This window comes from Dendrobates tinctorius, unplaced genomic scaffold, assembly GCF_039654945.1.
Source record: "Dendrobates tinctorius isolate UK_male_01 unplaced genomic scaffold, ASM3965494v1 ptg000048l, whole genome shotgun sequence".
NCBI classification, from domain to species: Eukaryota; Metazoa; Chordata; class Amphibia; order Anura; family Dendrobatidae; genus Dendrobates; species Dendrobates tinctorius.
Window position 1 is genome coordinate 29,519,037 of NW_027361716.1, and position 72,089 is coordinate 29,591,125.

Sequence of the window (72,089 nt, forward strand, 5' to 3'; positions counted from 1 at the left end):
GTGAGAAAAATGTAAATTTGATATGTTTTAACACTTGCATTTTGTGAACTGCAAAGGCTTCCTACGGAGTTTACGAACTTTTCCCCACTTTAGGAAGCTTACCCAGGTGATTGGTATTTTCTTCCTGTTTATGTTCTTATTTGTATTTTCTGTATTGTTTTAGAGTTAAGTTATGGTAAAGATACTGTCATTCAATGTGAGGGGACTGAATAGTCCGGTTAAGAGATATCTCACGTGGAGAGAGATTAGGGGCAGCAAAGCAGACATCATCTGTCTTCAAGAGGTGAAGCTAGCCAGGGAAGGACACCCTAAATTCGAAAACAAAAATTTTCCACACATATTCAAATCTTTAAACGAGAAAAAAAGAGCAGGTGTTGTAATATTAATCAAAAACACAATCTCATTTGAAATTATCAGTGAGTACTCTGATAGCGCAGGCAGATTCTTGATACTTGTCTGCTTGATCGACAGTCAATTAACAACACTTGTGAATATTTATGCTCCTTGTAATGGACAAATGCGTTTCTTTAATGGCCTAGACAAAAAAATTCAAGAAGTTAAAAGAGGTACCACTATTCTAGTAGGTGATTTCAACATTGTTCCAGATGGCACATTAGACTCTACTTCTCCTACTAGATCCTCGTTTCCTGAACTCAAACGTTGGCTTTGCAATCACGAATACTTAGATGCTTTTAGGTGTCTCAACACATCTTCTTTGGAATATACTCACTTCTCAGAGGCACACAAGTCTTTTTCTAGAATCGATTTATTTTTAACAGATACATTCTCAATCTCAAAATTTAAAAAAATAGAAATTCTACCCAAAACATTTTCAGATCACTCTCCAATGGTTGCTGAAGTTTCTCTTGGTAGGACGGCCAAATTTAAATCCCAATGGAGATGTGATTCATCACTCCTATTCAACCCAATTCAAAGAAAAGAAATAGAATTGGCTTTGAACAACTACTTTACTGAGAACGACATTAACAATATATGCCCATTTACTTTATGGAATGCTCACAAAGCAGTCATCAGAGGTGTAATGACCCATCTAGCCTTCACCAAAAAAAAAATAAGTAAAGAAAAAATACATAAATTACAATCAGACCTAAAAAACTTAGAGGAAATTTCACAAAAGTCATCCCAAGCACCACCCAATATTCATTCAGAAATCTTAAAATTAAGAATAGACCTAAGATCGGAGCTATTCAATGAATATGATAAATATGCTAAATCCATGAGGTCCAATTTTTATTCATCATATAACAAACCAACTAAACTAATGGCACAAAAATTCAGAACAATTAGAATCAAAAGCAGAATTAATAGAATTAAACATGATGGATCTATACTAGAGCACCCCAAGAAAATCGTAGATGCCTTTGCAGAATATTATTCTTCTATTTATAATCTAAAATCAGATCAGGAAACATATCAACCGGATAGCCAAAGTATAGATGATTTCCTTACATCTTTAAATTTGCCTAAGGTTACTACCCAACAGCTATCAAATCTAGAGGCTCCCTTTTCTGCGTTAGAAATTTCAGAAGCCATCAAATCACTCAAAAAGAAAAAAGCTCCGGGACCCGATGGTTACTCAAATGAATATTACCAAACCTTCGAATCTATTTTGACTCCTTATTTAGTCCAAGTGTTTGATAAGGCTTCTTGGTCCGGTGAATTTCCTTCTGAAATGTTACGTGCCAACATAATACTAATACCCAAGCCTAAAGGAGACCTGGAATCAGTTAAAAATTACAGACCCATCTCATTAATAAACACAGATGTCAAATTATTTTCAAAAATCATAGCAAATAGACTAAAAAACATCCTTCCAAGTATTATCCATAAAGATCAGCTTGGATTCATTGAAGGACGCCAGACAATTGACGGTACTAGGAGAACATTAAATCTGATTAATTTCATCAAGAAGAAAAAAATCCCTTCACTCCTTTTGGCTTTAGACGCAGAGAAAGCTTTCGATAGGGTTAATTGGGAATTCCTGAAAGCAACCTTAGATAGATTTGGCTTTAGTAACAAAATAATAAAAACAATAATGGCATTGTATTCGAATCCTTCTGCAAATGTTTATGCAAATAGTCATCTTTCTAATCAAATCAAGATAACTAATGGAACCAGACAGGGATGCCCACTTTCCCCCCTTTTGTTTGCGTTGATAATGGAGCCACTAGCGGAAGCAATAAGATCGAATGATAGAATCCGTGGCATACAGATGGGTGACAATCATTCTAAAATAGGCCTCTTCGCGGATGACATTATATTAAGTTTGTCGGATCCGTTGAACTCAGTCAAAGAGGTTTTATCAACTATTGAGGGTTTCTCTAGGATATCATTCTACAAAATAAACGAAACTAAATCAAAACTGCTAGATTTTTTTCTCAACGATCTTACTATCACAAACATTAAAAAGATTTCCAGGTTTGATTGGGAAAAGGAAGATATTACCTATTTAGGTATCTGTATTACCAGAAACTTTAGGAAAACGGTAGAGATAAACATGAAAAATACTATTAAAAAAACACAGACTGAATTGAATAGTCTCTCAAGCCAAGAAATATCATGGGTAGGTAGAATAACTCTATTTAAACTCTTTACCCTCCCAAAAATCCTTTATTCTTTCAGAGCAATTCCACTAGTTATCCCACTAAAATATCTCAGAAAGCTCCAATCTATTATAAATAAATTCATATGTAATAAGAAAAGAGCAAGAGTGGCATCACACATTTTAACTAGAAGTAAATTAAATGGTGGCCTAGCTCTTCCAAATATAATTAATTATTACTATGCCAACCTAATCAAACAATCTTTTTATTGGGTTAACACAAGCAACGCTCCAGCATGGGTAGAACTGGAGAGGTATTCCAATAAAAATAAAACTCTTTTAAAGACAATCCTAGAATGTCTTACATCATCCTCCCCTTTACATTTTGATTCCCCAACAATCTCTGCAACTCTCTCAGCATGGAAACATTTAGCTAAACCCCAAATTAAAAAAACTCAAAGCCAAAGGTTTGTTCAGTTGAAGAATGTTCCTATAAAATTTCTTGGTCTATTGGTGGAGAAGGAAATCCCGAAAGATTGGAATAAAATGGGTATTAAGGGGATAGGAGACTTGTACGATGGGAAGAAATTTTTAAGCAACGATACATTAAGGACTCAAAAGAATTTTTCTTCCCAGGATATCACTCTCCTCTCTCTACTAAAAAAGCACATCTTAAAATTCATGAGGAAAAAATCATATATAACGGACTCTACTACTCTTTTACTCTGTAACAGCAATGTTAAACTCCACTGGAGATCGAGAACTATTTATGATTTTTTAAATGGTTCTGAGGATTTAGAAAAAACTCCATACATGTTGAATTGGGAGAATGATATTAACATTTCCGTTTCTATGGAACAATGGAAACAGGCTTTCAAAAGGACTTATTCATCCAATATTTGCGCCTCTCTACATGAGTCCTTCTATAAAATGATATCTAGATGGTACTTCACGCCATTAAAGTTAGCTAGAATATTTCCTGGCAGATCTCCAGATTGCTGGAGAGATTGCGGATTCATAGGTTCAATTTTACATATTTTCTGGGAATGTCCTAATATTAAACCTTTATGGCTGGAAATTTCTAGGTTAATTAATGAGGTGACAAAACAAAAAATAACCCTGACACCACAAATGGCATTGTTGTCTTTAAATCTAGATGAGATCCATCCTTCCCATATCCCAACAGTCATCCATTTGTTTCTTATAACAAAGAATGCCATAGCATCACTATGGAACGAAAACGCTACTCCCAAACTCAGTGATATTACGGATAAAATGTCATTACACTGTTCATACGAAAGAAGCCATGCTTTGGCTAATAACTATTTTTCAACATTTAATAAAAGATGGAGTTCCTGGATCCGCTTCGCCTCAGAGCAAAATTTACCTGAAATCGCTTGCTCCTGATGTCTCCTATTTTGTGACTTAGATAATAGGTTATATTAATTTTATATAAGTAAACGTTTCCCTCTCTATACAGAAATAAAGTTGTATAATCTCTACCTTAGTTTATCGTAGGTTTTTGTTTTTTTTTCTGGTAATACCGCTAATATATAACTACTGCTAAGGTATAGGTTCATGTATTGTATTTATGTAGGTCTATCTTGTTGTACTTCAAGTATATTACTACTGTTAAGATATATGCTATTTATTTATTAGATACTCCTACTAAATATACTCAAGGCATTAAAATACTGTTATATGTGTATACCCTACGGCTGTAGGCATGATGCTAAATACAACTGTTAATTTTTATGTAAAAACTTAATAAAGTTGTTTGAAAATGGAGAAAATTCAAAACATTCATTATTCAATAGGGCCCAAACTATCAAAAACCAGCGGTTTGAATGAACACACATTTCTTGGTAGAATCATGCAGGACTGAAATTTTTGATGTTTTTCTACTCCTCTCATGAGCCCAAACAAGTGTCTAAAAGCATGAGTTTGCAACTACTTTACTTTTGGAGAAAATTCAAAACATTCATTATTCAATAGAGCCCAATAGCAAAAACCAGCGTTTTGAATGAAGAATCACATTTCTTGGTAGAATCATGCAGGATTGAAATTTTTGATGGTTTTTTACTCCTCTCAACAGCCCAAACAAGTTTCTAAAAGGATGGGTTTGCAACTACTTTACTTTTGGAGAAAATTCAAAACATTCATTATTCAATAGGGCCCAAACTATCAAAAACCAGCGGTTTCAATGAACACATTTCTTGGTAGAATCATGCAGGACTGAAATTTTTGATGTTTTTCTACTCCTCTTATGAGCCCAAACAAGTCTCTAAAAGCATGAGTTTGCAACTACTTTACTTTTGGAGAAAATTCAAAACATTCACTATTCAATAGAGCCCAATAGCAAAAATCAGGTTTTGAATGAAGAATCACATTTCTTGGTAAAATCATGCAGGATTGAAATTTTTGATGGTTTTTTACTCCTCTCAACAGCCCAAACAAGTTTCTAAAAGGATGAGTTTGCAACTACTTTACTTTTGGAGAAAATTCAAAACATTCATTATTCAATAGGGCACAAACTATCAAAAACCAGCGGTTTCAATGAACACACATTTCTTGGTAGAATCATGCAGGACTGAAATTTTTGATGTTTTTCTACTCCTCTCATGAGCCCAAACAAGTCTCTAAAAGCATGAGTTTGCAACTACTTTACTTTTGGAGAAAATTCAAAACATTCATTATTCAATAGAGCCCAATAGCAAAAACCAGCGTTTTGAATGAAGAATCACATTTCTTGGTAGAATCATGCAGGATTGAAATTTTTGATGGTTTTTTACTCCTCTCAACAGCCCAAACAAGTTTCTAAAAGGATGAGTTTGCAACTACTTTACTTTTGGAGAAAATTCAAAACATTCATTATTCAATAGGGCCCAAACTATCAAAAACCAGCGGTTTCAATGAACACACATTTCTTGGTAGAATCATGCAGGACTGAAATTTTTGATGTTTTTCTACTCCTCTCATGAGCCCAAACAAGTCTCTAAAAGCATGAGTTTGCAACTACTTTACTTTTGGAGAAAATTCAAAACATTCATTATTCAATAGAGCCCAATAGCAAAAACCAGCGTTTTGAATGAAGAATCACATTTCTTGGTAGAATCATGCAGGATTGAAATTTTTGATGGTTTTTTACTCCTCTCAACAGCCCAAACAAGTTTCTAAAAGGATGAGTTTGCAACTACTTTACTTTTGGAGAAAATTCAAAACATTCATTATTCAATAGGGCCCAAACTATCAAAAACCAGCGGTTTCAATGAACACACATTTCTTGGTAGAATCATGCAGGACTGAAATTTTTGATGTTTTTCTACTCCTCTCATAAGCCCAAACAAGTCTCTAAAAGCATGAGTTTGCAACTACTTTACTTTTGGAGAAAATTCAAAACATTCATTATTCAATAGGGCCCAAACTATCAAAAACCAGCAGTTTGAATGAACACACATTTCTTGGTAGAATCATGCAGGACTGAAATTTTTGATGTTTTTCTACTCCTCTCATGAGCCCAAACAAGTCTCTAAAAGCATGAGTTTGCAACTACTTTACTTTTGGAGAAAATTCAAAACATTCATTATTCAATAGAGCCCAATAGCAAAAACCAGCGTTTTGAATGAAGAATCACATTTCTTGGTAGAATCATGCAGGATTGAAATTTTTGATGGTTTTTTACTCCTCTCAACAGCCCAAACAAGTTTCTAAAAGGATGAGTTTGCAACTACTTTACTTTTGGAGAAAATTCAAAATATTCATTATTCAATAGGGCCCAAACTATCAAAAACCAGCGGTTTGAATGAACACATTTCTTGGTAGAATCATGCAGGACTGAAATTTTTGATGTTTTTCTACTCCTCTCATGAACCCAAACAAGTCTCTAAAAACATGAGTTTGCAACTACTTTACTTTTGGAGAAAATTCAAAACATTCACTATTCAATAGAGCCCAATAGCAAAAATCAGGTTTTGAATGAATAATCACATTTCTTGGTAAAATCATGCAGGATTGAAATTTTTGATGGTTGTTTACTCCTCTCAACAGCCCAAACAAGTTTCTAAAAGGATGAGTTTGCAACTACTTTACTTTTGGAGAAAATTCAAAACATTCATTATTCAATAGGGCCCAAACTATCAAAAACCAGCGGTTTCAATGAACACACATTTCTTGGTAGAATCATGCAGGACTGAAATTTTTGATGTTTTTCTACTCCTCTCATGAGCCCAAACAAGTCTCTAAAAGCATGAGTTTGCAACTACTTTACTTTTGGAGAAAATTCAAAACATTCATTATTCAATAGAGCCCAATAGCAAAAACCAGCGTTTTGAATGAAGAATCACATTTCTTGGTAGAATCATGCAGGATTGAAATTTTTGATGGATTTTTACTCCTCTCAACAGCCCAAACAAGTTTCTAAAAGGATGAGTTTGCAACTACTTTACTTTTGGAGAAAATTCAAAACATTCATTATTCAATAGAGCCCAATAGCAAAAACCAGCGTTTTGAATGAAGAATCACATTTCTTGGTAGAATCATGCAGGATTGAAATTTTTGATGGATTTTTACTCCTCTCAACAGCCCAAACAAGTTTCTAAAAGGATGAGTTTGCAACTACTTTGCTTTTGGAGAAAATTCAAAACATTCATTATTCAATAGGGCACAAACTATCAAAAACCAGCGGTTTCAATGAACACACATTTCTTGGTAGAATCATGCAGGACTGAAATTTTTGATGTTTTTCTACTCCTCTCATGAGCCCAAACAAGTCTCTAAAAGCATGAGTTTGCAACTACTTTACTTTTGGAGAAAATTCAAAACATTCATTATTCAATAGAGTCCAATAGCAAAAACCAGCGTTTTGAATGAAGAATCACATTTCTTGGTAGAATCATGCAGGATTGAAATTTTTGATGGTTTTTTACTCCTCTCAACAGCCCAAACAAGTTTCTAAAAGGATGAGTTTGCAACTACTTTACTTTTGGAGAAAATTCAAAACATTCATTATTCAATAGGGCCCAAACTATCAAAAACCAGCGGTTTCAATGAACACACATTTCTTGGTAGAATCATGCAGGACTGAAATTTTTGATGTTTTTCTACTCCTCTCATGAGCCCAAACAAGTCTCTAAAAGCATGAGTTTGCAACTACTTTACTTTTGGAGAAAATTCAAAACATTCATTATTCAATAGAGCCCAATAGCAAAAACCAGCGTTTTGAATGAAGAATCACATTTCTTGGTAGAATCATGCAGGATTGAAATTTTTGATGGATTTTTACTCCTCTCAACAGCCCAAACAAGTTTCTAAAAGGATGAGTTTGCAACTACTTTACTTTTGGAGAAAATTCAAAACATTCATTATTCAATAGAGCCCAATAGCAAAAACCAGTGTTTTGTATGAAGAATCACATTTCTTGGTAGAATCATGCAGGATTGAAATTTTTGATGGATTTTTACTCCTCTCAACAGCCCAAACAAGTTTCTAAAAGGATGAGTTTGCAACTACTTTACTTTTGGAGAAAATTCAAAACATTCATTATTCAATAGGGCCCAAACTATCAAAAACCAGCGGTTTCAATGAACACACATTTCTTGGTAGAATCATGCAGGACTGAAATTTTTGATGTTTTTCTACTCCTCTCATGAGCCCAAACAAGTCTCTAAAAGCATGAGTTTGGAACTACTTTACTTTTGGAGAAAATTCAAAACATTCATTATTCAATAGAGCCCAATAGCAAAAACCAGCGTTTTGAATGAAGAATCACATTTCTTGGTAGAATCATGCAGGATTGAAATTTTTGATGGTTTTTTACTCCTCTCAACAGCCCAAACAAGTTTCTAAAAGGATGAGTTTGCAACTACTTTGCTTTTGGAGAAAATTCAAAACATTCATTATTCAATAGGGCCCAAACTATCAAAAACCAGCGGTTTCAATGACCACACATTTCTTGGTAGAATCATGCAGGACTGAAATTTTTGATGTTTTTCTACTCCTCTCATGAGCCCAAACAAGTCTCTAAAAGCATGAGTTTGCAACTACTTTACTTTTGGAGAAAATTCAAAACATTCATTATTCAATAGGGCCCAAACTATCAAAAACCAGCGGTTTGAATGAACACACATTTCTTGGTAGAATCATGCAGGACTGAAATTTTTGATGTTTTTCTACTCCTCTCATGAGCCCAAACAAGTCTCTAAAAGCATGAGTTTGCAACTACTTTACTTTTGGAGAAAATTCAAAACATTCATTATTCAATAGAGCCCAATAGCAAAAACCAGCGTTTTGAATGAAGAATCACATTTCTTGGTAGAATCATGCAGGATTGAAATTTTTGATGGTTTTTTACTCCTCTCAACAGCCCAAACAAGTTTCTAAAAGGATGAGTTTGCAACTACTTTACTTTTGGAGAAAATTCAAAACATTCATTATTCAATAGGGCCCAAACTATCAAAAACCAGCGGTTTCAATGAACACATTTCTTGGTAGAATCATGCAGGACTGAAATTTTTGATGTTTTTCTACTCCTCTCATGAGCCCAAACAAGTCTCTAAAAGCATGAGTTTGCAACTACTTTACTTTTGGAGAAAATTCAAAACATTCACTATTCAACAGAGCCCAATAGCAAAAATCAGGTTTTGAATGAAGAATCACATTTCTTGGTAAAATCATGCAGGATTGAAATTTTTGATGGTTTTTTACTCCTCTCAACAGCCCAAACAAGTTTCTAAAAGGATGAGTTTGCAACTACTTTACTTTTGGAGAAAATTCAAAACATTCATTATTCAATAGGGCCCAAACTATCAAAAACCAGCGGTTTCAATGAACACACATTTCTTGGTAGAATCATGCAGGACTGAAATTTTTGATGTTTTTCTACTCCTCTCATGAGCCCAAACAAGTCTCTAAAAGCATGAGTTTGCAACTACTTTACTTTTGGAGAAAATTCAAAACATTCATTATTCAATAGAGCCCAATAGCAAAAACCAGCGTTTTGAATTAAGAATCACATTTCTTGGTAGAATCATGCAGGATTGAAATTTTTGATGGTTTTTTACTCCTCTCAACAGCCCAAACAAGTTTCTAAAAGGATTTGTTTGCAACTACTTTACTTTTGGAGAAAATTCAAAACATTCATTATTCAATAGGGCCCAAACTATCAAAAACCAGCGGTTTCAATGAACACACATTTCTTGGTAGAATCATGCAGGACTGAAATTTTTGATGTTTTTCTACTCCTCTCATGAGCCCAAACAAGTCTCTAAAAGCATGAGTTTGCAACTACTTTACTTTTGGAGAAAATTCAAAACATTCATTATTCAATAGAGCCCAATAGCAAAAACCAGCGTTTTGAATGAAGAATCACATTTCTTGGTAGAATCATGCAGGATTGAAATTTTTGATGGATTTTTACTCCTCTCAACAGCCCAAACAAGTTTCTAAAAGGATGAGTTTGCAACTACTTTACTTTTGGAGAAAATTCAAAACATTCATTATTCAATAGAGCCCAATAGCAAAAACCAGCGTTTTGAATGAAGAATCACATTTCTTGGTAGAATCATGCAGGATTGAAATTTTTGATGGATTTTTACTCCTCTCAACAGCCCAAACAAGTTTCTAAAAGGATGAGTTTGCAACTACTTTACTTTTGGAGAAAATTCAAAACATTCATTATTCAATAGGGCCCAAACTATCAAAAACCAGCGGTTTCAATGAACACACATTTCTTGGTAGAATCATGCGGGACTGAAATTTTTGATGTTTTTCTACTCCTCTCATGAGCCCAAACAAGTCTCTAAAAGCATGAGTTTGCAACTACTTTACTTTTGGAGAAAATTCAAAACATTCATTATTCAATAGAGCCCAATAGCAAAAACCAGCGTTTTGAATGAAGAATCACATTTCTTGGTAGAATCATGCAGGATTGAAATTTTTGATGGTTTTTTACTCCTCTCAACAGCCCAAACAAGTTTCTAAAAGGATGAGTTTGCAACTACTTTGCTTTTGGAGAAAATTCAAAACATTCATTATTCAATAGGGCCCAAACTATCAAAAACCAGCGGTTTCAATGACCACACATTTCTTGGTAGAATCATGCAGGACTGAAATTTTTGATGTTTTTCTACTCCTCTCATGAGCCCAAACAAGTCTCTAAAAGCATGAGTTTGCAACTACTTTACTTTTGGAGAAAATTCAAAACATTCATTATTCAATAGGGCCCAAACTATCAAAAACCAGCGGTTTCAATGAACACACATTTCTTGGTAGAATCATGCAGGACTGAAATTTTTGATGTTTTTCTACTCCTCTCATGAGCCCAAACAAGTCTCTAAAAGCATGAGTTTGCAACTACTTTACTTTTGGAGAAAATTCAAAACATTCATTATTCAATAGGGCCCAAACTATCAAAAACCAGCGGTTTCAATGAACACACATTTCTTGGTAGAATCATGCAGGACTGAAATTTTTGATGTTTTTCTACTCCTCTCATGAGCCCAAACAAGTCTCTAAAAGCATGAGTTTGCAACTACTTTACTTTTGGAGAAAATTCAAAACATTCATTATTCAATAGAGCCCAATAGCAAAAACCAGCGTTTTGAATGAAGAATCACATTTCTTGGTAGAATCATGCAGGATTGAAATTTTTGATGGTTTTTTACTCCTCTCAACAGCCCAAACAAGTTTCTAAAAGGATGAGTTTGCAACTACTTTACTTTTGGAGAAAATTCAAAACATTCATTATTCCATAGGGCCCAAACTATCAAAAACCAGCGGTTTCAATGAACACACATTTCTTGGTAGAATCATGCAGGACTGAAATTTTTGATGTTTTTCTACTCATCTCATGAGCCCAAACAAGTCTCTAAAAGCATGAGTTTGCAACTACTTTACTTTTGGAGAAAATTCAAAACATTCATTATTCAATAGAGCCCAATAGCAAAAACCAGCGTTTTGAATGAAGAATCACATTTCTTGGTAGAATCATGCAGGATTGAAATTTTTGATGGTTTTTTACTCCTCTCAACAGCCCAAACAAGTTTCTAAAAGGATGATTTTGCAACTACTTTACTTTTGGAGAAAATTCAAAACATTCATTATTCAATAGGGCCCAAACTATCAAAAACCAGCCGTTTCAATGAACACACATGTCTTGGTAGAATCATGCAGGACTGAAATTTTTGATGTTTTTCTACTCATCTCATGAGCCCAAACAAGTCTCTAAAAGCATGAGTTTGCAACTACTTTACTTTTGGAGAAAATTCAAAACATTCATTATTCAATAGAGCCCAATAGCAAAAACCAGCGTTTTGAATGAAGAATCACATTTCTTGGTAGAATCATGCAGGATTGAAATTTTTGATGGTTTTTTTACTCCTCTCAACAGCCCAAACAAGTTTCTAAAAGGATGAGTTTGCAACTACTTTACTTTTGGAGAAAATTCAAAACATTCATTATTCAATAGGGCCCAAACTATCAAGAACCAGCGGTTTCAATGAACACACATTTCTTGGTAGAATCATGCAGGACTGAAATTTTTGATGTTTTTCTACTCCTCTCATGAGCCCAAACAAGTCTCTAAAAGCATGAGTTTGCAACTACTTTACTTTTGGAGAAAATTCAAAACATTCATTATTCAATAGAGCCCAATAGCAAAAACCAGCGTTTTGAATGAAGAATCACATTTCTTGGTAGAATCATGCAGGATTGAAATTTTTGATGGTTTTTTACTCCTCTCAACAGCCCAAACAAGTTTCTAAAAGGATGAGTTTGCAACTACTTTACTTTTGGAGAAAATTCAAAACATTCATTATTCAATAGGGCCCAAACTATCAAAAACCAGCCGTTTCAATGAACACACATGTCTTGGTAGAATCATGCAGGACTGAAATTTTTGATGTTTTTCTACTCATCTCATGAGCCCAAACAAGTCTCTAAAAGCATGAGTTTGCAACTACTTTACTTTTGGAGAAAATTCAAAACATTCATTATTCAATAGAGCCCAATAGCAAAAACCAGCGTTTTGAATGAAGAATCACATTTCTTGGTAGAATCATGCAGGATTGAAATTTTTGATGGTTTTTTACTCCTCTCAACAGCCCAAACAAGTTTCTAAAAGGATGAGTTTGCAACTACTTTACTTTTGGAGAAAATTCAAAACATTCATTATTCAATAGGGCCCAAACTATCAAAAACCAGCGGTTTCAATGAACACACATTTCTTGGTAGAATCATGCAGGACTGAAATTTTTGATGTTTTTCTACTCCTCTCATGAGCCCAAACAAGTCTCTAAAAGCATGAGTTTGCAACTACTTTACTTTTGGAGAAAATTCAAAACATTCATTATTCAATAGAGCCCAATAGCAAAAACCAGCGTTTTGAATGAAGAATCACATTTCTTGATAGAATCATGCAGGATTGAAATTTTTGATGGTTTTTTACTCCTCTCAACAGCCCAAACAAGTTTCTAAAAGGATGAGTTTGCAACTACTTTACTTTTGGAGAAAATTCAAAACATTCATTATTCAATAGGGCCCAAACTATCAAAAACCAGCGGTTTCAATGAACACACATTTCTTGGTAGAATCATGCAGGACTGAAATTTTTGATGTTTTTCTACTCCTCTCATGAGCCCAAACAAGTCTCTAAAAGCATGAGTTTGCAACTACTTTACTTTTGGAGAAAATTCAAAACATTCATTATTCATTAGAGCCCAATAGCAAAAACCAGCGTTTTGAATGAAGAATCACATTTCTTGGTAGAATCATGCAGGATTGAAATTTTTGATGGTTTTTTACTTCTCTCAACAGCCCAAACAAGTTTCTAAAAGGATGAGTTTGCAACTACTTTACTTTTGGAGAAAATTCAAAACATTCATTATTCAATAGGGCCCAAACTATCAAAAACCAGCGGTTTCAATGAACACACATTTCTTGGTAGAATCATGCAGGACTGAAATTTTTGATGTTTTTCTACTCCTCTCATGAGCCCAAACAAGTCTCTAAAAGCATGAGTTTGCAACTACTTTACTTTTGGAGAAAATTCAAAACATTCATTATTCAATTGGGCCCAAACTATCAAAAACCAGCGGTTTCAATGAACACACATTTCTTGGTAGAATCATGCAGGACTGAAATTTTTGATGTTTTTCTACTCCGCTCATGAGCCCAAACAAGTCTCTAAAAGCATGAGTTTGCAACTACTTTACTTTTGAAGAAAATTCAAAACATTCACTATTCAATAGAGCCCAATAGCAAAAATCAGGTTTTGAATGAAGAATCACATTTCTTGGTAAAATCATGCAGGATTGAAATTTTTGATGGTTTTTTACTCCTCTCAACAGCCCAAACAAGTTTCTAAAAGGATGAGTTTGCAACTACTTTACTTTTGGAGAAAATTCAAAACATTCATTATTCAATAGGGCCCAAACTATCAAAAACCAGCGGTTTCAATGAACACACATTTCTTGGTAGAATCATGCAGGACTGAAATTTTTGATGTTTTTCTACTCCTCTCATGAGCCCAAACAAGTCTCTAAAAGCATGAGTTTGCAACTACTTTACTTTTGGAGAAAATTCAAAACATTCATTATTCAATAGAGCCCAATAGCAAAAACCAGCGTTTTGAATGAAGAATCACATTTCTTGGTAGAATCATGCAGGATTGAAATTTTTGATGGTTTTTTACTCCTCTCAACAGCCCAAACAAGTTTCTAAAAGGATTTGTTTGCAACTACTTTACTTTTGGAGAAAATTCAAAACATTCATTATTCAATAGGGCCCAAACTATCAAAAACCAGCGGTTTCAATGAACACACATTTCTTGGTAGAATCATGCAGGACTGAAATTTTTGATGTTTTTCTACTCCTCTCATGAGCCCAAACAAGTCTCTAAAAGCATGAGTTTGCAACTACTTTACTTTTGGAGAAAATTCAAAACATTCATTATTCAATAGAGCCCAATAGCAAAAACCAGCGTTTTGAATGAAGAATCACATTTCTTGGTAGAATCATGCAGGATTGAAATTTTTGATGGATTTTTACTCCTCTCAACAGCCCAAACAAGTTTCTAAAAGGATGAGTTTGCAACTACTTTACTTTTGGAGAAAATTCAAAACATTCATTATTCAATAGAGCCCAATAGCAAAAACCAGCGTTTTGAATGAAGAATCACATTTCTTGGTAGAATCATGCAGGATTGAAATTTTTGATGGATTTTTACTCCTCTCAACAGCCCAAACAAGTTTCTAAAAGGATGAGTTTGCAACTACTTTACTTTTGGAGAAAATTCAAAACATTCATTATTCAATAGGGCCCAAACTATCAAAAACCAGCGGTTTCAATGAACACACATTTCTTGGTAGAATCATGCGGGACTGAAATTTTTGATGTTTTTCTACTCCTCTCATGAGCCCAAACAAGTCTCTAAAAGCATGAGTTTGCAACTACTTTACTTTTGGAGAAAATTCAAAACATTCATTATTCAATAGAGCCCAATAGCAAAAACCAGCGTTTTGAATGAAGAATCACATTTCTTGGTAGAATCATGCAGGATTGAAATTTTTGATGGTTTTTTACTCCTCTCAACAGCCCAAACAAGTTTCTAAAAGGATGAGTTTGCAACTACTTTGCTTTTGGAGAAAATTCAAAACATTCATTATTCAATAGGGCCCAAACTATCAAAAACCAGCGGTTTCAATGACCACACATTTCTTGGTAGAATCATGCAGGACTGAAATTTTTGATGTTTTTCTACTCCTCTCATGAGCCCAAACAAGTCTCTAAAAGCATGAGTTTGCAACTACTTTACTTTTGGAGAAAATTCAAAACATTCATTATTCAATAGGGCCCAAACTATCAAAAACCAGCGGTTTCAATGAACACACATTTCTTGGTAGAATCATGCAGGACTGAAATTTTTGATGTTTTTCTACTCCTCTCATGAGCCCAAACAAGTCTCTAAAAGCATGAGTTTGCAACTACTTTACTTTTGGAGAAAATTCAAAACATTCATTATTCAATAGGGCCCAAACTATCAAAAACCAGCGGTTTCAATGAACACACATTTCTTGGTAGAATCATGCAGGACTGAAATTTTTGATGTTTTTCTACTCCTCTCATGAGCCCAAACAAGTCTCTAAAAGCATGAGTTTGCAACTACTTTACTTTTGGAGAAAATTCAAAACATTCATTATTCAATAGAGCCCAATAGCAAAAACCAGCGTTTTGAATGAAGAATCACATTTCTTGGTAGAATCATGCAGGATTGAAATTTTTGATGGTTTTTTACTCCTCTCAACAGCCCAAACAAGTTTCTAAAAGGATGAGTTTGCAACTACTTTACTTTTGGAGAAAATTCAAAACATTCATTATTCCATAGGGCCCAAACTATCAAAAACCAGCGGTTTCAATGAACACACATTTCTTGGTAGAATCATGCAGGACTGAAATTTTTGATGTTTTTCTACTCATCTCATGATCCCAAACAAGTCTCTAAAAGCATGAGTTTGCAACTACTTTACTTTTGGAGAAAATTCAAAACATTCATTATTCAATAGAGCCCAATAGCAAAAACCAGCGTTTTGAATGAAGAATCACATTTCTTGGTAGAATCATGCAGGATTGAAATTTTTGATGGTTTTTTACTCCTCTCAACAGCCCAAACAAGTTTCTAAAAGGATGATTTTGCAACTACTTTACTTTTGGAGAAAATTCAAAACATTCATTATTCAATAGGGCCCAAACTATCAAAAACCAGCCGTTTCAATGAACACACATGTCTTGGTAGAATCATGCAGGACTGAAATTTTTGATGTTTTTCTACTCATCTCATGAGCCCAAACAAGTCTCTAAAAGCATGAGTTTGCAACTACTTTACTTTTGGAGAAAATTCAAAACATTCATTATTCAATAGAGCCCAATAGCAAAAACCAGCGTTTTGAATGAAGAATCACATTTCTTGGTAGAATCATGCAGGATTGAAATTTTTGATGGTTTTTTACTCCTCTCAACAGCCCAAACAAGTTTCTAAAAGGATGAGTTTGCAACTACTTTACTTTTGGAGAAAATTCAAAACATTCATTATTCAATAGGGCCCAAACTATCAAAAACCAGCGGTTTCAATGAACACACATTTCTTGGTAGAATCATGCAGGACTGAAATTTTTGATGTTTTTCTACTCCTCTCATGAGCCCAAACAAGTCTCTAAAAGCATGAGTTTGCAACTACTTTACTTTTGGAGAAAATTCAAAACATTCATTATTCAATAGAGCCCAATAGCAAAAACCAGCGTTTTGAATGAAGAATCACATTTCTTGGTAGAATCATGCAGGATTGAAATTTTTGATGGTTTTTTACTCCTCTCAACAGCCCAAACAAGTTTCTAAAAGGATGAGTTTGCAACTACTTTACTTTTGGAGAAAATTCAAAACATTCATTATTCAATAGGGCCCAAACTATCAAAAACCAGCCGTTTCAATGAACACACATGTCTTGGTAGAATCATGCAGGACTGAAATTTTTGATGTTTTTCTACTCATCTCATGAGCCCAAACAAGTCTCTAAAAGCATGAGTTTGCAACTACTTTACTTTTGGAGAAAATTCAAAACATTCATTATTCAATAGAGCCCAATAGCAAAAACCAGCGTTTTGAATGAAGAATCACATTTCTTGGTAGAATCATGCAGGATTGAAATTTTTGATGGTTTTTTACTCCTCTCAACAGCCCAAACAAGTTTCTAAAAGGATGAGTTTGCAACTACTTTACTTTTGGAGAAAATTCAAAACATTCATTATTCAATAGGGCCCAAACTATCAAAAACCAGCGGTTTCAATGAACACACATTTCTTGGTAGAATCATGCAGGACTGAAATTTTTGATGTTTTTCTACTCCTCTCATGAGCCCAAACAAGTCTCTAAAAGCATGAGTTTGCAACTACTTTACTTTTGGAGAAAATTCAAAACATTCATTATTCAATAGAGCCCAATAGCAAAAACCAGCGTTTTGAATGAAGAATCACATTTCTTGGTAGAATCATGCAGGATTGAAATTTTTGATGGTTTTTTACTCCTCTCAACAGCCCAAACAAGTTTCTAAAAGGATGAGTTTGCAACTACTTTACTTTTGGAGAAAATTCAAAACATTCATTATTCAATAGGGCCCAAACTATCAAAAAACAGCGGTTTCAATGAACACACATTTCTTGGTAGAATCATGCAGGACTGAAATTTTTGATGTTTTTCTACTCCTCTCATGAGCCCAAACAAGTCTCTAAAAGCATGAGTTTGCAACTACTTTACTTTTGGAGAAAATTCAAAACATTCATTATTCATTAGAGCCCAATAGCAAAAACCAGCGTTTTGAATGAAGAATCACATTTCTTGGTAGAATCATGCAGGATTGAAATTTTTGATGGTTTTTTACTTCTCTCAACAGCCCAAACAAGTTTCTAAAAGGATGAGTTTGCAACTACTTTACTTTTGGAGAAAATTCAAAACATTCATTATTCAATAGGGCCCAAACTATCAAAAACCAGCGGTTTCAATGAACACACATTTCTTGGTAGAATCATGCAGGACTGAAATTTTTGATGTTTTTCTACTCCTCTCATGAGCCCAAACAAGTCTCTAAAAGCATGAGTTTGCAACTACTTTACTTTTGGAGAAAATTCAAGACATTCATTATTCAATTGGGCCCAAACTATCAAAAACCAGCGGTTTCAATGAACACACATTTCTTGGTAGAATCATGCAGGACTGAAATTTTTGATGTTTTTCTACTCCTCTCATGAGCCCAAACAAGTCTCTAAAAGCATGAGTTTGCAACTACTTTACTTTTGGAGAAAATTCAAAACATTCATTATTCAATAGAGCCCAATAGCAAAAACCAGCGTTTTGAATGAAGAATCACATTTCTTGGTAGAATCATGCAGGATTGAAATTTTTGATGGTTTTTTACTTCTCTCAACAGCCCAAACAAGTTTCTAAAAGGATGAGTTTGCAACTACTTTACTTTTGGAGAAAATTCAAAACATTCATTATTCAATAGGGCCCAAACTATCAAAAAACAGCGGTTTCAATGAACACACATTTCTTGGTAGAATCATGCAGGACTGAAATTTTTGATGTTTTTCTACTCCTCTCATGAGCCCAAACAAGTCTCTAAAAGCATGAGTTTGCAACTACTTTACTTTTGGAGAAAATTCAAAACATTCATTATTCAATAGGGCCCAAACTATCAAAAACCAGCGGTTTCAATGAACACACATTTCTTGGTAGAATCATGCAGGACTGAAATTTTTGATGTTTTTCTACTCCTCTCATGAGCCCAAACAAGTCTCTAAAAGCATGAGTTTGCAACTACTTTACTTTTGGAGAAAATTCAAAACATTCATTATTCAATAGAGCCCAATAGCAAAAACCAGCGTTTTGAATGAAGAATCACATTTCTTGGTAGAATCATGCAGGATTGAAATTTTTGATGGTTTTTTACTCCTCTCAACAGCCCAAACAAGTTTCTAAAAGGATGATTTTGCAACTACTTTACTTTTGGAGAAAATTCAAAACATTCATTATTCAATAGGGCCCAAACTATCAAAAACCAGCCGTTTCAATGAACACACATGTCTTGGTAGAATCATGCAGGACTGAAATTTTTGATGCTTTTCTACTCATCTCATGAGCCCAAACAAGTCTCTAAAACCATGAGTTTGCAACTACTTTACTTTTGGAGAAAATTCAAAACATTCATTATTCAATAGAGCCCAATAGCAAAAACCAGCGTTTTGAATGAAGAATCACATTTCTTGGTAGAATCATGCAGGATTGAAATTTTTGATGGTTTTTTACTCCTCTCAACAGCCCAAACAAGTTTCTAAAAGGATGAGTTTGCAACTACTTTACTTTTGGAGAAAATTCAAAACATTCATTATTCAATAGGGCCCAAACTATCAAAAACCAGCGGTTTCAATGAACACACATTTCTTGGTAGAATCATGCAGGACTGAAATTTTTGATGTTTTTCTACTCCTCTCATGAGCCCAAACAAGTCTCTAAAAGCATGAGTTTGCAACTACTTTACTTTTGGAGAAAATTCAAAACATTCATTATTCAATAGGGCCCAAACTATCAAAAACCAGCGGTTTCAATGAACACACATTTCTTGGTAGAATCATGCAGGACTGAAATTTTTGATGTTTTTCTACTCCTCTCATGAGCCCAAACAAGTCTCTAAAAGCATGAGTTTGGGGGGGGCGTGGCCTGGAGCTCGATGGAGGAGGACGCTTGAGCTCAGAGCTCCCATGAAGCCTATCTACAAAGCGACATAATTGCTTAAGAAGACTCTTATTCATCAGAAGATCTTTGGAATTGGATTCTTATCTTTATTGTGAACATTTTGACACCTCCCTGGAAGGAATCCATTGTATACTTAAGATAATACAGCCTTTGGAAGTGAGAGGTGAGGAGAAAGCCGCCAGGGACTCAGCAGATTTCCCCTGAGCTTGGCCCTGGGAACCTCCATTGTTTAGATCCGAGGTGTGAAACGCCATTGTTTACATTCGAGGTGAGAACTGCAGGAGATCCTGTGAGGCAGCTGCTGGTCCCTGATCTGAGGCTGAAGAAGCCTTGGTGTTCCTGAATCGTTAGAGGGTCCGCTGTCAGGCTGCTGGAGACCTGGATCTGCGCAACTTGCCGCCGCTCAGCTGCAGAAGAGTAAAGGAGCTGACGGTGCCGGAGAGCGACGTGGCGGGAACTAGTGGGCACGGAGCCGCATGGAAGAGGCTGTCATCAGGGAAAGTGGACGTGGATCTGGTCCTTCTTGCTGCCTCGGCTGAGGCATACATTTACTGTTCGGCGCATCGGTGAGTGCGGAGAAGTGGAGGAGACCCGCGCCTGATTTTAAAAGCAAATTGGCGGGAAAACTGACGAACTGCGCGGCAGTTCAGGAGATAGTACCAGCGGCTGAAGCTGTTGTCAACTGGGACAGGAGCAGCATGCGATTTTCCTGGGCAGACTGAAGGATCTTTGCCGCTCTCTGGTCGGTGACCCAAGAAGCGTGGTTGATTGGGAAACAATCGGTTTTGCCGGGGATTCTAAAAGGAAGAGCTTCGCCACTTATTGCTGTCTTGGTTCATGTTGGAGATTATGAGATCGATGCAGTGAGGGAAACTGGAGTCTGTTGTATCCCTATAAGAAGAAGTGGGAAGAGGAAGTTGGAACTTGAATTTGAATTTGGTTTTGGCGGCAAATTGATCGGAGTTCAGTGGTGATCTGAAGGAAAGAAAATATTGCTGTCTCCTGCTTCAGAAGATTTTCACAGTCATTGGGTGAGAAGAAGGCTGTATGTGTCTGAACTTATTAACCTGTTGTTGTATTGGAAGGTGGTGGTATTTTAAGGGAGCCTGTTAATTTGATAGATCAATCAAAATATAGATTGATTGAATAATTTTACATCAGTAAGGTATTGTTTATTAATTACTGAAGGTCTTTCTTGTATAGCTTAATAGCAAATCAGTGATATCTGCTTTGAGGAACTGGTGATTTATACGTCCCAAGTGATTATTACCACACAATCCAATATTTTTCGATTGGAATTCTCATGTTGGAATTAATTTATGTGCATTGTATAGATATATATTAATGCATTGTTGATATAAAGCTTGTACCCACTGATTGAGAAGGCCCTTGGCTGCCCTATCTACAATCACCTATTAATGATTTATTGCACCTGAGGTCATACAAGTATTACTTGGTAGAGTGCATGAGATATAGCTGTCTCCCTATGAGCTTGCGACACTTGGGGCAAAGAATTTCTATTGCTTTATTAAAAAGCTACATTGCTGCTTTATTTGAGACTGTATCTTTAACTTAGTTTGTGATATATAAATAATACTACACTAGGAAGTAACTGGTTATTGTACCAGTCAGTAGTAACTTAATTATTATAATAATTAAGAGTGCGTTGCATATACGAGAATATTTAGGGCACAATATACCCTTTTTTACCTTTGCTTTAGTATACTCTAACCATGGCATCTAATTCAAAATCTAAAATGCCTACTGGTAAAAACCAGAAATCCACAGGTTCTTCCAGTCAAAGAATATACACTGAATCTGTTAATCTACTAAGTCCAATTAAATCTAGATCCCCCCTAAAGAGGGAAGAAAATACCTCAACTAAGAATATGCCTAACAGCTCTTCTATTAAGGCTACTCATAGAGATTCAGGTCACAAAGATACTTCTACCGATCCTTGTCCCTTATCTTTTACATCTTCCCAGGTACTTGATAATAAAGGGACTTCAAAACTCTTTTTACAGGATGAAGAAAGTAAAATGGATTTATCTAAATTCAATAAGAGAAGAGCCCCAGATAGTCAATCTGTTAGACCAGATCCAACATATTTGGATTCTGACACTTCATTTGAGGATTTCTCTCCAAATGACACCCCAGTGAAACAACCCTCTAAAAGAGGTTGCCCAGAGATTTCCTCTGTTGAATCTTCAAATCCCCATAATTTTGATTTTAAAACTTTGTTGAAATCTGATAGACAGGTTACTGAGGGTTCGCTCGCTGGTTTCCTTATATCCTTCCAGGAATCTTTCAGTGCAATTAATATGTCTATTAAAGCGGGTTTTGATTCTCATAGGAGGGATATTCAGGAGATCAGTGATAAATTCTCCCAAAGATTTGAATTGAATGAGAAAAGGCTCTCAAAGGTTGAAAATAGGACAGATGATTTAGTACAGCAAAATTCAAACTTGAAAGCTGAACTCTTATCCGTTAGGTCCAAATTAACGGACTTGGAGGATCGGAGTAGGCGAAATAATATCAAGATCAGAGGGATACCCGAAAGTGTAATACAGAAAGACCTTTCAGATTATACTAAAGCTACACTTAAAAAGGCTTTGCCGTCCTTAACTGATCTACAATTGATAATTGATAGAATTCACCGCCTGCCCCGTCCAAAGAACATATCTATGAATAAACCAAGGGACACGATACTTCACTTCCATTTTTTTGAAACTAAAGAATTGATATTAAGATATATTAGAGAGAAAGGCTCTCTCCCTCCCCCCAATGACCACTTAAAATTCTTCTCTGATTTTTCAAAATTAACTATGGAAACTAGGAAGTCATTTAATCAAGCTACTAACGTCCTTAGGGAAATGGGGATTCCTTATAGGTGGGGATTCCCAACAAAGTTACTTGTGTCACATAGGGGCAAGATTGTTCCACTTTTTACTCCAAGGGAGGCCTTGGACTTTATCCGCTCTTTAAAGGAAGGCCCCTCTGACAGAGATAACGGCTGAAGATGATAAATTCTCGTTGGATCCCTTGTACTACTTACATAAATAACAACATGGAGGGTATTGAATGATAAATATTAGGTTAATAGTTTATTAGGCTTTATGGGATCTTGCCACTTTGGCTTTTTAAGTCCCCAATAAGGAGAGATACCACGTTTGGTGGTTAACCTCCAGGAGGACTCTTTAGGTTTATTGATTTACATTTTTAATTTTAATTTTTTAAACCCTAGTTGGAATAGGTGAGGACAATTTCAAAGAAGGCAATTTGGTGATAAAATTGGATAATAGTTAATAAACAGGCAAATAAATAGAACAGCATGAAAATCAAAATTCTCTCACATAATGTTAAAGGATTGAATAGTCCCCATAAGCGATATATAGCTTGGAGAGAATTAAAACGGCTTCATGCGGATATCTCTTGTTTACAAGAGGTTAAATTAATAAAAGATACCCACCCAACTTTTCAGCATAAAGACTTCCCCCACATTTTTAAATCCCTTAATAATAAGAAGAGTGCAGGAGTAATAACCATCATTAATAAAAACATCCCCTTCCAGTTACTTGATGAACATGTTGATAATCATGGAAGATTCCATATTCTCATATGTAAATTGAACTTTAAACTTTGTACAATCGTTAATATCTATGCCCCTAACAATGGCCAAATCTCTTTCTTTAACAAATTATTGAAGAAGGTGAACGATGTTAAAAGAGGAGACCTGTTATTAATAGGTGATTTCAATCTAGTTCCCGACAGGAATATTGACTCATCATCTTCTGCTACTTCTAAATCGAATCGATCTTTGAACAACTGGATCAGACAGAATGAGATGTATGATGTTTTTAGATGCTTAAATTCCTCATCTAAAGAATTCACATACTACTCAGATACATACAAAACTTCTTCCAGAATAGATTTATTTTTGACTGATATCTTTTCTCTTGCCAAATTTAAGAAAATTGAAATTCTGGAAAAATCTTTTTCTGATCATGCCCCTGTATTAGGAATATTCGATTTGGGCCCTCCCACAACAAATACCTTCCTATGGAAGGTTAATCCCACTTTATTAAACACTCAGAAATATAGAGATATCATCAGCGAAACAATTGAAAATTACTTTAAAGAAAATTTAGTGGATAGTATGAGTCCTTTTACCATTTGGAATGCCCACAAAGCCGTTTTGAGAGGGTGTCTCATTCAACTCTCTGCGAGATATAAAAAAGAAAAAAGGGAAAAAATTGCTGATCTTCAATCCCAAATTGCTTTAAAAGAAGAGCAGCAAAATAATTTATTTACCCCATCTCACAATATCCATCTTGAAATTTTGAAGTTAAGACAAAATTTGAGGTCTGAAATTATCTCTGAGTATGACTCTGTTGTCAGGGCATCAAAATATAACTTCTATGCCTCTATTAATAAGCCTACCAAGTACATGACAAATAAACTGAAACAATCCCGTGTGAACAGAAGGATTATTAAAATTACATCCTCTTCGGGAGAAGTGAAACATCACCCTTCTGATATCACGGGAGTCTTTGCGGATTACTTTGAACATCTTTATAATTTAAAGAATGACTCTTCAACTCATACTCCTAACCAAAGGGAAATTGATTCCTTCTTATCTAAACTAACACTTCCACAAGTAGACACTTTGGATTTAACTCTCTTAAACCAACCCTTTACTGTAGAAGAAATTACCAGAACGATTGAAAAGCTTAAATTAAATAAATCCCCTGGCCCAGATGGGTTTACTAATGAATATTTTAAAACATTTTCAAACCTTATATCTCCACATTTAAAATCTCTATTTAATCACGCCTCAAATACTGGATTGTTCCCTAAAGAAATGACCGAAGCAACTATTATACTGATCCCTAAAGATAGTGGGAATTTGGAGGAAGTTAAAAATTATCGCCCAATCTCTCTAATAAACACCGACATTAAAATATATTCGAAAATTTTAGCGGATCGATTGAATAACCTTTTGCCCCGTCTTATTAAGAATGATCAGGTGGGCTTTGTTAGTGGCAGACAAGTTACAGATGGCACTAGAAGGATTTTGAATCTTTTCAACATAGCTAAATCTAATAATTTCCCATCACTATTTATTTCCCTAGATGCCCAAAAAGCTTTTGATAGAGTGAATTGGGACTATCTTAAATCTACTCTATTGAAATTTGGGTTTGATGATAACTTTATAATTTCTATCTTTGCATTGTACTCAAATACTAATGCCAAAACTTATACAAATAATCACCTTTCTAGAAATTTTGATATCACTAATGGAACAAGACAGGGATGTCCTCTTTCCCCCCTTTTATTTGCCCTCGCAATTGAACCCCTTGCAGAAGTGATAAGACAAAGCACTGACATCTCGGGTTTTAAAACGAAGTCTTATCATCATAAACTAACTTTATTTGCTGATGACCTTATGTTATCAATTACTGACCCTGCTAATTCACTTACTGCTCTTATGAAGATTTTGGATGGTTTTTCTAGAGTTTCCTATTTTAAAATAAACGCTCAAAAATCTAAATTACTGCACTTTAACTTAACCTGTTCTGAAATTGATGCCCTTAAAAAATTAACCAGTTTTTCTTGGGAAGAAATGGAATTAGAGTATCTGGGAATAATCTTCCCTAAGGACTTGAAATCTATCACATCTAGGAATATGGAACATCTTTTTAAAAAGATTTCAAAAGACTTCTCTAGTTATAATAACTGCGATTTGTCATTGATGGGAAGAATTTTAGTAACTAAATCATACATTTTACCAAAAATTCTATTTATATTTAGAAATATTCCTCTTATTATTCCTACTCCTCTTTTGTACAAAGTTCAAAAGTCAATCAACCTTTTTGTTTGGAAAGGACGGAGGCCTAGAATCACTACCAAAATTTTATATAAAAAGAAGGCTAATGGAGGCCTAGCACTTCCGAACATTTTGGCCTATTTTCAAGCATCCCTTATCCTTCAAAGCAAACAATGGTTTTCTGAAGGAACACCCTCTGCTTGGTTAGACCTTGAATCAGAGCAATGTGGGGTCAGTTCCATTTCGGATTTGTTTTTTAAGCATTTGCTCTCGCCTTTGAATGTTGTTCACCATCATCCAGTCTTTCATTCTATACTGGTTATGTGGAGGAGCTTTACACAATTAAAGAAGAAAGTTGATAGACGGAATATTTTGAAAAAATTTCCTTTAAAACTACTATTTAAAATATGTAAGTGCCCTATGTCGGAAGAGTGGAAAGAATTTAAAATTAATACAATAGGGGATATATGGGATGGCCAACACCCCTTATCTTTTAACGAGATGAAAAATAAATTCCGTATTCCATTTTCGTATTTTACCCCTTATCTTGTGTTGAAGGATCTCCTGCGGAAGTTTTTGAATAGCAGAGTTTTGAATTCAGATATTATGGCTTCCATGTTTACAAATGTTAACCATAAGTTGTCTTGGAGCCTTAAGAATATCTACTCTCATTATAACGAAGATTTTGAGTTTACCAAAAACGTTTATATTCAAAGATGGGAAAAAGACTTAAATATTAAATTAGATGCAGAACAATGGGAGAAAGCAATAAGACTTTCAAATGCATCTGCTGTTTCGGCAATTCTGCAGGAATCTTTCTTTAAGACATTGACCAGATGGCATTATACCCCGATCAGGATGTCCCATATAGATAGTAAATACTCTTCTTTTTGTTGGAGGAACTGTGGTATGCCAGGCAACTTATACCATATGTTTTGGAGTTGCCCCAAATTGAAGAATTTGTGGAGAGAACTTACGGACCATTTAGACATCCTTTCAGACAAAGCGGTGAATGTTAACCCTCAGATGGCTTTGCTTTCCTTGGGCACCGAGAAAATTAATCCTTCCCTAAGATATGTAATAATACATATTTTCTTGGTGACCAAAAATACAATAGCTTTTTTGGTGGCTTAAATCTGATCCACCTCCCTTCGCTGAAATACTTGACAAAGTTCGTACCCATAACTCTATGGAGAAAAGATTTGCGTTTATAAATAAAGCTCTCCATAAATATCACTCCAAGTGGGACATATGGAATTCAAAGTTTTGCTAGTATCGGTTACATTTGCCTGTCTGTTGTTGTTTGCTATATCTAATATAACTATGATTGTTTTGTTTTCTTTTTCTCTATCTAAAGAGAATTGCAGGAACAATGTATAATATTTGTCTTCATCTGTAGTACTTTGAAACAGTTTATTAATGTGTGATGTAACACTGTAGAGTTCTCTACTTTTTTATTTGTCCATGTTTTAACTTTTCCTTTCCTGTTCATGTTAAACTTAAAACTTAATAAAAATATTTAAAAAAAAAAAAAAAAAGCATGAGTTTGCAACTACTTTACTTTTGGAGAAAATTCAAAACATTCATTATTCAATAGGGCCCAAACTATCATAAACCAGCGGTTTCAATGAACACATATTTCTTGGTAGAATCATGCAGGACTGAAATTTTTGATGTTTTTCTACTCCTCTCATGAGCCCAAACAAGTCTCTAAAAGCATGAGTTTGCAACTACTTTACTTTTGGAGAAAATTCAAAACATTCATTATTCAATAGAGCCCAATAGCAAAAACCAGCGTTTTGAATGAAGAATCACATTTCTTGGTAGAATCATGCAGGATTGAAATTTTTGATGGTTTTTTACTCCTCTCAACAGCCCAAACAAGTTTCTAAAAGGATGAGTTTGCAACTACTTTACTTTTGGAGAAAATTCAAAACATTCATTATTCAATAGGGCCCAAACTATCAAAAACCAGCGGTTTCAATGAACACACATTTCTTGGTAGAATCATGCAGGACTGAAATTTTTGATGTTTTTCTACTCCTCTCATGAGCCCAAACAAGTCTCTAAAAGCATGAGTTTGCAACTACTTTACTTTTGGAGAAAATTCAAAACATTCATTATTCAATAGAGCCCAATAGCAAAAACCAGCGTTTTGAATGAAGAATCACATTTCTTGGTAGAATCATGCAGGATTGAAATTTTTGATGGTTTTTTACTCCTCTCAACAGCCCAAACAAGTTTCTAAAAGGATGAGTTTGCAACTACTTTACTTTAGGAGAAAATTCAAAACATTCATTATTCAATAGGGCCCAAACTATCAAAAACCAGCCGTTTCAATGAACACACATTTCTTGGTAGAATCATGCAGGACTGAAATTTTTGATGTTTTTCTACTCCTCTCATGAGCCCAAACAAGTCTCTAAAAGCATGAGTTTGCAACTACTTTACTTTTGGAGAAAATTCAAAACATTCATTATTCAATAGAGCCCAATAGCAAAAACCAGCGTTTTGAATGAAGAATCACATTTCTTGGTAGAATCATGCAGGATTGAAATTTTTGATGGTTTTTTACTCCTCTCAACAGCCCAAACAAGTTTCTAAAAGGATGAGTTTGCAACTACTTTACTTTTGGAGAAAATTCAAAACATTCATTATTCAATAGGGCCCAAACTATCAAAAACCAGCGGTTTCAATGAACACACATTTCTTGGTAGAATCATGCAGGACTGAAATTTTTGATGTTTTTCTACTCCTCTCATGAGCCCAAACAAGTCTCTAAAAGCATGAGTTTGCAACTACTTTACTTTTGGAGAAAATTCAAAACATTCATTATTCAATAGAGCCCAATAGCAAAAACCAGCGTTTTGAATGAAGAATCACATTTCTTGGTAGAATCATGCAGGATTGAAATTTTTGATGGTTTTTTACTCCTCTCAACAGCCCAAACAAGTTTCTAAAAGGATGAGTTTGCAACTACTTTACTTTTGGAGAAAATTCAAAACATTCATTATTCAATAGGGCCCAAACTATCAAAAACCAGCGGTTTTAATGAACACACATTTCTTGGTAGAATCATGCAGGACTGAAATTTTTGATGTTTTTCTACTCCTCTCATGAGCCCAAACAAGTCTCTAAAAGCATGAGTTTGCAACTACTTTACTTTTGGAGAAAATTCAAAACATTCATTATTCAATAGGGCCCAAACTATCAAAAACCAGCGGTTTGAATGAACACACATTTCTTGGTAGAATCATGCAGGACTGAAATTTTTGATGTTTTTCTACTCCTCTCATGAGCCCAAACAAGTCTCCAAAAGCATGAGTTTGCAACTACTTTACTTTTGGAGAAAATTCAAAACATTCATTATTCAATAGAGCCCAATAGCAAAAACCAGCGTTTTGAATGAAGAATCACATTTCTTGGTAGAATCATGCAGGATTGAAATTTTTGATGGTTTTTTACTCCTCTCAACAGCCCAAACAAGTTTCTAAAAGGATGAGTTTGCAACTACTTTACTTTTGGAGAAAATTCAAGACATTCATTATTCAATAGGGCCCAAACTATCAAAAACCAGCGGTTTCAATGAACACACATTTCTTGGTAGAATCATGCAGGACTGAAATTTTTGATGTTTTTCTACTCCTCTCATGAGCCCAAACAAGTCTCTAAAAGCATGAGTTTGCAACTACTTTACTTTTGGAGAAAATTCAAAACATTCATTATTCAATAGAGCCCAATAGCAAAAACCAGCGTTTTGAATGAAGAATCACATTTCTTGGTAGAATCATGCAGGATTGAAATTTTTGATGGTTTTTTACTCCTCTCAACAGCCCAAACAAGTTTCTAAAAGGATGAGTTTGCAACTACTTTACTTTTGGAGAAAATTCAAAACATTCATTATTCAATAGGGCCCAAACTATCAAAAACCAGCGGTTTGAATGAACACACATTTCTTGGTAGAATCATGCAGGATTGAAATTTTTGATGGTTTTTTACTCCTCTCAACAGCCCAAAGAAGTTTCTAACAGGATGAGTTTGCAACTACTTTACTTTTGGAGAAAATTCAAAACATTCATTATTCAATAGGGCCCAAACTATCAAAAACCAGCGGTTTCAATGAACACACATTTCTTGGTAGAATCATGCAGGACTGAAATTTTTGATGTTTTTCTACTCCTCTCATGAGCCCAAACAAGTCTCTAAAAGCATGAGTTTGCAACTACTTTACTTTTGGAGAAAATTCAAAACATTCATTATTCAATAGAGCCCAATAGCAAAAACCAGCGTTTTGAATGAAGAATCACATTTCTTGGTAGAATCATGCAGGATTGAAATTTTTGATGGTTTTTTACTCCTCTCAACAGCCCAAACAAGTTTCTAAAAGGATGAGTTTGCAACTACTTTACTTTTGGAGAAAATTCAAAACATTCATTATTCAATAGGGCCCAAACTATCAAAAACCAGCGGTTTCAATGAACACACATTTCTTGGTAGAATCATGCAGGACTGAAATTTTTGATGTTTTTCTACTCCTCTCATGAGCCCAAACAAGTCTCTAAAAGCATGAGTTTGCAACTACTTTACTTTTGGAGAAAATTCAAAACATTCACTATTCAATAGAGCCCAATAGCAAAAATCAGGTTTTGAATGAAGAATCACATTTCTTGGTAAAATCATGCAGGATTGAAATTTTTGATGGTTTTTTACTCCTCTCAACAGCTCAAACAAGTTTCTAAAAGGATGAGTTTGCAACTACTTTACTTTTGGAGAAAATTCAAAACATTCATTATTCAATAGGGCCCAAACTATCAAAAACCAGCGGTTTGAATGAACACACATTTCGTGGTAGAATCATGCAGGACTGAAATTTTTGATGTTTTTCTACTCCTCTCATGAGCCCAAACAAGTCTCTAAAAGCATGAGTTTGCAACTACTTTACTTTTGGAGAAAATTCAAAACATTCATTATTCAATAGGGCCCAAACTATCAAAAACCAGCGGTTTGAATGAACACACATTTCTTGGTAGAATCATGCAGGACTGAAATTTTTGATGTTTTTCTACTCCTCTCATGAGCCCAAACAAGTCTCTAAAAGCATGAGTTTGCAACTACTTTACTTTTGGAGAAAATTCAAAACATTCACTATTCAATAGAGCCCAATAGCAAAAATCAGGTTTTGAATGAAGAATCACATTTCTTGGTAAAATCATGCAGGATTGAAATTTTTGATGGTTTTTTACTCCTCTCAACAGCCCAAACAAGTTTCTAAAAGGATGAGTTTGCAACTACTTTACTTTTGGAGAAAATTCAAAACATTCATTATTCAATAGGGCCCAAACTATCAAAAACCAGCGGTTTCAATGAACACACATTTCTTGGTAGAATCATGCAGGACTGAAATTTTTGATGTTTTTCTACTCCTCTCATGAGCCCAAACAAGTCTCTAAAAGCATGAGTTTGCAACTACTTTACTTTTGGAGAAAATTCAAAACATTCATTATTCAATAGAGCCCAATAGCAAAAACCAGCGTTTTGAATGAAGAATCACATTTCTTGGTAGAATCATGCAGGATTGAAATTTTTGATGGTTTTTTACTCCTCTCAACAGCCCAAACAAGTTTCTAAAAGGATGAGTTTGCAACTACTTTACTTTTGGAGAAAATTCAAAACATTCATTATTCAATAGGGCCCAAACTATCAAAAACCAGCGGTTTGAATGAACACATTTCTTGGTAGAATCATGCAGGACTGAAATTTTTGATGTTTTTCTACTCCTCTCATGAGCCCAAACAAGTCTCTAAAAGCATGAGTTTGCAACTACTTTACTTTTGGAGAAAATTCAAAACATTCACTATTCAATAGAGCCCAATAGCAAAAATCAGGTTTTGAATGAAGAATCACATTTCTTGGTAAAATCATGCAGGATTGAAATTTTTGATGGTTTTTTACTCCTCTCAACAGCCCAAACAAGTTTCTAAAAGGATGAGTTTGCAACTACTTTACTTTTGGAGAAAATTCAAAACATTCATTATTCAATAGGGCCCAAACTATCAAAAACCAGCGGTTTCAATGAACACACATTTCTTGGTAGAATCATGCAGGACTGAAATTTTTGATGTTTTTCTACTCCTCTCATGAGCCCAAACAAGTCTCTAAAAGCATGAGTTTGCAACTACTTTACTTTTGGAGAAAATTCAAAACATTCATTATTCAATAGAGCCCAATAGCAAAAACCAGCGTTTTGAATGAAGAATCACATTTCTTGGTAGAATCATGCAGGATTGAAATTTTTGATGGTTTTTTACTCCTCTCAACAGCCCAAACAAGTTTCTAAAAGGATGAGTTTGCAACTACTTTACTTTTGGAGAAAATTCAAAACATTTATTACTCAATAGGGCCCAAACTATCAAAAACCAGCGGTTTCAATGAACACACATTTCTTGGTAGAATCATGCAGGACTGAAATTTTTGATGTTTTTCTACTCCTCTCATGAGCCCAAACAAGTCTCTAAAAGCATGAGTTTGCAACTACTTTACTTTTGGAGAAAATTCAAAACATTCATTATTCAATAGAGCCCAATAGCAAAAACCAGCGTTTTGAATGAAGAATCACATTTCTTGGTAGAATAATGCAGGATTGAAATTTTTGATGGTTTTTTACTCCTCTCAACAGCCCAAACAAGTTTCTAAAAGGATGAGTTTGCAACTACTTTACTTTTGGAGAAAATTCAAAACATTCATTATTCAATAGGGCCCAAACTATCAAAAACCAGCGGTTTGAATGAACACATTTCTTGGTAGAATCATGCAGGACAGAAATTTTTGATGTTTTTCTACTCCTCTCATGAGCCCAAACAAGTCTCTAAAAGCATGAGTTTGCAACTACTTTACTTTTGGAGAAAATTCAAAACATTCACTATTCAATAGAGCCCAATAGCAAAAATCAGGTTTTGAATGAAGAATCACATTTCTTGGTAAAATCATGCAGGATTGAAATTTTTGATGGTTTTTTACTCCTCTCAACAACCCAAACAAGTTTCTAAAAGGATGAGTTTGCAACTACTTTACTTTTGGAGAAAATTCAAAACATTCATTATTCAATAGGGCCCAAACTATCAAAAACCAGCGGTTTCAATGAACACACATTTCTTGGTAGAATCATGCAGGACTGAAATTTTTGATGTTTTTCTACTCCTCTCATGAGCCCAAACAAGTCTCTAAAAGCATGAGTTTGCAACTACTTTACTTTTGGAGAAAATTCAAAACATTCATTATTCAATAGAGCCCAATAGCAAAAACCAGCGTTTTGAATGAAGAATCACATTTCTTGGTAGAATCATGCAGGATTGAAATTTTTGATGGTTTTTTACTCCTCTCAACAGCCCAAACAAGTTTCTAAAAGGATGAGTTTGCAACTACTTTACTTTTGGAGAAAATTCAAAACATTCATTATTCAATAGGGCCCAAACTATCAAAAACCAGCGGTTTGAATGAACACATTTCTTGGTAGAATCATGCAGGACTGAAATTTTTGATGTTTTTCTACTCCTCTCATGAGCCCAAACAAGTCTCTAAAAGCATGAGTTTGCAACTACTTTACTTTTGGAGAAAATTCAAAACATTCACTATTCAATAGAGCCCAATAGCAAAAATCAGGTTTTGAATGAAGAATCACATTTCTTGGTAAAACCATGCAGGATTGAAATTTTTGATGGTTTTTTACTCCTCTCAACAGCCCAAACAAGTTTCTAAAAGGATGAGTTTGCAACTACTTTACTTTTGGAGAAAATTCAAAACATTCATTATTCAATAGGGCCCAAACTATCAAAAACCAGCGGTTTCAATGAACACACATTTCTTGGTAGAATCATGCAGGACTGAAATTTTTGATGTTTTTCTACTCCTCTCATGAGCCCAAACAAGTCTCTAAAAGCATGAGTTTGCAACTACTTTACTTTTGGAGAAAATTCAAAACATTCATTATTCGATAGAGCCCAATAGCAAAAACCAGCGTTTTGAATGAAGAATCACATTTCTTGGTAAAATCATGCAGGATTGAAATTTTTGATGGTTTTTTACTCCTCTCAACAGCCCAAACAAGTTTCTAAAAGGATGAGTTTGCAACTACTTTACTTTTGGAGAAAATTCAAAACATTCATTATTCAATAGGGCCCAAACTATCAAAAACCAGCGGTTTCAATGAACACACATTTCTTGGTAGAATCATGCAGGACTGAAATTTTTGATGTTTTTCTACTCCTCTCATGAGCCCAAACAAGTCTCTAAAAGCATGAGTTTGCAACTACTTTACTTTTGGAGAAAATTCAAAACATTCATTATTCAATAGAGCCCAATAGCAAAAACCAGCGTTTTGAATGAAGAATCACATTTCTTGGTAGAATCATGCAGGATTGAAATTTTTGATGGTTTTTTACTCCTCTCAACAGCCCAAACAAGTTTCTAAAAGGATGAGTTTGCAACTACTTTACTTTTGGAGAAAATTCAAAACATTCATTATTCAATAGGGCCCAAACTATCAAAAACCAGCGGTTTGAATGAACACATTTCTTGGTAGAATCATGCAGGACTGAAATTTTTGATGTTTTTCTACTCCTCTCATGAGCCCAAACAAGTCTCTAAAAGCATGAGTTTGCAACTACTTTACTTTTGGAGAAAATTCAAAACATTCACTATTCAATAGAGCCCAATAGCAAAAATCAGGTTTTGAATGAAGAATCACATTTCTTGGTAAAATCATGCAGGATTGAAATTTTTGATGGTTTTTTACTCCTCTCAACAGCCCAAACAAGTTTCTAAAAGGATGAGTTTGCAACTACTTTACTTTTGGAGAAAATTCAAAACATTCATTATTCAATAGGGCCCAAACTATCAAAAACCAGCGGTTTCAATGAACACACATTTCTTGGTAGAATCATGCAGGACTGAAATTTTTGATGTTTTTCTACTCCTCTCATGAGCCCAAACAAGTCTCTAAAAGCATGAGTTTGCAACTACTTTACTTTTGGAGAAAATTCAAAACATTCATTATTCAATAGAGCCCAATAGCAAAAACCAGCGTTTTGAATGAAGAATCACATTTCTTGGTAGAATCATGCAGGATTGAAATTTTTGATGGTTTTTTACTCCTCTCAACAGCCCAAACAAGTTTCTAAAAGGATGAGTTTGTAACTACTTTACTTTTGGAGAAAATTCAAAACATTTATTACTCAATAGGGCCCAAACTATCAAAAACCAGCGGTTTCAATGAACACACATTTCTTGGTAGAATCATGCAGGACTGAAATTTTTGATGTTTTTCTACTCCTCTCATGAGCCCAAACAAGTCTCTAAAAGCATGAGTTTGCAACTACTTTACTTTTGGAGAAAATTCAAAACATTCATTATTCAATAGAGCCCAATAGCAAAAACCAGCGTTTTGAATGAAGAATCACATTTCTTGGTAGAATAATGCAGGATTGAAATTTTTGATGGTTTTTTACTCCTCTCAACAGCCCAAACAAGTTTCTAAAAGGATGAGTTTGCAACTACTTTACTTTTGGAGAAAATTCAAAACATTCATTATTCAATAGGGCCCAAACTATCAAAAACCAGCGGTTTGAATGAACACATTTCTTGGTAGAATCATGCAGGACAGAAATTTTTGATGTTTTTCTACTCCTCTCATGAGCCCAAACAAGTCTCTAAAAGCATGAGTTTGCAACTACTTTACTTTTGGAGAAAATTCAAAACATTCACTATTCAATAGAGCCCAATAGCAAAAATCAGGTTTTGAATGAAGAATCACATTTCTTGGTAAAACCATGCAGGATTGAAATTTTTGATGGTTTTTTACTCCTCTCAACAGCCCAAACAAGTTTCTAAAAGGATGAGTTTGCAACTACTTTACTTTTGGAGAAAATTCAAAACATTCATTATTCAATAGGGCCCAAACTATCAAAAACCAGCGGTTTCAATGAACACACATTTCTTGGTAGAATCATGCAGGACTGAAATTTTTGATGTTTTTCTACTCCTCTCATGAGCTCAAACAAGTCTCTAAAAGCATGAGTTTGCAACTACTTTACTTTTGGAGAAAATTCAAAACATTCATTATTCGATAGAGCCCAATAGCAAAAACCAGCGTTTTGAATGAAGAATCACATTTCTTGGTAGAATCATGCAGGATTGTAATTTTTGATGGTTTTTTACTCCTCTCAACAGCCCAAACAAGTTTCTAAAAGGATGAGTTTGCAACTACTTTACTTTTGGAGAAAATTCAAAACATTCATTATTCAATAGGGCCCAAACTATCAAAAACCAGCGATTTCAATGAACACACATTTCTTGGTAGAATCATGCAGGACTGAAATTTTTGATGTTTTTCTACTCCTCTCATGAGCCCAAACAAGTCTCTAAAAGCATGAGTTTGCAACTACTTTACTTTTGGAGAAAATTCAAAACATTCATTATTCAATAGGGCCCAAACTATCAAAAACCAGCGGTTTGAATGAACACACATTTCTTGGTAGAATCATGCATGACTGAAATTTTTGATGTTTTTCTACTCCTCTCATGAGCCCAAACAAGTCTCCAAAAGCATGAGTTTGCAACTACTTTACTTTTGGAGAAAATTCAAAACATTCATTATTCAATAGAGCCCAATAGCAAAAACCAGCGTTTTGAATGAAGAATCACATTTCTTGGTAGAATCATGCAGGATTGAAATTTTTGATGGTTTTTTACTCCTCTCAACAGCCCAAACAAGTTTCTAAAAGGATGAGTTTGCAACTACTTTACTTTTGGAGAAAATTCAAGACATTCATTATTCAATAGGGCCCAAACTATCAAAAACCAGCGGTTTCAATGAACACACATTTCTTGGTAGAATCATGCAGGACTGAAATTTTTGATGTTTTTCTACTCCTCTCATGAGCCCAAACAAGTCTCTAAAAGCATGAGTTTGCAACTACTTTAATTTTGGAGAAAATTCAAAACATTCATTATTCAATAGAGCCCAATAGCAAAAACCAGCGTTTTGAATGAAGAATCACATTTCTTGGTAGAATCATGCAGGATTGAAATTTTTGATGGTTTTTTACTCCTCTCAACAGCCCAAACAAGTTTCTAAAAGGATGAGTTTGCAACTACTTTACTTTTGGAGAAAATTCAAAACATTCATTATTCAATAGGGCCCAAACTATCAAAAACCAGCGGTTTGAATGAACACACATTTCTTGGTAGAATCATGCAGGATTGAAATTTTTGATGGTTTTTTACTCCTCTCAACAGCCCAAACAAGTTTCTAACAGGATGAGTTTGCAACTACTTTACTTTTGGAGAAAATTCAAAACATTCATTATTCAATAGGGCCCAAACTATCAAAAACCAGCGGTTTCAATGAACACACATTTCTTGGTAGAATCATGCAGGACTGAAATTTTTGATGTTTTTCTACTCCTCTCATGAGCCCAAACAAGTCTCTAAAAGCATGAGTTTGCAACTACTTTACTTTTGGAGAAAATTCAAAACATTCATTATTCAATAGAGCCCAATAGCAAAAACCAGCGTTTTGAATGAAGAATCACATTTCTTGGTAGAATCATGCAGGATTGAAATTTTTGATGGTTTTTTACTCCTCTCAACAGCCCAAACAAGTTTCTAAAAGGATGAGTTTGCAACTACTTTACTTTTGGAGAAAATTCAAAACATTCATTATTCAATAGGGCCCAAACTATCAAAAACCAGCGGTTTCAATGAACACACATTTCTTGGTAGAATCATGCAGGACTGAAATTTTTGATGTTTTTCTACTCCTCTCATGAGCCCAAACAAGTCTCTAAAAGCATGAGTTTGCAACTACTTTACTTTTGGAGAAAATTCAAAACATTCACTATTCAATAGAGCCCAATAGCAAAAATCAGGTTTTGAATGAAGAATCACATTTCTTGGTAAAATCATGCAGGATTGAAATTTTTGATGGTTTTTTACTCCTCTCAACAGCTCAAACAAGTTTCTAAAAGGATGAGTTTGCAACTACTTTACTTTTGGAGAAAATTCAAAACATTCATTATTCAATAGGGCCCAAACTATCAAAAACCAGCGGTTTGAATGAACACACATTTCTTGGTAGAATCATGCAGGACTGAAATTTTTGATGTTTTTCTACTCCTCTCATGAGCCCAAACAAGTCTCTAAAAGTATGAGTTTGCAACTACTTTACTTTTGGAGAAAATTCAAAACATTCATTATTCAATAGGGCCCAAACTATCAAAAACCAGCGGTTTGAATGAACACACATTTCTTGGTAGAATCATGCAGGACTGAAATTTTTGATGTTTTTCTACTCCTCTCATGAGCCCAAACAAGTCTCTAAAAGCATGAGTTTGCAACTACTTTACTTTTGGAGAAAATTCAAAACATTCACTATTCAATAGAGCCCAATAGCAAAAATCAGGTTTTGAATGAAGAATCACATTTCTTGGTAAAATCATGCAGGATTGAAATTTTTGATGGTTTTTTACTCCTCTCAACAGCCCAAACAAGTTTCTAAAAGGATGAGTTTGCAACTACTTTACTTTTGGAGAAAATTCAAAACATTCATTATTCAATAGGGCCCAAACTATCAAAAACCAGCGGTTTCAATGAACACACATTTCTTGGTAGAATCATGCAGGACTGAAATTTTTGATGTTTTTCTACTCCTCTCATGAGCCCAAACAAGTCTCTAAAAGCATGAGTTTGCAACTACTTTACTTTTGGAGAAAATTCAAAACATTCATTATTCAATAGAGCCCAATAGCAAAAACCAGCGTTTTGAATGAAGAATCACATTTCTTGGTAGAATCATGCAGGATTGAAATTTTTGATGGTTTTTTACTCCTCTCAACAGCCCAAACAAGTTTCTAAAAGGATGAGTTTGCAACTACTTTACTTTTGGAGAAAATTCAAAACATTCATTATTCAATAGGGCCCAAACTATCAAAAACCAGCGGTTTCAATGAACACATATTTCTTGGTAGAATCATGCAGGACTGAAATTTTTGATGTTTTTCTACTCCTCTCATGAGCCCAAACAAGTCTCTAAAAGCATGAGTTTGCAACTACTTTACTTTTGGAGAAAATTCAAAACATTCATTATTCAATAGAGCCCAATAGCAAAAACGAGCGTTTTGAATGAAGAATCACATTTCTTGGTAGAATCATGCAGGATTGAAATTTTTGATGGTTTTTTACTCCTCTCAACAGCCCAAACAAGTTTCTAAAAGGATGAGTTTGCAACTACTTTACTTTTGGAGAAAATTCAAAACATTCATTATTCAATAGGGCCCAAACTATCAAAAACCAGCGGTTTCAATGAACACACATTTCTTGGTAGAATCATGCAAGACTGAAATTTTTGATGTTTTTCTACTCCTCTCATGAGCCCAAACAAGTCTCTAAAAGCATGAGTTTGCAACTACTTTACTTTTGGAGAAAATTCAAAACATTCATTATTCAATAGAGCCCAATAGCAAAAACCAGCGTTTTGAATGAAGAATCACATTTCTTGGTAGAATCATGCAGGATTGAAATTTTTGATGGTTTTTTACTCCTCTCAACAGCCCAAACAAGTTTCTAAAAGGATGAGTTTGCAACTACTTTACTTTTGGAGAAAATTCAAGACATTCATTATTCAATAGGGCCCAAACTATCAAAAACCAGCGGTTTCAATGAACACACATTTCTTGGTAGAATCATGCAGGACTGAAATTTTTGATGTTTTTCTACTCCTCTCATGAGCCCAAACAAGTCTCTAAAAGCATGAGTTTGCAACTACTTTAATTTTGGAGAAAATTCAAAACATTCATTATTCAATAGAGCCCAATAGCAAAAACCAGCGTTTTGAATGAAGAATCACATTTCTTGGTAGAATCATGCAGGATTGAAATTTTTGATGGTTTTTTACTCCTCTCAACAGCCCAAACAAGTTTCTAAAAGGATGAGTTTGCAACTACTTTACTTTTGGAGAAAATTCAAAACATTCATTATTCAATAGGGCCCAAACTATCAAAAACCAGCGGTTTGAATGAACACACATTTCTTGGTAGAATCATGCAGGATTGAAATTTTTGATGGTTTTTTACTCCTCTCAACAGCCCAAACAAGTTTCTAACAGGATGAGTTTGCAACTACTTTACTTTTGGAGAAAATTCAAAACATTCATTATTCAATAGGGCCCAAACTATCAAAAACCAGCGGTTTCAATGAACACACATTTCTTGGTAGAATCATGCAGGACTGAAATTTTTGATGTTTTTCTACTCCTCTCATGAGCCCAAACAAGTCTCTAAAAGCATGAGTTTGCAACTACTTTACTTTTGGAGAAAATTCAAAACATTCATTATTCAATAGAGCCCAATAGCAAAAACCAGCGTTTTGAATGAAGAATCACATTTCTTGGTAGAATCATGCAGGATTGAAATTTTTGATGGTTTTTTACTCCTCTCAACAGCCCAAACAAGTTTCTAAAAGGATGAGTTTGCAACTACTTTACTTTTGGAGAAAATTCAAAACATTCATTATTCAATAGGGCCCAAACTATCAAAAACCAGCGGTTTCAATGAACACATATTTCTTGGTAGAATCATGCAGGACTGAAATTTTTGATGTTTTTCTACTCCTCTCATGAGCCCAAACAAGTCTCTAAAAGCATGAGTTTGCAACTACTTTACTTTTGGAGAAAATTCAAAACATTCATTATTCAATAGAGCCCAATAGCAAAAACGAGCGTTTTGAATGAAGAATCACATTTCTTGGTAGAATCATGCAGGATTGAAATTTTTGATGGTTTTTTACTCCTCTCAACAGCCCAAACAAGTTTCTAAAAGGATGAGTTTGCAACTACTTTACTTTTGGAGAAAATTCAAAACATTCATTATTCAATAGGGCCCAAACTATCAAAAACCAGCGGTTTCAATGAACACACATTTCTTGGTAGAATCATGCAAGACTGAAATTTTTGATGTTTTTCTACTCCTCTCATGAGCCCAAACAAGTCTCTAAAAGCATGAGTTTGCAACTACTTTACTTTTGGAGAAAATTCAAAACATTCATTATTCAATAGAGCCCAATAGCAAAAACCAGCGTTTTGAATGAAGAATCACATTTCTTGGTAGAATCATGCAGGATTGAAATTTTTGATGGTTTTTTACTCCTCTCAACAGCCCAAACAAGTTTCTAAAAGGATGAGTTTGCAACTACTTTACTTTTGGAGAAAATTCAAGACATTCATTATTCAATAGGGCCCAAACTATCAAAAACCAGCGGTTTCAATGAACACACATTTCTTGGTAGAATCATGCAGGACTGAAATTTTTGATGTTTTTCTACTCCTCTCATGAGCCCAAACAAGTCTCTAAAAGCATGAGTTTGCAACTACTTTAATTTTGGAGAAAATTCAAAACATTCATTATTCAATAGAGCCCAATAGCAAAAACCAGCGTTTTGAATGAAGAATCACATTTCTTGGTAGAATCATGCAGGATTGAAATTTTTGATGGTTTTTTACTCCTCTCAACAGCCCAAACAAGTTTCTAAAAGGATGAGTTTGCAACTACTTTACTTTTGGAGAAAATTCAAAACATTCATTATTCAATAGGGCCCAAACTATCAAAAACCAGCGGTTTGAATGAACACACATTTCTTGGTAGAATCATGCAGGATTGAAATTTTTGATGGTTTTTTACTCCTCTCAACAGCCCAAACAAGTTTCTAACAGGATGAGTTTGCAACTACTTTACTTTTGGAGAAAATTCAAAACATTCATTATTCAATAGGGCCCAAACTATCAAAAACCAGCGGTTTCAATGAACACACATTTCTTGGTAGAATCATGCAGGACTGAAATTTTTGATGTTTTTCTACTCCTCTCATGAGCCCAAACAAGTCTCTAAAAGCATGAGTTTGCAACTACTTTACTTTTGGAGAAAATTCAAAACATTCATTATTCAATAGAGCCCAATAGCAAAAACCAGCGTTTTGAATGAAGAATCACATTTCTTGGTAGAATCATGCAGGATTGAAATTTTTGATGGTTTTTTACTCCTCTCAACAGCCCAAACAAGTTTCTAAAAGGATGAGTTTGCAACTACTTTACTTTTGGAGAAAATTCAAAACATTCATTATTCAATAGGGCCCAAACTATCAAAAACCAGCGGTTTCAATGAACACACATTTCTTGGTAGAATCATGCAGGACTGAAATTTTTGATGTTTTTCTACTCCTCTCATGAGCCCAAACAAGTCTCTAAAAGCATGAGTTTGCAACTACTTTACTTTTGGAGAAAATTCAAAACATTCACTATTCAATAGAGCCCAATAGCAAAAATCAGGTTTTGAATGAAGAATCACATTTCTTGGTAAAATCATGCAGGATTGAAATTTTTGATGGTTTTTTACTCCTCTCAACAGCTCAAACAAGTTTCTAAAAGGATGAGTTTGCAACTACTTTACTTTTGGAGAAAATTCAAAACATTCATTATTCAATAGGGCCCAAACTATCAAAAACCAGCGGTTTGAATGAACACACATTTCTTGGTAGAATCATGCAGGACTGAAATTTTTGATGTTTTTCTACTCCTCTCATGAGCCCAAACAAGTCTCTAAAAGCATGAGTTTGCAACTACTTTACTTTTGGAGAAAATTCAAAACATTCATTATTCAATAGGGCCCAAACTATCAAAAACCAGCGGTTTGAATGAACACACATTTCTTGGTAGAATCATGCAGGACTGAAATTTTTGATGTTTTTCTACTCCTCTCATGAGCCCAAACAAGTCTCTAAAAGCATGAGTTTGCAACTACTTTACTTTTGGAGAAAATTCAAAACATTCACTATTCAATAGAGCCCAATAGCAAAAATCAGGTTTTGAATGAAGAATCACATTTCTTGGTAAAATCATGCAGGATTGAAATTTTTGATGGTTTTTTACTCCTCTCAACAGCCCAAACAAGTTTCTAAAAGGATGAGTTTGCAACTACTTTACTTTTGGAGAAAATTCAAAACATTCATTATTCAATAGGGCCCAAACTATCAAAAACCAGCGGTTTCAATGAACACACATTTCTTGGTAGAATCATGCAGGACTGAAATTTTTGATGTTTTTCTACTCCTCTCATGAGCCCAAACAAGTCTCTAAAAGCATGAGTTTGCAAGTACTTTACTTTTGGAGAAAATTCAAAACATTCATTATTCAATAGAGCCCAATAGCAAAAACCAGCGTTTTGAATGAAGAATCACATTTCTTGGTAGAATCATGCAGGATTGAAATTTTTGATGGTTTTTTACTCCTCTCAACAGCCCAAACAAGTTTCTAAAAGGATGAGTTTGCAACTACTTTACTTTTGGAGAAAATTCAAAACATTCATTATTCAATAGGGCCCAAACTATCAAAAACCAGCGGTTTGAATGAACACATTTCTTGGTAGAATCATGCAGGACTGAAATTTTTGATGTTTTTCTACTCCTCTCATGAGCCCAAACAAGTCTCTAAAAGCATGAGTTTGCAACTACTTTACTTTTGGAGAAAATTCAAAACATTCACTATTCAATAGAGCCCAATAGCAAAAATCAGGTTTTGAATGAAGAATCACATTTCTTGGTAAAATCATGCAGGATTGAAATTTTTGATGGTTTTTTACTCCTCTCAACAGCCCAAACAAGTTTCTAAAAGGATGAGTTTGCAACTACTTTACTTTTGGAGAAAATTCAAAACATTCATTATTCAATAGGGCCCAAACTATCAAAAACCAGCGGTTTCAATGAACACACATTTCTTGGTAGAATCATGCAGGACTGAAATTTTTGATGTTTTTCTACTCCTCTCATGAGCCCAAACAAGTCTCTAAAAGCATGAGTTTGCAACTACTTTACTTTTGGAGAAAATTCAAAACATTCATTATTCAATAGAGCCCAATAGCAAAAACCAGCGTTTTGAATGAAGAATCACATTTCTTGGTAGAATCATGCAGGATTGAAATTTTTGATGGTTTTTTACTCCTCTCAACAGCCCAAACAAGTTTCTAAAAGGATGAGTTTGCAACTACTTTACTTTTGGAGAAAATTCAAAACATTTATTACTCAATAGGGCCCAAACTATCAAAAACCAGCGGTTTCAATGAACACACATTTCTTGGTAGAATCATGCAGGACTGAAATTTTTGATGTTTTTCTACTCCTCTCATGAGCCCAAACAAGTCTCTAAAAGCATGAGTTTGCAACTACTTTACTTTTGGAGAAAATTCAAAACATTCATTATTCAATAGAGCCCAATAGCAAAAACCAGCGTTTTGAATGAAGAATCACATTTCTTGGTAGAATAATGCAGGATTGAAATTTTTGATGGTTTTTTACTCCTCTCAACAGCCCAAACAAGTTTCTAAAAGGATGAGTTTGCAACTACTTTACTTTTGGAGAAAATTCAAAACATTCATTATTCAATAGGGCCCAAACTATCAAAAACCAGCGGTTTGAATGAACACATTTCTTGGTAGAATCATGCAGGACAGAAATTTTTGATGTTTTTCTACTCCTCTCATGAGCCCAAACAAGTCTCTAAAAGCATGAGTTTGCAACTACTTTACTTTTGGAGAAAATTCAAAACATTCACTATTCAATAGAGCCCAATAGCAAAAATCAGGTTTTGAATGAAGAATCACATTTCTTGGTAAAATCATGCAGGATTGAAATTTTTGATGGTTTTTTACTCCTCTCAACAACCCAAACAAGTTTCTAAAAGGATGAGTTTGCAACTACTTTACTTTTGGAGAAAATTCAAAACATTCATTATTCAATAGGGCCCAAACTATCAAAAACCAGCGGTTTCAATGAACACACATTTCTTGGTAGAATCATGCAGGACTGAAATTTTTGATGTTTTTCTACTCCTCTCATGAGCCCAAACAAGTCTCTAAAAGCATGAGTTTGCAACTACTTTACTTTTGGAGAAAATTCAAAACATTCATTATTCAATAGAGCCGAATAGCAAAAACCAGCGTTTTGAATGAAGAATCACATTTCTTGGTAGAATCATGCAGGATTGAAATTTTTGATGGTTTTTTACTCCTCTCAACAGCCCAAACAAGTTTCTAAAAGGATGAGTTTGCAACTACTTTACTTTTGGAGAAAATTCAAAACATTCATTATTCAATAGGGCCCAAACTATCAAAAACCAGCGGTTTGAAAGAACACATTTCTTGGTAGAATCATGCAGGACTGAAATTTTTGATGTTTTTCTACTCCTCTCATGAGCCCAAACAAGTCTCTAAAAGCATGAGTTTGCAACTACTTTACTTTTGGAGAAAATTCAAAACATTCACTATTCAATAGAGCCCAATAGCAAAAATCAGGTTTTGAATGAAGAATCACATTTCTTGGTAAAACCATGCAGGATTGAAATTTTTGATGGTTTTTTACTCCTCTCAACAGCCCAAACAAGTTTCTAAAAGGATGAGTTTGCAACTACTTTACTTTTGGAGAAAATTCAAAACATTCATTATTCAATAGGGCCCAAACTATCAAAAACCAGCGGTTTCAATGAACACACATTTCTTGGTAGAATCATGCAGGACTGAAATTTTTGATGTTTTTCTACTCCTCTCATGAGCCCAAACAAGTCTCTAAAAGCATGAGTTTGCAACTACTTTACTTTTGGAGAAAATTCAAAACATTCATTATTCGATAGAGCCCAATAGCAAAAACCAGCGTTTTGAATGAAGAATCACATTTCTTGGTAGAATCATGCAGGATTGAAATTTTTGATGGTTTTTTACTCCTCTCAACAGCCCAAACAAGTTTCTAAAAGGATGAGTTTGCAACTACTTTACTTTTGGAGAAAATTCAAAACATTTATTATTCAATAGGGCCCAAACTATCAAAAACCAGCGGTTTCAATGAACACACATTTCTTGGTAGAATCATGCAGGACTGAAATTTTTGATGTTTTTCTACTCCTCTCATGAGCCCAAACAAGTCTCTAAAAGCATGAGTTTGCAACTACTTTACTTTTGGAGAAAATTCAAAACATTCATTATTCAATAGAGCCCAATAGCAAAAACCAGCGTTTTGAATGAAGAATCACATTTCTTGGTAGAATCATGCAGGATTGAAATTTTTGATGGTTTTTTACTCCTCTCAACAGCCCAAACAAGTTTCTAAAAGGATGAGTTTGCAACTACTTTACTTTTGGAGAAAATTCAAAACATTCATTATTCAATAGGGCCCAAACTATCAAAAACCAGCAGTTTCAATGAACACACATTTCTTGGTAGAATCATGCAGGACTGAAATTTTTGATGTTTTTCTACTCTCATGAGCCCAAACAAGTCTCTAAAAGCATGAGTTTGCAACTACTTTACTTTTGGAGAAAATTCAAAACATTCATTATTCAATAGGGCCCAAACTATCAAAAACCAGCGGTTTGAATGAATACACATTTCTTGGTAGAATCATGCAGGACTGAAAATTTTGATGTTTTTCTACTCCTCTCATGAGCCCAAACAAGTCTCTAAAAGCATGAGTTTGCAACTACTTTACTTTTGGAGAAAATTCAAAACATTCATTATTCAATAGAGCCCAATAGCAAAAACCAGCGTTTTGAATGAAGAATCACATTTCTTGGTAGAATCATGCAGGATTGAAATTTTTGATGGTTTTTTACTCCTCTCAACAGCCCAAACAAGTTTCTAAAAGGATGAGTTTGCAACTACTTTACTTTTGGAGAAAATTCAAAACATTCATTATTCAATAGGGCCCAAACTATCAAAAACCAGCGGTTTGAATGAACACATTTCTTGGTAGAATCATGCAGGACTGAAATTTTTGATGTTTTTCTACTCCTCTCATGAGCCCAAACAAGTCTCTAAAAGCATGAGTTTGCAACTACTTTACTTTTGGAGAAAATTCAAAACATTCATTATTCAATAGGGCCCAAACTATCAAAAACCAGCGGTTTGAATGAATACACATTTCTTGGTAGAATCATGCAGGACTGAAATTTTTGATGTTTTTCTACTCCTCTCATGAGCCCAAACAAGTCTCTAAAAGCATGAGTTTGCAACTACTTTACTTTTGGAGAAAATTCAAAACATTCATTATTCAATAGAGCCCAATAGCAAAAACCAGCGTTTTGAATGAAGAATCACATTTCTTGGTAGAATCATGCAGGATTGAAATTTTTGATGGTTTTTTACTCCTCTCAACAGCCCAAACAAGTTTCTAAAAGGATGAGTTTGCAACTACTTTACTTTTGGAGAGAATTCAAAACATTCATTATTCAATAGGGCCCAAACTATCAAAAACCAGCGGTTTCAATGAACACACATTTCTTGGTAGAATCATGCAGGACTGAAATTTTTGATGTTTTTCTACTCTCATGAGCCCAAACAAGTCTCTAAAAGCATGAGTTTGCAACTACTTTACTTTTGGAGAAAATTCAAAACATTCATTATTCAATAGGGCCCAAACTATCAAAAACCAGCCGTTTCAATGAACACACATGTCTTGGTAGAATCATGCAGGACTGAAATTTTTGATGTTTTTCTACTCATCTCATGAGCCCAAACAAGTCTCTAAAAGCATGAGTTTGCAACTACTTTACTTTTGGAGAAAATTCAAAACATTCATTATTCAATAGAGCCCAATAGCAAAAACCAGCGTTTTGAATGAAGAATCACATTTCTTGGTAGAATCATGCAGGATTGAAATTTTTGATGGTTTTTTACTCCTCTCAACAGCCCAAACAAGTTTCTAAAAGGATGAGTTTGCAACTACTTTACTTTTGGAGAAAATTCAAAACATTCATTATTCAATAGGGCCCAAACTATCAAAAACCAGCGGTTTCAATGAACACACATTTCTTGGTAGAATCATGCAGGACTGAAATTTTTGATGTTTTTCTACTCCTCTCATGAGCCCAAACAAGTCTCTAAAAGCATGGGTTTGCAACTACTTTACTTTTGGAGAAAATTCAAAACATTCATTATTCAATAGAGCCCAATAGCAAAAACCAGCGTTTTGAATGAAGAATCACATTTCTTGGTAGAATCATGCAGGATTGAAATTTTTGATGGTTTTTTACACCTCTCAACAGCCCAAACAAGTTTCTAAAAGGATGAGTTTGCAACTACTTTACTTTTGGAGAAAATTCAAAACATTCATTATTCAATAGGGCCCAAACTATCAAAAACCAGCGGTTTGAATGAACACATTTCTTGGTAGAATCATGCAGGACTGAAATTTTTGATGTTTTTCTACTCCTCTCATGAGCCCAAACAAGTCTCTAAAAGCATGAGTTTGCAACTACTTTACTTTTGGAGAAAATTCAAAACATTCATTATTCATTAGAGCCCAATAGCAAAAACCAGCGTTTTGAATGAAGAATCACATTTCTTGGTAGAATCATGCAGGATTGAAATTTTTGATGGTTTTTTACTCCTCTCAACAGCCCAAACAAGTTTCTAAAAGGATGAGTTTGCAACTACTTTACTTTTGGAGAAAATTCAAAACATTCATTATTCAATAGGGCCCAAACTATCAAAAACCAGCGGTTTCAATGAACACACATTTCTTGGTAGAATCATGCAGGACTGAAATTTTTGATGTTTTTCTACTCCTCTCATGAGCCCAAACAAGTCTCTAAAAGCATGAGTTTGCAACTACTTTACTTTTGGAGAAAATTCAAAACATTCACTATTCAATAGAGCCCAATAGCAAAAATCAGGTTTTGAATGAAGAATCACATTTCTTGGTAAAATCATGCAGGATTGAAATTTTTGATGGTTTTTTACTCCTCTCAACAGCTCAAACAAGTTTCTAAAAGGATGAGTTTGCAACTACTTTACTTTTGGAGAAAATTCAAAACATTCATTATTCAATAGGGCCCAAACTATCAAAAACCAGCGGTTTGAATGAACACACATTTCTTGGTAGAATCATGCAGGACTGAAATTTTTGATGTTTTTCTACTCCTCTCATGAGCCCAAACAAGTCTCTAAAAGCATGAGTTTGCAACTACTTTACTTTTGGAGAAAATTCAAAACATTCATTATTCAATAGGGCCCAAACTTTCAAAAACCAGCGGTTTGAATGAACACACATTTCTTGGTAGAATCATGCAGGACTGAAATTTTTGATGTTTTTCTACTCCTCTCATGAGCCCAAACAAGTCTCTAAAAGCATGAGTTTGCAACTACTTTACTTTTGGAGAAAATTCAAAACATTCACTATTCAATAGAGCCCAATAGCAAAAATCAGGTTTTGAATGAAGAATCACATTTCTTGGTAAAATCATGCAGGATTGAAATTTTTGATGGTTTTTTACTCCTCTCAACAGCCCAAACAAGTTTCTAAAAGGATGAGTTTGCAACTACTTTACTTTTGGAGAAAATTCAAAACATTCATTATTCAATAGGGCCCAAACTATCAAAAACCAGCGGTTTCAATGAACACACATTTCTTGGTAGAATCATGCAGGACTGAAATTTTTGATGTTTTTCTACTCCTCTCATGAGCCCAAACAAGTCTCTAAAAGCATGAGTTTGCAACTACTTTACTTTTGGAGAAAATTCAAAACATTCATTATTCAATAGAGCCCAATAGCAAAAACCAGGGTTTTGAATGAAGAATCACATTTCTTGGTAGAATCATGCAGGATTGAAATTTTTGATGGTTTTTTACTCCTCTCAACAGCCCAAACAAGTTTCTAAAAGGATGAGTTTGCAACTACTTTACTTTTGGAGAAAATTCAAAACATTCATTATTCAATAGGGCCCAAACTATCAAAAACCAGCGGTTTGAATGAACACATTTCTTGGTAGAATCATGCAGGACTGAAATTTTTGATGTTTTTCTACTCCTCTCATGAGCCCAAACAAGTCTCTAAAAGCATGAGTTTGCAACTACTTTACTGTTGGAGAAAATTCAAAACATTCACTATTCAATAGAGCCCAATAGCAAAAATCAGGTTTTGAATGAAGAATCACATTTCTTGGTAAAATCATGCAGGATTGAAATTTTTGATGGTTTTTTACTCCTCTCAACAGCCCAAACAAGTTTCTAAAAGGATGAGTTTGCAACTACTTTACTTTTGGAGAAAATTCAAAACATTCATTATTCAATAGGGCCCAAACTATCAAAAACCAGCGGTTTCAATGAACACACATTTCTTGGTAGAATCATGCAGGACTGAAATTTTTGATGTTTTTCTACTCCTCTCATGAGCCCAAACAAGTCTCTAAAAGCATGAGTTTGCAACTACTTTACTTTTGGAGAAAATTCAAAACATTCATTATTCAATAGAGCCCAATAGCAAAAACCAGCGTTTTGAATGAAGAATCACATTTCTTGGTAGAATCATGCAGGATTGAAATTTTTGATGGTTTTTTACTCCTCTCAACAGCCCAAACAAGTTTCTAAAAGGATGAGTTTGCAACTACTTTACTTTTGGAGAAAATTCAAAACATTTATTACTCAATAGGGCCCAAACTATCAAAAACCAGCGGTTTCAATGAACACACATTTCTTGGTAGAATCATGCAGGACTGAAATTTTTGATGTTTTTCTACTCCTCTCATGAGCCCAAACAAGTCTCTAAAAGCATGAGTTTGCAACTACTTTACTTTTGGAGAAAATTCAAAACATTCATTATTCAATAGGGCCCAATAGCAAAAACCAGCGTTTTGAATGAAGAATCACATTTCTTGGTAGAATAATGCAGGATTGAAATTTTTGATGGTTTTTTACTCCTCTCAACAGCCCAAACAAGTTTCTAAAAGGATGAGTTTGCAACTACTTTACTTTTGGAGAAAATTCAAAACATTCATTATTCAATAGGGCCCAAACTATCAAAAACCAGCGGTTTGAATGAACACATTTCTTGGTAGAATCATGCAGGACAGAAATTTTTGATGTTTTTCTACTCCTCTCATGAGCCCAAACAAGTCTCTAAAAGCATGAGTTTGCAACTACTTTACTTTTGGAGAAAATTCAAAACATTCACTATTCAATAGAGCCCAATAGCAAAAATCAGGTTTTGAATGAAGAATCACATTTCTTGGTAAAATCATGCAGGATTGAAATTTTTGATGGTTTTTTACTCCTCTCAACAACCCAAACAAGTTTCTAAAAGGATGAGTTTGCAACTACTTTACTTTTGGAGAAAATTCAAAACATTCATTATTCAATAGGGCCCAAACTATCAAAAACCAGCGGTTTCAATGAACACACATTTCTTGGTAGAATCATGCAGGACTGAAATTTTTGATGTTTTTCTACTCCTCTCATGAGCCCAAACAAGTCTCTAAAAGCATGAGTTTGCAACTACTTTACTTTTGGAGAAAATTCAAAACATTCATTATTCAATAGAGCCCAATAGCAAAAACCAGCGTTTTGAATGAAGAATCACATTTCTTGGTAGAATCATGCAGGATTGAAATTTTTGATGGTTTTTTACTCCTCTCAACAGCCCAAACAAGTTTCTAAAAGGATGAGTTTGCAACTACTTTACTTTTGGAGAAAATTCAAAACATTCATTATTCAATAGGGCCCAAACTATCAAAAACCAGCGGTTTGAAAGAACACATTTCTTGGTAGAATCATGCAGGACTGAAATTTTTGATGTTTTTCTACTCCTCTCATGAGCCCAAACAAGTCTCTAAAAGCATGAGTTTGCAACTACTTTACTTTTGGAGAAAATTCAAAACATTCACTATTCAATAGAGCCCAATAGCAAAAATCAGGTTTTGAATGAAGAATCACATTTCTTGGTAAAACCATGCAGGATTGAAATTTTTGATGGTTTTTTACTCCTCTCAACAGCCCAAACAAGTTTCTAAAAGGATGAGTTTGCAACTACTTTACTTTTGGAGAAAATTCAAAACATTCATTATTCAATAGGGCCCAAACTATCAAAAACCAGCGGTTTCAATGAACACACATTTCTTGGTAGAATCATGCAGGACTGAAATTTTTGATGTTTTTCTACTCCTCTCATGAGCCCAAACAAGTCTCTAAAAGCATGAGTTTGCAACTACTTTACTTTTGGAGAAAATTCAAAACATTCATTATTCGATAGAGCCCAATAGCAAAAACCAGCGTTTTGAATGAAGAATCACATTTCTTGGTAGAATCATGCAGGATTGAAATTTTTGATGGTTTTTTACTCCTCTCAACAGCCCAAACAAGTTTCTAAAAGGATGAGTTTGCAACTACTTTACTTTTGGAGAAAATTCAAAACATTTATTATTCAATAGGGCCCAAACTATCAAAAACCAGCGGTTTCAATGAACACACATTTCTTGGTAGAATCATGCAGGACTGAAATTTTTGATGTTTTTCTACTCCTCTCATGAGCCCAAACAAGTCTCTAAAAGCATGAGTTTGCAACTACTTTACTTTTGGAGAAAATTCAAAACATTCATTATTCAATAGAGCCCAATAGCAAAAACCAGCGTTTTGAATGAAGACTCACATTTCTTGGTAGAATCATGCAGGATTGAAATTTTTGATGGTTTTTTACTCCTCTCAACAGCCCAAACAAGTTTCTAAAAGGATGAGTTTGCAACTACTTTACTTTTGGAGAAAATTCAAAACATTCATTATTCAATAGGGCCCAAACTATCAAAAACCAGCAGTTTCAATGAACACACATTTCTTGGTAGAATCATGCAGGACTGAAATTTTTGATGTTTTTCTACTCTCATGAGCCCAAACAAGTCTCTAAAAGCATGAGTTTGCAACTACTTTACTTTTGGAGAAAATTCAAAACATTCATTATTCAATAGGGCCCAAACTATCAAAAACCAGCGGTTTGAATGAATACACATTTCTTGGTAGAATCATGCAGGACTGAAAATTTTGATGTTTTTCTACTCCTCTCATGAGCCCAAACAAGTCTCTAAAAGCATGAGTTTGCAACTACTTTACTTTTGGAGAAAATTCAAAACATTCATTATTCAATAGAGCCCAATAGCAAAAACCAGCGTTTTGAATGAAGAATCACATTTCTTGGTAGAATCATGCAGGATTGAAATTTTTGATGGTTTTTTACTCCTCTCAACAGCCCAAACAAGTTTCTAAAAGGATGAGTTTGCAACTACTTTACTTTTGGAGAAAATTCAAAACATTCATTATTCAATAGGGCCCAAACTATCAAAAACCAGCGGTTTGAATGAACACATTTCTTGGTAGAATCATGCAGGACTGAAATTTTTGATGTTTTTCTACTCCTCTCATGAGCCCAAACAAGTCTCTAAAAGCATGAGTTTGCAACTACTTTACTTTTGGAGAAAATACAAAACATTCATTATTCAATAGGGCCCAAACTATCAAAAACCAGCGGTTTGAATGAATACACATTTCTTGGTAGAATCATGCAGGACTGAAATTTTTGATGTTTTTCTACTCCTCTCATGAGCCCAAACAAGTCTCTAAAAGCATGAGTTTGCAACTACTTTACTTTTGGAGAAAATTCAAAACATTCATTATTCAATAGAGCCCAATAGCAAAAACCAGCGTTTTGAATGAAGAATCACATTTCTTGGTAGAATCATGCAGGATTGAAATTTTTGATGGTTTTTTACTCCTCTCAACAGCCCAAACAAGATTCTAAAAGGATGAGTTTGCAACTACTTTACTTTTGGAGAGAATTCAAAACATTCATTATTCAATAGGGCCCAAACTATCAAAAACCAGCGGTTTCAATGAACACACATTTCTTGGTAGAATCATGCAGGACTGAAATTTTTGATGTTTTTCTACTCTCATGAGCCCAAACAAGTCTCTAAAAGCATGAGTTTGCAACTACTTTACTTTTGGAGAAAATTCAAAACATTCATTATTCAATAGGGCCCAAACTATCAAAAACCAGCCGTTTCAATGAACACACATGTCTTGGTAGAATCATGCAGGACTGAAATTTTTGATGTTTTTCTACTCATCTCATGAGCCCAAACAAGTCTCTAAAAGCATGAGTTTGCAACTACTTTACTTTTGGAGAAAATTCAAAACATTCATTATTCAATAGAGCCCAATAGCAAAAACCAGCGTTTTGAATGAAGAATCACATTTCTTGGTAGAATCATGCAGGATTGAAATTTTTGATGGTTTTTTACTCCTCTCAACAGCCCAAACAAGTTTCTAAAAGGATGAGTTTGCAACTACTTTACTTTTGGAGAAAATTCAAAACATTCATTATTCAATAGGGCCCAAACTATCAAAAACCAGCGGTTTCAATGAACACACATTTCTTGGTAGAATCATGCAGGACTGAAATTTTTGATGTTTTTCTACTCCTCTCATGAGCCCAAACAAGTCTCTAAAAGCATGGGTTTGCAACTACTTTACTTTTGGAGAAAATTCAAAACATTCATTATTCAATAGAGCCCAATAGCAAAAACCAGCGTTTTGAATGAAGAATCACATTTCTTGGTAGAATCATGCAGGATTGAAATTTTTGATGGTTTTTTACACCTCTCAACAGCCCAAACAAGTTTCTAAAAGGATGAGTTTGCAACTACTTTACTTTTGGAGAAAATTCAAAACATTCATTATTCAATAGGGCCCAAACTATCAAAAACCAGCGGTTTGAATGAACACATTTCTTGGTAGAATCATGCAGGACTGAAATTTTTGATGTTTTTCTACTCCTCTCATGAGCCCAAACAAGTCTCTAAAAGCATGAGTTTGCAACTACTTTACTTTTGGAGAAAATTCAAAACATTCATTATTCATTAGAGCCCAATAGCAAAAACCAGCGTTTTGAATGAAGAATCACATTTCTTGGTAGAATCATGCAGGATTGAAATTTTTGATGGTTTTTTACTCCTCTCAACAGCCCAAACAAGTTTCTAAAAGGATGAGTTTGCAACTACTTTACTTTTGGAGAAAATTCAAAACATTCATTATTCAATAGGGCCCAAACTATCAAAAACCAGCGGTTTCAATGAACACACATTTCTTGGTAGAATCATGCAGGACTGAAATTTTTGATGTTTTTCTACTCCTCTCATGAGCCCAAACAAGTCTCTAAAAGCATGAGTTTGCAACTACTTTACTTTTGGAGAAAATTCAAAACATTCACTATTCAATAGAGCCCAATAGCAAAAATCAGGTTTTGAATGAAGAATCACATTTCTTGGTAAAATCATGCAGGATTGAAATTTTTGATGGTTTTTTACTCCTCTCAACAGCTCAAACAAGTTTCTAAAAGGATGAGTTTGCAACTACTTTACTTTTGGAGAAAATTCAAAACATTCATTATTCAATAGGGCCCAAACTATCAAAAACCAGCGGTTTGAATGAACACACATTTCTTGGTAGAATCATGCAGGACTGAAATTTTTGATGTTTTTCTACTCCTCTCATGAGCCCAAACAAGTCTCTAAAAGCATGAGTTTGCAACTACTTTACTTTTGGAGAAAATTCAAAACATTCATTATTCAATAGGGCCCAAACTATCAAAAACCAGCGGTTTGAATGAACACACATTTCTTGGTAGAATCATGCAGGACTGAAATTTTTGATGTTTTTCTACTCCTCTCATGAGCCCAAACAAGTCTCTAAAAGCATGAGTTTGCAACTACTTTACTTTTGGAGAAAATTCAAAACATTCACTATTCAATAGAGCCCAATAGCAAAAATCAGGTTTTGAATGAAGAATCACATTTCTTGGTAAAATCATGCAGGATTGAAATTTTTGATGGTTTTTTACTCCTCTCAACAGCCCAAACAAGTTTCTAAAAGGATGAGTTTGCAACTACTTTACTTTTGGAGAAAATTCAAAACATTCATTATTCAATAGGGCCCAAACTATCAAAAACCAGCGGTTTCAATGAACACACATTTCTTGGTAGAATCATGCAGGACTGAAATTTTTGATGTTTTTCTACTCCTCTCATGAGCCCAAACAAGTCTCTAAAAGCATGAGTTTGCAACTACTTTACTTTTGGAGAAAATTCAAAACATTCATTATTCAATAGAGCCCAATAGCAAAAACCAGGGTTTTGAATGAAGAATCACATTTCTTGGTAGAATCATGCAGGATTGAAATTTTTGATGGTTTTTTACTCCTCTCAACAGCCCAAACAAGTTTCTAAAAGGATGAGTTTGCAACTACTTTACTTTTGGAGAAAATTCAAAACATTCATTATTCAATAGGGCCCAAACTATCAAAAACCAGCGGTTTCAATGAACACACATTTCTTGGTAGAATCATGCAGGACTGAAATTTTTGATGTTTTTCTACTCCTCTCATGAGCCCAAACAAGTCTCTAAAAGCATGAGTTTGCAACTACTTTACTTTTGGAGAAAATTCAAAACATTCATTATTCAATAGAGCCCAATAGCAAAAACCAGCGTTTTGAATGAAGAATCACATTTCTTGGTAGAATCATGCAGGATTGAAATTTTTGATGGTTTTTTACTCCTCTCAACAGCCCAAACAAGTTTCTAAAAGGATGAGTTTGTAACTACTTTACTTTTGGAGAAAATTCAAAACATTTATTACTCAATAGGGCCCAAACTATCAAAAACCAGCGGTTTCAATGAACACACATTTCTTGGTAGAATCATGCAGGACTGAAATTTTTGATGTTTTTCTACTCCTCTCATGAGCCCAAACAAGTCTCTAAAAGCATGAGTTTGCAACTACTTTACTTTTGGAGAAAATTCAAAACATTCATTATTCAATAGAGCCCAATAGCAAAAACCAGCGTTTTGAATGAAGAATCACATTTCTTGGTAGAATAATGCAGGATTGAAATTTTTGATGGTTTTTTACTCCTCTCAACAGCCCAAACAAGTTTCTAAAAGGATGAGTTTGCAACTACTTTACTTTTGGAGAAAATTCAAAACATTCATTATTCAATAGGGCCCAAACTATCAAAAACCAGCGGTTTGAATGAACACATTTCTTGGTAGAATCATGCAGGACAGAAATTTTTGATGTTTTTCTACTCCTCTCATGAGCCCAAACAAGTCTCTAAAAGCATGAGTTTGCAACTACTTTACTTTTGGAGAAAATTCAAAACATTCACTATTCAATAGAGCCCAATAGCAAAAATCAGGTTTTGAATGAAGAATCACATTTCTTGGTAAAACCATGCAGGATTGAAATTTTTGATGGTTTTTTACTCCTCTCAACAGCCCAAACAAGTTTCTAAAAGGATGAGTTTGCAACTACTTTACTTTTGGAGAAAATTCAAAACATTCATTATTCAATAGGGCCCAAACTATCAAAAACCAGCGGTTTCAATGAACACACATTTCTTGGTAGAATCATGCAGGACTGAAATTTTTGATGTTTTTCTACTCCTCTCATGAGCTCAAACAAGTCTCTAAAAGCATGAGTTTGCAACTACTTTACTTTTGGAGAAAATTCAAAACATTCATTATTCGATAGAGCCCAATAGCAAAAACCAGCGTTTTGAATGAAGAATCACATTTCTTGGTAGAATCATGCAGGATTGTAATTTTTGATGGTTTTTTACTCCTCTCAACAGCCCAAACAAGTTTCTAAAAGGATGAGTTTGCAACTACTTTACTTTTGGAGAAAATTCAAAACATTCATTATTCAATAGGGCCCAAACTATCAAAAACCAGCGATTTCAATGAACACACATTTCTTGGTAGAATCATGCAGGACTGAAATTTTTGATGTTTTTCTACTCCTCTCATGAGCCCAAACAAGTCTCTAAAAGCATGAGTTTGCAACTACTTTACTTTTGGAGAAAATTCAAAACATTCATTATTCAATAGGGCCCAAACTATCAAAAACCAGCGGTTTGAATGAACACACATTTCTTGGTAGAATCATGCATGACTGAAATTTTTGATGTTTTTCTACTCCTCTCATGAGCCCAAACAAGTCTCCAAAAGCATGAGTTTGCAACTACTTTACTTTTGGAGAAAATTCAAAACATTCATTATTCAATAGAGCCCAATAGCAAAAACCAGCGTTTTGAATGAAGAATCACATTTCTTGGTAGAATCATGCAGGATTGAAATTTTTGATGGTTTTTTACTCCTCTCAACAGCCCAAACAAGTTTCTAAAAGGATGAGTTTGCAACTACTTTACTTTTGGAGAAAATTCAAGACATTCATTATTCAATAGGGCCCAAACTATCAAAAACCAGCGGTTTCAATGAACACACATTTCTTGGTAGAATCATGCAGGACTGAAATTTTTGATGTTTTTCTACTCCTCTCATGAGCCCAAACAAGTCTCTAAAAGCATGAGTTTGCAACTACTTTAATTTTGGAGAAAATTCAAAACATTCATTATTCAATAGAGCCCAATAGCAAAAACCAGCGTTTTGAATGAAGAATCACATTTCTTGGTAGAATCATGCAGGATTGAAATTTTTGATGGTTTTTTACTCCTCTCAACAGCCCAAACAAGTTTCTAAAAGGATGAGTTTGCAACTACTTTACTTTTGGAGAAAATTCAAAACATTCATTATTCAATAGGGCCCAAACTATCAAAAACCAGCGGTTTGAATGAACACACATTTCTTGGTAGAATCATGCAGGATTGAAATTTTTGATGGTTTTTTACTCCTCTCAACAGCCCAAACAAGTTTCTAACAGGATGAGTTTGCAACTACTTTACTTTTGGAGAAAATTCAAAACATTCATTATTCAATAGGGCCCAAACTATCAAAAACCAGCGGTTTCAATGAACACACATTTCTTGGTAGAATCATGCAGGACTGAAATTTTTGATGTTTTTCTACTCCTCTCATGAGCCCAAACAAGTCTCTAAAAGCATGAGTTTGCAACTACTTTACTTTTGGAGAAAATTCAAAACATTCATTATTCAATAGAGCCCAATAGCAAAAACCAGCGTTTTGAATGAAGAATCACATTTCTTGGTAGAATCATGCAGGATTGAAATTTTTGATGGTTTTTTACTCCTCTCAACAGCCCAAACAAGTTTCTAAAAGGATGAGTTTGCAACTACTTTACTTTTGGAGAAAATTCAAAACATTCATTATTCAATAGGGCCCAAACTATCAAAAACCAGCGGTTTCAATGAACACACATTTCTTGGTAGAATCATGCAGGACTGAAATTTTTGATGTTTTTCTACTCCTCTCATGAGCCCAAACAAGTCTCTAAAAGCATGAGTTTGCAACTACTTTACTTTTGGAGAAAATTCAAAACATTCACTATTCAATAGAGCCCAATAGCAAAAATCAGGTTTTGAATGAAGAATCACATTTCTTGGTAAAATCATGCAGGATTGAAATTTTTGATGGTTTTTTACTCCTCTCAACAGCTCAAACAAGTTTCTAAAAGGATGAGTTTGCAACTACTTTACTTTTGGAGAAAATTCAAAACATTCATTATTCAATAGGGCCCAAACTATCAAAAACCAGCGGTTTGAATGAACACACATTTCTTGGTAGAATCATGCAGGACTGAAATTTTTGATGTTTTTCTACTCCTCTCATGAGCCCAAACAAGTCTCTAAAAGTATGAGTTTGCAACTACTTTACTTTTGGAGAAAATTCAAAACATTCATTATTCAATAGGGCCCAAACTATCAAAAACCAGCGGTTTGAATGAACACACATTTCTTGGTAGAATCATGCAGGACTGAAATTTTTGATGTTTTTCTACTCCTCTCATGAGCCCAAACAAGTCTCTAAAAGCATGAGTTTGCAACTACTTTACTTTTGGAGAAAATTCAAAACATTCACTATTCAATAGAGCCCAATAGCAAAAATCAGGTTTTGAATGAAGAATCACATTTCTTGGTAAAATCATGCAGGATTGAAATTTTTGATGGTTTTTTACTCCTCTCAACAGCCCAAACAAGTTTCTAAAAGGATGAGTTTGCAACTACTTTACTTTTGGAGAAAATTCAAAACATTCATTATTCAATAGGGCCCAAACTATCAAAAACCAGCGGTTTCAATGAACACACATTTCTTGGTAGAATCATGCAGGACTGAAATTTTTGATGTTTTTCTACTCCTCTCATGAGCCCAAACAAGTCTCTAAAAGCATGAGTTTGCAACTACTTTACTTTTGGAGAAAATTCAAAACATTCATTATTCAATAGAGCCCAATAGCAAAAACCAGCGTTTTGAATGAAGAATCACATTTCTTGGTAGAATCATGCAGGATTGAAATTTTTGATGGTTTTTTACTCCTCTCAACAGCCCAAACAAGTTTCTAAAAGGATGAGTTTGCAACTACTTTACTTTTGGAGAAAATTCAAAACATTCATTATTCAATAGGGCCCAAACTATCAAAAACCAGCGGTTTCAATGAACACATATTTCTTGGTAGAATCATGCAGGACTGAAATTTTTGATGTTTTTCTACTCCTCTCATGAGCCCAAACAAGTCTCTAAAAGCATGAGTTTGCAACTACTTTACTTTTGGAGAAAATTCAAAACATTCATTATTCAATAGAGCCCAATAGCAAAAACGAGCGTTTTGAATGAAGAATCACATTTCTTGGTAGAATCATGCAGGATTGAAATTTTTGATGGTTTTTTACTCCTCTCAACAGCCCAAACAAGTTTCTAAAAGGATGAGTTTGCAACTACTTTACTTTTGGAGAAAATTCAAAACATTCATTATTCAATAGGGCCCAAACTATCAAAAACCAGCGGTTTCAATGAACACACATTTCTTGGTAGAATCATGCAAGACTGAAATTTTTGATGTTTTTCTACTCCTCTCATGAGCCCAAACAAGTCTCTAAAAGCATGAGTTTGCAACTACTTTACTTTTGGAGAAAATTCAAAACATTCATTATTCAATAGAGCCCAATAGCAAAAACCAGCGTTTTGAATGAAGAATCACATTTCTTGGTAGAATCATGCAGGATTGAAATTTTTGATGGTTTTTTACTCCTCTCAACAGCCCAAACAAGTTTCTAAAAGGATGAGTTTGCAACTACTTTACTTTTGGAGAAAATTCAAGACATTCATTATTCAATAGGGCCCAAACTATCAAAAACCAGCGGTTTCAATGAACACACATTTCTTGGTAGAATCATGCAGGACTGAAATTTTTGATGTTTTTCTACTCCTCTCATGAGCCCAAACAAGTCTCTAAAAGCATGAGTTTGCAACTACTTTAATTTTGGAGAAAATTCAAAACATTCATTATTCAATAGAGCCCAATAGCAAAAACCAGCGTTTTGAATGAAGAATCACATTTCTTGGTAGAATCATGCAGGATTGAAATTTTTGATGGTTTTTTACTCCTCTCAACAGCCCAAACAAGTTTCTAAAAGGATGAGTTTGCAACTACTTTACTTTTGGAGAAAATTCAAAACATTCATTATTCAATAGGGCCCAAACTATCAAAAACCAGCGGTTTGAATGAACACACATTTCTTGGTAGAATCATGCAGGATTGAAATTTTTGATGGTTTTTTACTCCTCTCAACAGCCCAAACAAGTTTCTAACAGGATGAGTTTGCAACTACTTTACTTTTGGAGAAAATTCAAAACATTCATTATTCAATAGGGCCCAAACTATCAAAAACCAGCGGTTTCAATGAACACACATTTCTTGGTAGAATCATGCAGGACTGAAATTTTTGATGTTTTTCTACTCCTCTCATGAGCCCAAACAAGTCTCTAAAAGCATGAGTTTGCAACTACTTTACTTTTGGAGAAAATTCAAAACATTCATTATTCAATAGAGCCCAATAGCAAAAACCAGCGTTTTGAATGAAGAATCACATTTCTTGGTAGAATCATGCAGGATTGAAATTTTTGATGGTTTTTTACTCCTCTCAACAGCCCAAACAAGTTTCTAAAAGGATGAGTTTGCAACTACTTTACTTTTGGAGAAAATTCAAAACATTCATTATTCAATAGGGCCCAAACTATCAAAAACCAGCGGTTTCAATGAACACATATTTCTTGGTAGAATCATGCAGGACTGAAATTTTTGATGTTTTTCTACTCCTCTCATGAGCCCAAACAAGTCTCTAAAAGCATGAGTTTGCAACTACTTTACTTTTGGAGAAAATTCAAAACATTCATTATTCAATAGAGCCCAATAGCAAAAACGAGCGTTTTGAATGAAGAATCACATTTCTTGGTAGAATCATGCAGGATTGAAATTTTTGATGGTTTTTTACTCCTCTCAACAGCCCAAACAAGTTTCTAAAAGGATGAGTTTGCAACTACTTTACTTTTGGAGAAAATTCAAAACATTCATTATTCAATAGGGCCCAAACTATCAAAAACCAGCGGTTTCAATGAACACACATTTCTTGGTAGAATCATGCAAGACTGAAATTTTTGATGTTTTTCTACTCCTCTCATGAGCCCAAACAAGTCTCTAAAAGCATGAGTTTGCAACTACTTTACTTTTGGAGAAAATTCAAAACATTCATTATTCAATAGAGCCCAATAGCAAAAACCAGCGTTTTGAATGAAGAATCACATTTCTTGGTAGAATCATGCAGGATTGAAATTTTTGATGGTTTTTTACTCCTCTCAACAGCCCAAACAAGTTTCTAAAAGGATGAGTTTGCAACTACTTTACTTTTGGAGAAAATTCAAGACATTCATTATTCAATAGGGCCCAAACTATCAAAAACCAGCGGTTTCAATGAACACACATTTCTTGGTAGAATCATGCAGGACTGAAATTTTTGATGTTTTTCTACTCCTCTCATGAGCCCAAACAAGTCTCTAAAAGCATGAGTTTGCAACTACTTTAATTTTGGAGAAAATTCAAAACATTCATTATTCAATAGAGCCCAATAGCAAAAACCAGCGTTTTGAATGAAGAATCACATTTCTTGGTAGAATCATGCAGGATTGAAATTTTTGATGGTTTTTTACTCCTCTCAACAGCCCAAACAAGTTTCTAAAAGGATGAGTTTGCAACTACTTTACTTTTGGAGAAAATTCAAAACATTCATTATTCAATAGGGCCCAAACTATCAAAAACCAGCGGTTTGAATGAACACACATTTCTTGGTAGAATCATGCAGGATTGAAATTTTTGATGGTTTTTTACTCCTCTCAACAGCCCAAACAAGTTTCTAACAGGATGAGTTTGCAACTACTTTACTTTTGGAGAAAATTCAAAACATTCATTATTCAATAGGGCCCAAACTATCAAAAACCAGCGGTTTCAATGAACACACATTTCTTGGTAGAATCATGCAGGACTGAAATTTTTGATGTTTTTCTACTCCTCTCATGAGCCCAAACAAGTCTCTAAAAGCATGAGTTTGCAACTACTTTACTTTTGGAGAAAATTCAAAACATTCATTATTCAATAGAGCCCAATAGCAAAAACCAGCGTTTTGAATGAAGAATCACATTTCTTGGTAGAATCATGCAGGATTGAAATTTTTGATGGTTTTTTACTCCTCTCAACAGCCCAAACAAGTTTCTAAAAGGATGAGTTTGCAACTACTTTACTTTTGGAGAAAATTCAAAACATTCATTATTCAATAGGGCCCAAACTATCAAAAACCAGCGGTTTCAATGAACACACATTTCTTGGTAGAATCATGCAGGACTGAAATTTTTGATGTTTTTCTACTCCTCTCATGAGCCCAAACAAGTCTCTAAAAGCATGAGTTTGCAACTACTTTACTTTTGGAGAAAATTCAAAACATTCACTATTCAATAGAGCCCAATAGCAAAAATCAGGTTTTGAATGAAGAATCACATTTCTTGGTAAAATCATGCAGGATTGAAATTTTTGATGGTTTTTTACTCCTCTCAACAGCTCAAACAAGTTTCTAAAAGGATGAGTTTGCAACTACTTTACTTTTGGAGAAAATTCAAAACATTCATTATTCAATAGGGCCCAAACTATCAAAAACCAGCGGTTTGAATGAACACACATTTCTTGGTAGAATCATGCAGGACTGAAATTTTTGATGTTTTTCTACTCCTCTCATGAGCCCAAACAAGTCTCTAAAAGCATGAGTTTGCAACTACTTTACTTTTGGAGAAAATTCAAAACATTCATTATTCAATAGGGCCCAAACTATCAAAAACCAGCGGTTTGAATGAACACACATTTCTTGGTAGAATCATGCAGGACTGAAATTTTTGATGTTTTTCTACTCCTCTCATGAGCCCAAACAAGTCTCTAAAAGCATGAGTTTGCAACTACTTTACTTTTGGAGAAAATTCAAAACATTCACTATTCAATAGAGCCCAATAGCAAAAATCAGGTTTTGAATGAAGAATCACATTTCTTGGTAAAATCATGCAGGATTGAAATTTTTGATGGTTTTTTACTCCTCTCAACAGCCCAAACAAGTTTCTAAAAGGATGAGTTTGCAACTACTTTACTTTTGGAGAAAATTCAAAACATTCATTATTCAATAGGGCCCAAACTATCAAAAACCAGCGGTTTCAATGAACACACATTTCTTGGTAGAATCATGCAGGACTGAAATTTTTGATGTTTTTCTACTCCTCTCATGAGCCCAAACAAGTCTCTAAAAGCATGAGTTTGCAAGTACTTTACTTTTGGAGAAAATTCAAAACATTCATTATTCAATAGAGCCCAATAGCAAAAACCAGCGTTTTGAATGAAGAATCACATTTCTTGGTAGAATCATGCAGGATTGAAATTTTTGATGGTTTTTTACTCCTCTCAACAGCCCAAACAAGTTTCTAAAAGGATGAGTTTGCAACTACTTTACTTTTGGAGAAAATTCAAAACATTCATTATTCAATAGGGCCCAAACTATCAAAAACCAGCGGTTTGAATGAACACATTTCTTGGTAGAATCATGCAGGACTGAAATTTTTGATGTTTTTCTACTCCTCTCATGAGCCCAAACAAGTCTCTAAAAGCATGAGTTTGCAACTACTTTACTTTTGGAGAAAATTCAAAACATTCACTATTCAATAGAGCCCAATAGCAAAAATCAGGTTTTGAATGAAGAATCACATTTCTTGGTAAAATCATGCAGGATTGAAATTTTTGATGGTTTTTTACTCCTCTCAACAGCCCAAACAAGTTTCTAAAAGGATGAGTTTGCAACTACTTTACTTTTGGAGAAAATTCAAAACATTCATTATTCAATAGGGCCCAAACTATCAAAAACCAGCGGTTTCAATGAACACACATTTCTTGGTAGAATCATGCAGGACTGAAATTTTTGATGTTTTTCTACTCCTCTCATGAGCCCAAACAAGTCTCTAAAAGCATGAGTTTGCAACTACTTTACTTTTGGAGAAAATTCAAAACATTCATTATTCAATAGAGCCCAATAGCAAAAACCAGCGTTTTGAATGAAGAATCACATTTCTTGGTAGAATCATGCAGGATTGAAATTTTTGATGGTTTTTTACTCCTCTCAACAGCCCAAACAAGTTTCTAAAAGGATGAGTTTGCAACTACTTTACTTTTGGAGAAAATTCAAAACATTTATTACTCAATAGGGCCCAAACTATCAAAAACCAGCGGTTTCAATGAACACACATTTCTTGGTAGAATCATGCAGGACTGAAATTTTTGATGTTTTTCTACTCCTCTCATGAGCCCAAACAAGTCTCTAAAAGCATGAGTTTGCAACTACTTTACTTTTGGAGAAAATTCAAAACATTCATTATTCAATAGAGCCCAATAGCAAAAACCAGCGTTTTGAATGAAGAATCACATTTCTTGGTAGAATAATGCAGGATTGAAATTTTTGATGGTTTTTTACTCCTCTCAACAGCCCAAACAAGTTTCTAAAAGGATGAGTTTGCAACTACTTTACTTTTGGAGAAAATTCAAAACATTCATTATTCAATAGGGCCCAAACTATCAAAAACCAGCGGTTTGAATGAACACATTTCTTGGTAGAATCATGCAGGACAGAAATTTTTGATGTTTTTCTACTCCTCTCATGAGCCCAAACAAGTCTCTAAAAGCATGAGTTTGCAACTACTTTACTTTTGGAGAAAATTCAAAACATTCACTATTCAATAGAGCCCAATAGCAAAAATCAGGTTTTGAATGAAGAATCACATTTCTTGGTAAAATCATGCAGGATTGAAATTTTTGATGGTTTTTTACTCCTCTCAACAACCCAAACAAGTTTCTAAAAGGATGAGTTTGCAACTACTTTACTTTTGGAGAAAATTCAAAACATTCATTATTCAATAGGGCCCAAACTATCAAAAACCAGCGGTTTCAATGAACACACATTTCTTGGTAGAATCATGCAGGACTGAAATTTTTGATGTTTTTCTACTCCTCTCATGAGCCCAAACAAGTCTCTAAAAGCATGAGTTTGCAACTACTTTACTTTTGGAGAAAATTCAAAACATTCATTATTCAATAGAGCCGAATAGCAAAAACCAGCGTTTTGAATGAAGAATCACATTTCTTGGTAGAATCATGCAGGATTGAAATTTTTGATGGTTTTTTACTCCTCTCAACAGCCCAAACAAGTTTCTAAAAGGATGAGTTTGCAACTACTTTACTTTTGGAGAAAATTCAAAACATTCATTATTCAATAGGGCCCAAACTATCAAAAACCAGCGGTTTGAAAGAACACATTTCTTGGTAGAATCATGCAGGACTGAAATTTTTGATGTTTTTCTACTCCTCTCATGAGCCCAAACAAGTCTCTAAAAGCATGAGTTTGCAACTACTTTACTTTTGGAGAAAATTCAAAACATTCACTATTCAATAGAGCCCAATAGCAAAAATCAGGTTTTGAATGAAGAATCACATTTCTTGGTAAAACCATGCAGGATTGAAATTTTTGATGGTTTTTTACTCCTCTCAACAGCCCAAACAAGTTTCTAAAAGGATGAGTTTGCAACTACTTTACTTTTGGAGAAAATTCAAAACATTCATTATTCAATAGGGCCCAAACTATCAAAAACCAGCGGTTTCAATGAACACACATTTCTTGGTAGAATCATGCAGGACTGAAATTTTTGATGTTTTTCTACTCCTCTCATGAGCCCAAACAAGTCTCTAAAAGCATGAGTTTGCAACTACTTTACTTTTGGAGAAAATTCAAAACATTCATTATTCGATAGAGCCCAATAGCAAAAACCAGCGTTTTGAATGAAGAATCACATTTCTTGGTAGAATCATGCAGGATTGAAATTTTTGATGGTTTTTTACTCCTCTCAACAGCCCAAACAAGTTTCTAAAAGGATGAGTTTGCAACTACTTTACTTTTGGAGAAAATTCAAAACATTTATTATTCAATAGGGCCCAAACTATCAAAAACCAGCGGTTTCAATGAACACACATTTCTTGGTAGAATCATGCAGGACTGAAATTTTTGATGTTTTTCTACTCCTCTCATGAGCCCAAACAAGTCTCTAAAAGCATGAGTTTGCAACTACTTTACTTTTGGAGAAAATTCAAAACATTCATTATTCAATAGAGCCCAATAGCAAAAACCAGCGTTTTGAATGAAGAATCACATTTCTTGGTAGAATCATGCAGGATTGAAATTTTTGATGGTTTTTTACTCCTCTCAACAGCCCAAACAAGTTTCTAAAAGGATGAGTTTGCAACTACTTTACTTTTGGAGAAAATTCAAAACATTCATTATTCAATAGGGCCCAAACTATCAAAAACCAGCAGTTTCAATGAACACACATTTCTTGGTAGAATCATGCAGGACTGAAATTTTTGATGTTTTTCTACTCTCATGAGCCAAAACAAGTCTCTAAAAGCATGAGTTTGCAACTACTTTACTTTTGGAGAAAATTCAAAACATTCATTATTCAATAGGGCCCAAACTATCAAAAACCAGCGGTTTGAATGAATACACATTTCTTGGTAGAATCATGCAGGACTGAAAATTTTGATGTTTTTCTACTCCTCTCATGAGCCCAAACAAGTCTCTAAAAGCATGAGTTTGCAACTACTTTACTTTTGGAGAAAATTCAAAACATTCATTATTCAATAGAGCCCAATAGCAAAAACCAGCGTTTTGAATGAAGAATCACATTTCTTGGTAGAATCATGCAGGATTGAAATTTTTGATGGTTTTTTACTCCTCTCAACAGCCCAAACAAGTTTCTAAAAGGATGAGTTTGCAACTACTTTACTTTTGGAGAAAATTCAAAACATTCATTATTCAATAGGGCCCAAACTATCAAAAACCAGCGGTTTGAATGAACACATTTCTTGGTAGAATCATGCAGGACTGAAATTTTTGATGTTTTTCTACTCCTCTCATGAGCCCAAACAAGTCTCTAAAAGCATGAGTTTGCAACTACTTTACTTTTGGAGAAAATTCAAAACATTCATTATTCAATAGGGCCCAAACTATCAAAAACCAGCGGTTTGAATGAATACACATTTCTTGGTAGAATCATGCAGGACTGAAATTTTTGATGTTTTTCTACTCCTCTCATGAGCCCAAACAAGTCTCTAAAAGCATGAGTTTGCAACTACTTTACTTTTGGAGAAAATTCAAAACATTCATTATTCAATAGAGCCCAATAGCAAAAACCAGCGTTTTGAATGAAGAATCACATTTCTTGGTAGAATCATGCAGGATTGAAATTTTTGATGGTTTTTTACTCCTCTCAACAGCCCAAACAAGTTTCTAAAAGGATGAGTTTGCAACTACTTTACTTTTGGAGAGAATTCAAAACATTCATTATTCAATAGGGCCCAAACTATCAAAAACCAGCGGTTTCAATGAACACACATTTCTTGGTAGAATCATGCAGGACTGAAATTTTTGATGTTTTTCTACTCTCATGAGCCCAAACAAGTCTCTAAAAGCATGAGTTTGCAACTACTTTACTTTTGGAGAAAATTCAAAACATTCATTATTCAATAGGGCCCAAACTATCAAAAACCAGCCGTTTCAATGAACACACATGTCTTGGTAGAATCATGCAGGACTGAAATTTTTGATGTTTTTCTACTCATCTCATGAGCCCAAACAAGTCTCTAAAAGCATGAGTTTGCAACTACTTTACTTTTGGAGAAAATTCAAAACATTCATTATTCAATAGAGCCCAATAGCAAAAACCAGCGTTTTGAATGAAGAATCACATTTCTTGGTAGAATCATGCAGGATTGAAATTTTTGATGGTTTTTTACTCCTCTCAACAGCCCAAACAAGTTTCTAAAAGGATGAGTTTGCAACTACTTTACTTTTGGAGAAAATTCAAAACATTCATTATTCAATAGGGCCCAAACTATCAAAAACCAGCGGTTTCAATGAACACACATTTCTTGGTAGAATCATGCAGGACTGAAATTTTTGATGTTTTTCTACTCCTCTCATGAGCCCAAACAAGTCTCTAAAAGCATGGGTTTGCAACTACTTTACTTTTGGAGAAAATTCAAAACATTCATTATTCAATAGAGCCCAATAGCAAAAACCAGCGTTTTGAATGAAGAATCACATTTCTTGGTAGAATCATGCAGGATTGAAATTTTTGATGGTTTTTTACACCTCTCAACAGCCCAAACAAGTTTCTAAAAGGATGAGTTTGCAACTACTTTACTTTTGGAGAAAATTCAAAACATTCATTATTCAATAGGGCCCAAACTATCAAAAACCAGCGGTTTGAATGAACACATTTCTTGGTAGAATCATGCAGGACTGAAATTTTTGATGTTTTTCTACTCCTCTCATGAGCCCAAACAAGTCTCTAAAAGCATGAGTTTGCAACTACTTTACTTTTGGAGAAAATTCAAAACATTCATTATTCATTAGAGCCCAATAGCAAAAACCAGCGTTTTGAATGAAGAATCACATTTCTTGGTAGAATCATGCAGGATTGAAATTTTTGATGGTTTTTTACTCCTCTCAACAGCCCAAACAAGTTTCTAAAAGGATGAGTTTGCAACTACTTTACTTTTGGAGAAAATTCAAAACATTCATTATTCAATAGGGCCCAAACTATCAAAAACCAGCGGTTTCAATGAACACACATTTCTTGGTAGAATCATGCAGGACTGAAATTTTTGATGTTTTTCTACTCCTCTCATGAGCCCAAACAAGTCTCTAAAAGCATGAGTTTGCAACTACTTTACTTTTGGAGAAAATTCAAAACATTCACTATTCAATAGAGCCCAATAGCAAAAATCAGGTTTTGAATGAAGAATCACATTTCTTGGTAAAATCATGCAGGATTGAAATTTTTGATGGTTTTTTACTCCTCTCAACAGCTCAAACAAGTTTCTAAAAGGATGAGTTTGCAACTACTTTACTTTTGGAGAAAATTCAAAACATTCATTATTCAATAGGGCCCAAACTATCAAAAACCAGCGGTTTGAATGAACACACATTTCTTGGTAGAATCATGCAGGACTGAAATTTTTGATGTTTTTCTACTCCTCTCATGAGCCCAAACAAGTCTCTAAAAGCATGAGTTTGCAACTACTTTACTTTTGGAGAAAATTCAAAACATTCATTATTCAATAGGGCCCAAACTTTCAAAAACCAGCGGTTTGAATGAACACACATTTCTTGGTAGAATCATGCAGGACTGAAATTTTTGATGTTTTTCTACTCCTCTCATGAGCCCAAACAAGTCTCTAAAAGCATGAGTTTGCAACTACTTTACTTTTGGAGAAAATTCAAAACATTCACTATTCAATAGAGCCCAATAGCAAAAATCAGGTTTTGAATGAAGAATCACATTTCTTGGTAAAATCATGCAGGATTGAAATTTTTGATGGTTTTTTACTCCTCTCAACAGCCCAAACAAGTTTCTAAAAGGATGAGTTTGCAACTACTTTACTTTTGGAGAAAATTCAAAACATTCATTATTCAATAGGGCCCAAACTATCAAAAACCAGCGGTTTCAATGAACACACATTTCTTGGTAGAATCATGCAGGACTGAAATTTTTGATGTTTTTCTACTCCTCTCATGAGCCCAAACAAGTCTCTAAAAGCATGAGTTTGCAACTACTTTACTTTTGGAGAAAATTCAAAACATTCATTATTCAATAGAGCCCAATAGCAAAAACCAGGGTTTTGAATGAAGAATCACATTTCTTGGTAGAATCATGCAGGATTGAAATTTTTGATGGTTTTTTACTCCTCTCAACAGCCCAAACAAGTTTCTAAAAGGATGAGTTTGCAACTACTTTACTTTTGGAGAAAATTCAAAACATTCATTATTCAATAGGGCCCAAACTATCAAAAACCAGCGGTTTGAATGAACACATTTCTTGGTAGAATCATGCAGGACTGAAATTTTTGATGTTTTTCTACTCCTCTCATGAGCCCAAACAAGTCTCTAAAAGCATGAGTTTGCAACTACTTTACTGTTGGAGAAAATTCAAAACATTCACTATTCAATAGAGCCCAATAGCAAAAATCAGGTTTTGAATGAAGAATCACATTTCTTGGTAAAATCATGCAGGATTGAAATTTTTGATGGTTTTTTACTCCTCTCAACAGCCCAAACAAGTTTCTAAAAGGATGAGTTTGCAACTACTTTACTTTTGGAGAAAATTCAAAACATTCATTATTCAATAGGGCCCAAACTATCAAAAACCAGCGGTTTCAATGAACACACATTTCTTGGTAGAATCATGCAGGACTGAAATTTTTGATGTTTTTCTACTCCTCTCATGAGCCCAAACAAGTCTCTAAAAGCATGAGTTTGCAACTACTTTACTTTTGGAGAAAATTCAAAACATTCATTATTCAATAGAGCCCAATAGCAAAAACCAGCGTTTTGAATGAAGAATCACATTTCTTGGTAGAATCATGCAGGATTGAAATTTTTGATGGTTTTTTACTCCTCTCAACAGCCCAAACAAGTTTCTAAAAGGATGAGTTTGCAACTACTTTACTTTTGGAGAAAATTCAAAACATTTATTACTCAATAGGGCCCAAACTATCAAAAACCAGCGGTTTCAATGAACACACATTTCTTGGTAGAATCATGCAGGACTGAAATTTTTGATGTTTTTCTACTCCTCTCATGAGCCCAAACAAGTCTCTAAAAGCATGAGTTTGCAACTACTTTACTTTTGGAGAAAATTCAAAACATTCATTATTCAATAGGGCCCAATAGCAAAAACCAGCGTTTTGAATGAAGAATCACATTTCTTGGTAGAATAATGCAGGATTGAAATTTTTGATGGTTTTTTACTCCTCTCAACAGCCCAAACAAGTTTCTAAAAGGATGAGTTTGCAACTACTTTACTTTTGGAGAAAATTCAAAACATTCATTATTCAATAGGGCCCAAACTATCAAAAACCAGCGGTTTGAATGAACACATTTCTTGGTAGAATCATGCAGGACAGAAATTTTTGATGTTTTTCTACTCCTCTCATGAGCCCAAACAAGTCTCTAAAAGCATGAGTTTGCAACTACTTTACTTTTGGAGAAAATTCAAAACATTCACTATTCAATAGAGCCCAATAGCAAAAATCAGGTTTTGAATGAAGAATCACATTTCTTG